The 72,089-nt window shown below is 37.7% G+C and overlaps 1 long non-coding RNA gene across 1 annotated transcript; it reads right to left on the minus strand.

Annotated features, from left to right (window-relative positions):
- Positions 1-20,953: 20,953 nt before the first annotated feature.
- Positions 20,954-33,200, minus strand: LOC113970968. Its single transcript, XR_003535401.1, has 3 exons — positions 32,991-33,200; positions 25,940-26,075; positions 20,954-23,348 (listed from the first exon to the last, which is right to left on the minus strand). It is a non-coding gene; the product is annotated as an uncharacterized LOC113970968 (long non-coding RNA).
- Between the last annotated feature and the right edge of the window lie 38,889 nt (positions 33,201-72,089).

The following is a 72,089-nucleotide window of genomic DNA, read 5'->3' on the forward strand; positions in this document are numbered from 1 at the left end:
AGGGTGAAAATATGAAAGAGAGAGTTCTCTGATTAAAGTAAGGAGTGCTTAGATTAAATTCATCAGATGTGGAACTGAATTTAACAAGAATGACTTGAGGAAAGATCATTGTGGCATGAAGTTAAGTGGGAACCAGTTATGGCAGAAGGGAAAGGAGGTTTTCCAATAGCGGGGTGTGACAGGATGACTGACAGTGTTATGAAGAGCCTTGCAGCCTTCAGGGTATCACTAGGTGGACAGTCTTTTCCATCAACAGCTGTAAAGAACATAATCAATAGGGAGGGAGGGAAGTGTTTTTATGTTGGAATTGAATCACTGTATAAAATGGCTGTAGGGAACAAAGAGTGTAATGACACGTCTGTGTTATAGAAAAGCATCTGGTAAAGCAAGAGTATAACAACCCTCACCCAAAAGCTTTCAAAGCACAAAACCAATCAAGTTAAAAGAATAATATTTCAGCCTTAGTAGCCTGGGCCTGCTCTCACTCTTGTTCCAGACAAGATTTACAACTGATTTGAGCCTTCTTGCTTAGTCATTCTCATGAAATATATTGTAAGCCTCGTCTCCCCCCGCCATAAGTCAGAGGAAACTCTTTTAGTCAGCAGGACTGCTCAGATGGTGAGAGAAAAGTTGACTATCACTGGGGTTTTCTAACTGAAACTTGATGTTGCTCTTCTTTCATCTTTGACTGAGCAATAATATTTGCTCACTGGTTCTGAAGAAGATTTAAAAGGAGGGCAATGGTAACACTGGTCTCACTTAAGCTTCAGACTTGTCACACTGAGAAACAAACGTGGGCAGGCGCCAATCAAGTTTAGGGAGGAAGAGTTCTGCAAAGTCATGTACAGTGGTAAGTAGACATCCTTATCATGCTTCAGAAAAGGCAAAATCCAGTTGGGGTGGAAGGAAGAAGGATAAATGAGCCACGTGAGTGAGTATGAAAAATATCCAAACATCTTAGGCTCAATGTCCATTGCGACAGTTCACAGTTCAGATGCACTGTATTCCTAATTTCTTTGGATTTCCTTGTAGAATTGCTCTCAGATGGGAAAGACACACAGTGCAAAAAACACAGATATTGAGCCTTTCTTCAGCCCATAAGCCTGAGTTTCTCAAGCACAGAGGTTAAACAGGGAGGATGTGTGAGGTGTTCGGGGGGGGTTAATTGTAGAAGGAACTCTCAGCAGCCAGAGAAGAACTATACAATGGAGAAAACTCCTTTTTCAGTGTTGAGTTCTGTTTTGCCCTTTATTCAGTTTGTAATGTCAGATATATATTTTTACATATTGAAAGGCTTACTTTGAAGAACTATTTCAGTTCTTGCCAGGAACTCAAGATGTTCTTACTGGACTGAACCTCACGGATAGTTTGATCTAAATTTTTCTGAATTCAACTTTATCACATGCTTCATTTCTTTACCTTTGCTGATCGAAGCAGTACATTTGGTCTGTGACTCTGATGTTGCTGAATGCTGTGTTGTAAAGCAGTTTTATGTTCCCATGTTTTAAGGAGAATGCCTTTATTATGGAAGCTGTTAGAAGAGCTATAGGAAAACAATAAGTCGTTTTAATATTAATAGGCAAAATCATATATTTTCCTTCTGAAAGAGAACTTTCACAGAAGCCATTGAGGTCATTACCTTAACAGTTTTATTTACAGCTAAATATAAAACATTCATTTATTTAAATCTGGAGACTACTAAAATAATAGTGAAATAAAGCTCTGCTACCAGAGCTGCTCAGTATTTCTTTGATAGGATTTCAATGTAGAATGTCATGCTCTGTCAATCTGTCAGCATGAAAACTGATGTGTGTTTGTTTTTCCAAATATGCACATATATATTATGACCCACAAAACTACATAATAAAACCAGATAATTTTATACTCTGCTCTGGTCTTCAAAATCTGTGAGTAGCTCAATATGTAGATCAGGTACTTCATCTAGTTCCACAGTATCTTTTAGTGTGAAAAGTTTTATGGAACATTGACAAATGCCTCAGTTCAGATACTGTACCTTGATATCTCTTAAAATATAATGCTATTATATACCATTTATATGTTTTGTAACACATATTACCAGCTTTCCTCCTGGACTCAGAAAATTATCTCTGCCTTCTAAATCTGTCAATAACAGGACTGTAAATGGTAAATTGTATTTCATAATATAATTAGTAAGTTTTTAAGGGTTTGACATTTTCCATCTTCTGCTATTCAAATTGATTTTTATATAAAGCAATTAAGGACATCCTTTTTCCATTAAGGAAATTATATTTAACTTCTTTGTGATAATGTATGTTATATAAAGAAGAGAGAAGGTACTTGAGCTTCACTGGTTTCCCCACAAGGTCGTTTTCATTGTGGGTGGTGGCAGTGTAATTTTTCAGAATAAATACATTAATAGGTAGTGATCTTAGCACAAAATCAATCAGGACTTCAAATACAAATATTTCTTTTGACATAATTACTGTCATGAATGAGAAATTATTTTACTTCATTAAACAACTTTATGCTTTTGACAGATTAATTAGCAGTATGGAAAGTGTCACCTGAAAACCATAACATGAGCAGTCTACTTTCTTGTTGGAGATTATTATTTACTGCTGGAGTTTTCCATGACACTTCATTAGGATGGTGGCAGACACAAATATATAGAAATATGATGGAGAGCTTTTGAAAGTATGTGCATTAGCTCTTTCATCAGACATTGAACTGTTTGGAGAGGAGCAGTGTGAGCGTAGCAAAGAGACACTCAGGTCAAGGACAAGATGAAAACAGGCCTTCTTGGGAGGATTTGGTTTCCTGCAAAATTGCTTAAGAAAATACTTTTTTTTTTTCTTATTTTCTCTTTGCTTATCTCTGTAGCTTTTTTACAACCCAGGTATTTGGTTTGTTAGTCTGTGAGCACCACTCCAAAGCAACGCACTAGCATTGATTCCATAATAATCACAATTAATTGCATAAGTTACTGGTAGTGTAGCCTCCAAGCAGGTTTTGCACGAAAGCCCAAGGGAGATATATTTGTGCTGCAGCTTAGTCTGAAATGTCAGTGAGAACATAATTTCTTGAGGTTTCTGCTCTGTCATTTGCTTCAGAAGAGCAGTGGTAAGGAATTGACACTGGTGGCTATTGCTAACAAATGATATTCAACATTTATATACTTCTTTTCAAGAAACGTGTCTATATTCCTAACAGGGATTGCCCAGTTCTTCCTCAACAGGTTCTTATGGTGATTAAAGACATATATACATTTTATTAGCTTATAAATGTTGAAGATCTGAGGTCCACATGAACATCTTAGCCCTTCCCTTGACCTGAAGGAGATCTCTTGGTGTTACACCAATGAGCACCCAAGAGCATTAGAAACTATGTTAAGGCAGGGTGGGTATGGGTTTTTTTCTTTTATCTTTTTTCTTTTCTGTTCCTGTTATCTCAGAATTCACAGAATAACACTTTATATCACACTGGGGTGATTTTGGAGACGTGCTCTCAATGAAATTGTGTCTTATTCACAGTAAAACTGGTCTGCAAGGGGTCTCATCAGAGTTTCTTCTTGATGCTGCAATACTATAATTACATTCTGATGCTGGGGGGAAGTTTCATATCCTTGGCATTAACTTAAAAAGCTCCTGACGTGTCATATCCTGCCACATCAACTGCTATGATACCTGTTTTAGATGAATTTCTGTAAGAATCCATGTTCATCAGGAGATAAAGCTGCATGTAATGTGTTGTAGCTTTTTTTAAAGACATAGGTTATGCTGGTAGTACGCAAATAAATATTTCAGTGGTGTTCAGTTCATCAGATTTCTACACTTGGTATGAAAATTTCCACTCCATTAAGGTACATTGAATAACTTTCCTGAGGAAAAAATATTATGAACATAATTTAAAATGCTCTGTGACTGCCATAGAATCCCAAATTGCTTATTCAGCATTCTTTAAATGGTTTTGTGGTTTGATAGTGCACTTAGTTATTTTAAAATATCTGTGGACAAGAGCATCCTCTTTGAAGACAGTCAAAAGATAATATTGGATTATCTTCTTGATAATAGTGCCAGTGCCTCAATTATGTTGGTGGATGTTTTTCTTTATTCCTCTTAATTGATCCATTTTTTTAATCTTTCTACTCAACCACAGAGACAAATGGAAGGCAGTTTTCTTTTTATGTGATTATACCACACTTGAGTCTCAATTTTTTGGAGAGGGCTGGAATACCATTAACAATCTTTAGTTTCAGCAATCTTGGTAAGAGTGTGTCTACATCTATGCTTCTGGTATTCTCTTTGAAGTAAAAGGAATATTTTGTTTAGGTCCCAGACCTCATCTCTTCTAAAAGTAGGATGATAGCCTCAGCTAGAAGCTAGGCATTAACTTGTTACCACTGTTACTGTTTCTAATAACAGAAATAAATTTAATGTAGTGAATTTTTTTCTCCTTTAAAGAAAAAAACGTTTAGATGTTGCTCACTTATATTTGACTTTAATATTAGATGTTAAATTTCAGAAGATTTCATAGAAATTCAGTGAATTCGGTGAAGTGAAATTGGGATTTTCAGTTTTCCACACCTGTGAATACACACATGGATAATTAATTATGAAAATATCTTTGTGAATTAGACAAGTCATTTGGATTCAGTGTTGTAAATGCTATTTATTAGAGGCCTGTGCTTCCATTTTCAAACTTGTTTACCTTGAGTAGTCAAGGTGACAAGAAAAAATGAAAGTTCACATGAGGAAAAAATGAGCTTAAAACTGTAAAAAGAAACCGTGTTTCTCTTTAATCACACAATGTGCAATTAGTGTTGAACTCTGGAATTTGAAGATGTTGAGGGCAAGAAAATAGACACAAAAATGTAAATGAGAAACAGGAGTATTCAGAGTAAACCTAGGACGGAGAAAAATATAGAAACACTATTAAATTTGCATCTTCAAACTTTAGAGAATTTTGGAAGTTGATAAATGGAGGAAGATAATTTTTCCATGTTTGGTTTCTTCCTTTCTTTTCTCTGGTATTGGGTGCTGACGGACAGTGATGAAGCAGGCAGGCCGTGCCTCAGTGTAGTGGGACAGTATTGCTCTTCCTGACCAAAATCTTAGGCAAATAAATGGGTGACCTAGTTTCACAGGAATGAAATAACTTTACTAAAGATTGAGGGCTGAGCACAGACAAGGATGTAATGCTCTTACTCAGGACAGAACATCCAAATAGGACTTTTTGGCTTTTTACATCCTTTTGGGCTGGCAAATGATCAAGTGCTTTGCAGAACTGGTCTGAAAATACCTCGGCATAATTGTTGTTGGACATGTAAAATTAGATATGTAATTTAGTCAGGTAGGATTTTTTACTGCTGCAGTTAGAGCAGAGTTAAAACCCGTCTTCCTTCTATTATACATACTAAATCACTAGATTACATCCTTGTCTTGTGTCAAAGCCATCACTGAGTTTTCTCTGCACAGTGTTTGATAACTGCAATAATGACCGAATGTAACGTAGCACCAAAACAGATTGGTAACAAATAAAAACAAGATCTTGCATCTTGAAAAATGAAAAAAATTATTTTGACTTAAGGTCTCATCGTTCTTCATGGAGTTTGTTTTGTATTTTGAATTAACAGGGCTCCTGTTCTGACTATACAGACAAAGAATGATAGTTATGGATGGGTTTAATTTCATTGAGAGAGAGAGAGAGATGCTGACTTCCTGCATTTTATTAGCATGGGGAAAATGTGCCTGTTAATTCACTTCAGCAGGGGAAACTTGAAAAATGTCATGTACTTTGGGGTTTGTCTCTGATGCTGTTGCCATTTTCCCAGGAAGTTAACTACAGATTTTTCTAGACCTGTGTGTAAAAAATATCGAGAAATGGAATTTACCTTCACTCCAGCAGAACTTCAAAATATGTAAACCAAACACCTTGGCAGTTATGTCATTTGGCCTTAATATTTGCAGTTCTTCAGAAAATTCTTGAAAGAGAGAGGCTTCTGTTAATTAAAATTAGTTTTATTATTAGTTTTTGCCTCCAAAATAACCAGATGAAGTCTCGTTTCCTTGGATCATTCAGAAGATGAATGCCATTGTTTTTCCATTTAATCTCCCTCTAAAATGTTAATAATTCATTGATCTTATATATAAGTTTGGTCTAATGCCATAAGCTTCCAATATAATAAGGTAAAATAAGCAATTTGTGACTATTGGACTATCCAAACAAACAATTTAAAAGTCTGTACAAGATACAGAATAAAGATTTTTCACCCTGTTGCAAAATCAAAGCATTAATTATGATTGCCTAACTGGAAGAGGGTTTTTTTAGAAGAGGGTTTTTTTAGCTGTGTAAAGTTGCAGTGTTTTCTGTTAATCTTAGTTCAGTGTAATGAAAATATGAAATCAATTAACTTAAGATTCTGTTTACTGAACAGGACAAGTGAAGGAATGTATCCACTGCATGGTGATTAGCTGAAATACTTGTATATCAATAGGGAAGAGAGTGAAACAGGAGATTTAGTAAAGGAGTAAAATGCTTCTCTGATTTCCTTGTTTAATTTACAAGGTTCCTCTTTTCAGTAGAACTGGACTTCTGTACAGTACTGTCAATGAACATGAAGAGCCTCAAGTATTCTGTGTAAAGAACAAAACAAAACTAAAAAGGCCTCCAAATCCCAAGGTCAGATTTAACCTTTTATTCTGGAGACTAGAGATAAGTATAAGCCCTTTGTTTTCTGAGGTCTCATTTTAAATATGATATAAATCAACTATTTAGCAGCCCAGCTGGCCTGCAACTAATCACAGTTTTCATTAGTGTATATTAGAAAATTAACAGGTTCATTAGGCCCTGCTGGTGTCAGCTGCTATAAGGACAGAGAGGGCTTTTTTCTTTTTTAAATTGGAGGATGAAATTAACTTTTCTGTCGTCCATAAAGTCGTCCTATAACATTTATACAAAATGTCACACCTGACTGAAATGAACTCAAGGTCTAAATCCTGTTGGGAACTGCAGAGCCTGCAGTACCTGTGGGCAAGGGAAATCACTGCCTGACACTGAAGTCTGCAGAGATGTCAGTACTTGTTGTAAATTCCTCTGTCCTGCAGAGTGCTGAGAACTATTGGGGGTTTATCCTGAGTTTTAACTGTATCAAATTAATTAAACCAACATTTCACTTCAATTTCTGACAAACATGTAGAAATGATCCCAGTTAAGACACGGGAATCCTTTTGACAAGAACTAAGCCAGAGCTATAAATTTGCAAAACACTTCATCAATTTTTTGACATTTTCTTCCTTTACTTCCCTATCACATTTTTAAAAGAAATTATGTAGTGGACACTGATAAGGTGGCCTAGTATGCCACTGATAAGCGAAAAAAGTAGATAACAGTTTCCAAGATGTATTATCAGAAATTCAGGAAGCTATTAACATATTGAGCAAAGATAAGCAGATAAATAATTTGTGGTGACTTCAGACTGCTGGAATGAGCTTCAAATATTGATTTTGATGAAAGAGTCATCAATCCCTGCAAAATGTGTCCTAAGTTGTCTCCTTCTTTAAGCATGGCACACGAAATTCCAGCCTTGTGATCAATACCATTCCTCCTGTTCACCCCTCTGGACCAGAATTTCACACCAAATTTTCATGAAATATACAGTCAGAGAAATCAAAAAATCCAAACTTGCAGGAAAGGTTGATAGTAAATAAAGTTTCTGCAAGTAGCACCCAGGTCTAGTTTATTATGATAGTCAAAATCAAACTAGGAAGTGTTTTCACAGTGTATGAAATAGCATCAAAGTTTAAGTAAGAAACAAACACTTTGACAACTTGGAGCTCACAGGTGGTGGGTTGAAAAAATGCCTATTACCATTTAGGAAGTAGGTATTCCATGTAATGAGGACACAAGTCAAGAAAAATAGGCTGGGCCAATCAAAGCAAAAAAGTAGACAAGAAGAGCTTTATCTCATCTTTGAAAAGTTGTGTTTTGCACAACTTTTAGGGCATAATTCTTAAATAAGAGCAACAGTTCTGTATCTTGCTTAAAATGTATAATTAATGCAATCATGAAGGAAATGAATCTTTAAATTCTGTCCCTAATTATACTAAAGTATTCCCAATTGTTTTCTGTGTATAGAAGCAGCAGTTATCTAGCAACAGAAGGCCTCGAATTAATTTGAGAATTTATTTATACATGTGTTTGTGTATCCACATACATATGTGAATCTTTCACTGTTTTGCTTAGCTAGGGCAACCTGATTTTAGTCTCTTTTGCTTTGTGGTTTCTGTTTTATTGTTGTGAATAGTCCAGATTTGTGAATTTATATCTTTAATAAATAGGAAATATATAATACACTGTCTGTCCCACCACCCAAGTCGTTTTTATAAAAAGTTATAGGTATTTACTGCCTTCAGATAGAAAGGTTACCTAAAGGTTTGTTGATGTAAAGCCTACTCTCCCTGCCCACGACTCCAATCTTGCAAAAAATGGTCATATCTGAATTACATGAGACTAATATCATAAGTAACTGCTTAGAAAATTAGAGTCAATTTATTCCTATAAAATGGCTTGCATACTTTTTAGTCCAAACCGCTTGAGTGGTGGGACAGACAATGTATTACATATTTCCAATTTATTAAAGATATAAATTCACAAATCTGGAGACTCAATACAGTTCAAATAATAGTGAGTGGATGTGATATCCACATTCTTGGCTGTCATGCAAAGATCTGAAAAGTGATGTGACTTTTTACTGTCAAATTTCTCAAAGTTGTCTGCTGGGATTTCAGGAGTAAAGAGCAGGTGACAGCCTGACTTCTTTGACTGAATTTCTGGCTGATTTATGCTCTCATTCACAGTGTGGCAGCTCAGTCAGGGCTGCAGCCTTCTGCAAAGAACAGGTGGTCTCTGATTTGATCTAATGCAAAGGAATTTGTGTATTTTGATTATAATGGAACAACAGCTTCAGTGGATCGTGTGCCCATGAGGACACGCTGCACTTAAGAAAAGAGGGGGTTGTGCTGGTGTGTGAGACTCAGTTTGTAAATCTCTAATTGCGTCCTAGGCAAAGCAAGTTAAATCCCTATGAAAAGTTCACAGGAAAGTGAATTCTGAGGATCAGCTCTGCTAAACCCCAGTTTCTCAATATGAGTGTTTGCCCCCTTCTGATTCTGTGGATGTGCTCGCACATGCATTTGTAGCATGGGAGCCAGGGCTATAATTACCATTCTGTTCCGTGCTGTGCTGCTTGTTTTCCCAATGCACAGCAGTGGATGTGGGCCTGGTGATGTAATAAATGGGTACAAAAGGTTACATCTTGTTCAGAATATAGGGAGAAATCTGAGATAGAAGAAGGGTGCGGCCCCTTTGCCAAAAATCTGATTCATTCAAGAGAAGTGGGGAGGAGGGATGGGGTAGAGAAAGGCTGCTGTTATTCTTTAACAAAAGACATTAGAAGCACAATCAGTAGATTCTGTCTTGACTGGAATTACACTGCTTTGAGCATATAATTTTAGAAAAAATTGTCTGTAAGCAGCTAATGCTTGGTTTTGCTTTCCCAGAGCATCTCTAGCTAGTTGCCTTTCATACTAGCAATCTTAACCATTTAAGAACCAGACAAATTGACTCTAAACCTACTCTCTTTCAGTTTAAAGCCATTACCCTTTGTCCTGTCACTATATGCCCTTGTAACATGTCCCTCTCCAGCTCTCTTATAGCCCCTTTAGGTACTGGAATGCTGCTCTAATGTCACCCCAGAGCCCTCTCTTTTCCAGACAGAACAATCCAGCTCTCAGCTGAACAATCCAACTCTCTCAGCTTGTTCTTATAGACAAGATGCTCCAGCTCTCTGAGCATCTTTGTGGTTCTCCTCTGGACTCTCTTGAGGAGCTCCATGGCTTTCTTATGTTGGAGCCCCAGAGCTGGATGGACTCCAGGTGGGGTCTCATAACAGCAGACAAGAACTGCTCATGTCACACTGCTTTTGATGCAGCCCAGGATGCACCAAAAAATATCTGTATTTTGGTCACAGTGGTGCTTGCTTATTGTGAGAAGGGAGAGAGACAGAGAGAGAGGAAAAAGAGAAGAATCACCCAGAAGGATGAGACTTCCACTCCTCCTTTCATTAACTGTAGAGGGAATCTAGACAATTCCCACAGAGCAGATACTTTAACGCTGGCAAATTCAGGGGAGAGGTTGTTCATGAAAATTATCTTCTGGGTACTTTGACAAGGTAAAAAAAAAAGGATGCAGAATTACTGTACATATCAGGAGAGATAACATAAGAAAATGCATTTGATACTTCTTCAATCTGATGGAAGCAAGGTGATTTGAGGCAGTTAGGTAGTCAAAATATCCTAGTCAAGTAGACTCCCAGTGAATTACTACATTTTGCTTAATTTCTGGTGGACAATCAGCATCTTATCAGAGAATTTTTTTCCCTTCAGAAATGGAATTTTATGTAAGAAAACCATCATGATAGAAGTCTCCCAGCTCATGGTATTTAGATGCTGACATGATCTGCCAGCTGTTTCTAGAACCGCTTCATAACTGGCTTAAAATTTATGACCTCCATTCTTCCTTTGGAAATAGAATATGTTGAATGTTTTTCCCATTGTGGTAAGAACAGCATAGCCAAAAAATAAGTGTATTATCCTTCCTATTACCAGTCAAAGATTTAATTAACCTCATGTTTCTTTTCACCCTATAGTCGTCTGTCAGTTGTTCTGTGACAATAATTCATTTTGGTTGGCTTAACACAAGTTAAATTTGCACAAAGTGAATTTGGCTGAACCTCAGCTGTATATGCCAGATGACAGTTTAATGTATTTGTCTTTATTGCATGGTGGATTCCATGAAATCTGTCTGTTGTGCATTCAGGCATCCTTAATACTGACCAAAATGGTGTTGACTGAATGGGTGGCCGTTATAGAAAACAGATCTTCAGAAATTTATACATCAGAAACTGGAGGTAGATATGGTGATTGCCTCAGAATAATGATAAATTGTTTCAGAAGAGGATAACATGCTCTAGAACGCAAAAGGACTTTTTATATAAGGAAGCTGTTAAGTGCTATCATAATTTTTGACACTAATTGCTGTCTAAATATCTAAGTTTTATGAGTCAGTTGTCATGAAGTGTACCTATTACACTGAGTATACAAACCAGGCAGTGACAAGAAGGGATTACCATGCAAAGCTGTGAACCATAAAGCTCTGGATATTTGTAGAGTGATGATTTATTTTTCCCCACCACTGTTTATTTTGATGTTATGGTGTGTGAGATTAGGACAAGACAGGGGAGTTAAAAATTTCATGTTGCTTGCATGAGATCTGATAATTTGAGAGACTAGAACTTGGGAACTTGGATAATATCTACTATTTTCTACTGTGGTTGCTCATTAAATGGGAAGCAAAAACAAGACAGTCCCTAAATGGCACTGCTATCAATACCATGCCTGCAGATTTTAAATCCTGTTTCACAAATGATACTGAAATGACTCCAGGACAAAAAGACTGTGTTTCAGAACCAGCTAGAAGGTGAGAGCATTTAGAGACAATAAGACTCTGCATCCACCTGTACCCAGAATAGGAGGAACAGGGACTGTTGATCATGGTTATGTTCCAGATACCATTTATTACGGACACATGCCCTGCCACCATCAACTGTTGTGCACCTGCATGTGAAAAAAGCACATTCCTTACATTTTCTCATTTTCAACTCTTTTGCCACAAGCAGAAAAGAAAACAAACTCAAAAGACAGTGAAAGCTGAATCTTTTCTTTAGCCCAAGAGGTTAACTATCAGTTATTCTTTTTTAGCCAGCAGCCTGTATTCCGTGTTAGGAAGACAGATCTAATAACTCTGGGTGGTGTATATGCAGGGGAAGTTATTTTTCAGTTTGGGAAAGCAGCACTGAGGCCTCTTCCCTTACGATTTTTTGCAAAAGTAATTTCCAGTAATACATTAAACTGAAATTCAATTACAAAGCAAATACATCTCAGCTAATGTGAATATTGGCTGGGCTAGCAAGGAGAAAGAAAGGGAAGATAGAGTTACTGAACACCAAAAAGATTGTCTGTTGTGAAAAAGATTATTTCTAGGTTTATTCCCTTATACTTGAAAATCCAGGTGGCATTTCAGTGGGCCAAAAAGCACTGAAAATTATTTCTAAATTATTCAGAATAAACTTAGAACTAAGACAATAAGTTTGAGTGGATTTCTGTGACATTTAATGAGAGATATAAATAAAAAATAAATGCCTCTTCATAACCTCATATATATGTGATATAGCAATCCTTTCTTTTTTTACTGCAAAACAGAAAAGATCTTTCACATGTGATCTTGAGTTTTGAAATCCTCAATTCCATCTATTTTTGCTGAGTTCTCAGTGAGACCTTGCAGTGGAATAAATTGCTGTTTACGAACTGAACTTCATGGTGAAAGCTCCTCTTTCATTTCCTTGAGTACAGGATCCATTATCTAATCCAGAGACAGTTATTAAGCATGTGGTTGAGTGGATGGAAGGCTGAGGACCTGAATTGTGTTTCCCAGTCAGCTAATCAGCCACAGTATGTCCTGCACTTCTACTCTCTCTTTAACAGTCCTGTAACCAGAAGGTGAAAATGGATACATAGGATATGATGGATAATTCCCAAAGTTGAGTTCAACGCCATTGCTATGACTACTAAAAGCCAAGTAACATTAAGTCCGCTGACCAGACAAAGATCTTGTTTTTCTGATCACAGATTAAAACACAAACAGAATAAATGACAAATAAAAATATAATACAGATCTATACCAGCAAGCTGTGCAAGGAATCATGGGAGAGATGATGAATAATCTTCATATATTTGTAACAGTACGATTAATCATATATAATTGCCTAATAAATTTTGGCTGATACTCCTATCTGCAAAACTTATGGAGTCAGAAGCTGCATGAGTGCTGTTTAGATATATGCTATGTTGTCAACTTGGCTTATACTATCACAACTGAAATGACTGGCTTACAGGGATCTTTAAAACACCACGAACTAAAACACCATGAATCTCATATTCTGTATTATTGAAGCACTTCTGGATTTCTTAAGTTGATGACAAATCTCCAAATAATATCAGTCAGGCCAAGATTTTATTGTTCAAACAGTTTATATGATAGTACTGTTCTACAGACACAGTGCTGTGTAAAGGAACTCAAATATGTGTGACATTTTATACTTTCAACTTGTTAATAGAATGGAAGGAGCAATTGGCTTAGGAAAGTTAAAACAAATCCAAGTTAAAGGCTCAGGGTCAACTTCAAGTCTGGTCAGTTAAAAAAGTTAAAAGTAGTTTCAGTTACTACTACATTTGCTTTTGTTTCTCCTGTCGCCTTGCATCTTCATAAAACTGTTTCTCCAAAAAGTTGCTTCTCTTTCCTGGAGCTGTTACACGGAGCTGCAGGAGCTGGGAGAGTCAATCAACTGCCATGGGGAACCATTGAAGCTGCCTCAGCAATAGTAGACAGGAAGAGAACTGACTGAAGTGTGATTTGATTTTATTTTTTCTTCATAGTATTTCTTTAAATAAAATCTATTTCCAAGTAGAGCATCTCACAGAAGAAGAATATGATTAAAACTCTTTTCTTCTTCCATGTGTTGCTAAGAACCCAGAGGCTTTATAGTTACCTGATAGCTGAAAAATCAATGGGTCAGTGGATGCAACTGGCCTCTGCTGGATAGAAAATATATGTGATTTGCTCAATACCAGTATATTTTTTAGCAAAGAAGAGAACACATCACTTTCTCAAAACATTGTTTTCTTAGAACAAGTTTTGAGAGGGGAATAGCCAAGTAATAAAATATAAGAAAATGGAGAGGTGAGAGAGAGAAAAAAACTTCCCCAATGCTTGAAACTTGGGAGAACATTTGAAAGATATTTTTAGTTGTTTTGCTAAAATGCCCATTGAAATATTTTTATTTCCTCCTTTTGTGGCTTCAGAAGGGAGATTTTTAGTAGTAGTCATCTTCCTCCTAGCAACAAATGCCTATTCCAGGAGCTGCATCTATGTTTTTATTCTTTTGGTTCCTGATGCCTTGTATTATCAGTGACAATTTTTGTATTGCCCCTCATCCGTTTCCTAAAGATAATTATGAGAGATGGAAATCTTTTTGCAACCATGACTTATTGCTACAAAATAGGTTACCATTGTAGCCTGAAGTAATTGGCTTTTGCAAGAAAACACCATTAATGTGGCATAACTCTGCCTCTTACAGTCCATGCTTAGGGTCATTAAATTGCATTCTTTTTAACAGTGAAAATTCTAATCTCTGTTACATGTATTTTACTGTAGCAGCTCTAATTCTTTAAAACAAATTTTACATAAAATTAAGAAATAGAATAAAAGTATCCTTGTTTATGAGTACACAATGGATCTGTGTAAGTATTTGTGCTTTAAGGGATGCACTTGCAGTATGGGTAAAACTGGGGTGAAAACCACCCTTACTTTGGAGTTTTCACTCAGTGTATGGAGTGTTACAGAGAAATCTGGGTGTGCTGGCAAGACATTGTTAGTGAAAACTTACATTTCTACTGTTACAGATGAAGAATGGGGTTTGGAGATTAAAAATTGGTTGGTTCTCAATTACGTTAAGATACCTCCTATAATTTTTGGATTTATCCTGAATTCTTCCTTTAAAGAATTCTGAACTGTCATTTCCAACTGAAGAACCTCAAGTGCTCACCTTAGGCTGTGGAGAGGAGACAGCTGCAGGGGGTGATTTGTACCAGGCAGGATCTGGAATGCCATCTGGAGCATCCCTCCTTCCCAAAAAGCTGTCGAGGGAACAGAGAGTGATGAGGCCTCTAATTTAGGCAGGTCAGCAAAATGCCCAAAGCTGAAGGAAGTGCAGGTACACTGAAGTCCTATCTTGGATTTTAGGATTAATAACCTTTCTCAGAACAATTCAGAAAAAATGCTTGATCTCTTCTTTATGATGAATGTTCTTTATGATTAATGATACCTTCCCCAGCCCAGTGCTATGCAAATGGGTGTTTGTTCCTGCCTGCAAAACAGAGATGTGTGCAGGGTTTAAATTCTCACAACCACTGCAACTAAGCAAACATTGCTGTCCTATTTTATGTGTGGGGAAATTGCAGTACAGAAAAAAAAATTAACCAACTTGCCCACAAGGTACCCCATGGCTGAACAGATTAAACACTAATGTAGGATTTCATTGAGTGTAATTCTGCTCTGGGATTTCTGTTTGTTCATTTGCTTTGTCTGGCAGAGGTTTGAAGTTTCGATGCTCTATTCCTCAGTTTTGCTAAAAGCAGTTTTTATGTTACCTTTGATTCAGAATGCTTGAGGGTGGCTTTAAAATTCTGGTGGAATTGGAATAGGAAAATCTTCTGTATATTGGATCAGTTGATTTCAGAGCCAGAAAAGCTGCTTTACTCGGTGAAGGAGTGTTTATAGCACCTCTTCCATCATCCCCCCAGCCTGTCTGATTTAACTCATTCAGTGTCCTGAGTTATTGGGGAAGCCCAGAGAAAGATGTATTTATTTCACTTGATGAGTCACTACTTCACTATTTGTTGGCCACAAGCCTTGAAAAAGTTTATTCTTCTTAATCTCATCTGTAGTTTTAATTTAGTGCTGCAGTTGACACATTTTTCATCCAATTATTTAACTATGCCTATATTATGACAACATAATCAAACTGAACTGTGCACTAACTTTGCCAATTATGAACCTCACAGATTTTTACAGATCACAATTTTCACTGGCACGGTATTGAACCACGGCCTTTCTGAGCCAAAACTATGAAATAAATTGTTCATAATAGCATGTTCTAGGGGAGTTTCTAAGAAAAATCTTTTAGTTAGGTGATTTATTCAGTCAGGCATGCACACATACTCTTATTTTGGGTAGAGTTACCTGAGCAGTTGCATATTTTTCTCATTAAGGTAATTTTCTTCTTAATTTCTGCGGAATGGAAGTTTACAGCCTTGAGCTATTATTATTTAATGGGTTTTACTTCTTTAATATTTTGTAACTTTGAAAAGTTGCAAAGGAATGTTTTAAATTTCCTCATTTATTTTGCATAACTTATTCTGGAATGAAACAGCATAACATCGAATTGTACTTGTTCTGTCCAATAATGAATAGCTCTTTTTTTTCTGAAACTCTCATTATTGATTTACATCTGCTTCCATCAAAATCAATGAAGATTTTACAAGTATTTAAAAAATAACCCAGACTCTAGTCAAAGTTTCATAGTATTTGAATTAACAATGACAGAACAAAACCATAGTTAAATAAAAATAAGCAAAATAATGAAAAGTTTTGACTCTGAAATGAGAAACTATAGCCATTCTGACACAAATATAGACAGAGAACCTCAATCTATTTACTCTGTCTCATTTATATTGCTTATCTATGTATATAAATAAAAAAACGTTTCTTTACCTGCCCTCTGGATAAAACAGAGAATTATGGAAGGTATTCTATCTCCTTCTTTTCAGGCTACTCTAATTGGGTAGTTAGATAAAAATCTCTGTTTAGATAGAGAAACTGAATATGTTGCATCTGTATGAGTGAATGGGTACAAAAGGGAAATATCCTAAGGATATTGGAACTGTTTACAGGAATAAACAGCTGTTTACAGGGATAAAGAATACATAGATTTTTCTCACACAATTGTGGGGGTTTTTTCTTAACATTTTCTTATTGCTTTGTAATTTTACTTCTTTCTTTTGTATGTTTTCATAAAAGCCTGCTTGACTGAGGACTTGCTCTTCACCTTGAGAAACAAGAGCAATGTAGAAATGAATGATATGCTTAGAGAGGACAAATTAAAACTGAACAATTAGAGTGAAAGAGAAAATACAATAAAAATGCTCCCAGAGAATATATTAAACTGAAGTTCTGAAAACACTTATATGTTAAATTCATCTTTTTACAATCATGGTCCTTTAGCAGGACTTTTTCAATTCACTGTCACAGACCACAGTTAGGATCCATGGCAGTAAATGATAGAGGAGGAGCATGGGCAAAGGGGAATTATTAAAAATCTGTAGTGTTTACTACCTTATTCTGTGTCTATTTTATTTGTATTTTCATGCCTTGCAGACAATAAATCTGGAAAGGACAATACTGTTTGGGAAAAGACATTTCTGTAGAGGGGAATTTTGCAGTTTTGTAGATGCCACTAGAAAGTTTGGAGATGAAAATTTGACCTGTATTTTTCTGATTTTAGGCACATAAAGTTGACATTAGGTAATGTTTCCAAGATGGATCATCATCTAATGGTTCTAAAAAGCACTTTCAGCTGTCTGAATATCTTCCTGCTCTCTGCTGCACACCTAACAGTTGCTGCACGTTTGAAAACCCAGAGCAGGTCCTGACTTATCAGAAATACTCAGTCAAAGATGAGATCTGAAAAAGAACAATAACTTGATGGAAAAGTATTAATAGAGAAGGCAGTGGTTAAAGACCAGTAATTTTTCAATTTGTCTTAGAATTACAGAAACAATTGAAAGCAAAATACCATTCGTGTATTTTATCCAATGCAAAATTATGCCCTGAAGGATGCTTAAAATTAGTTTTCCCACCCAATCATAAAATATCACCTCATAACGCTGCTTTCATGGGTGCACATGCCCTTGTTGTTTAAGAGAACACATAATTAAAAATATTTTTCAACATTCAGAATTAATTTTCCTTTCATAGCTTTAATTCAGAACTAACTATAACTTTTCAGACTTCCAGGTAGCCATTAATTTATTCTCTCTTGTTTCAGTCTGCATAGATCAAGAAATCTTGCATAGAGGCACAGATTGATTTATAGAAACTGAGAATTCTCAGCTTTTCCTTGTGTGAAGATGAATCCAAATATTGTCACTGAAATTTTCTTTTACATGCCTGGAATGTTATGTTTATTTCATTATTATGTCTAAGGAAATAAATAGAATAACCAGACAGAAAATGACAACTGAAATTTGAGAGCTGGCTGGTCCTCCTCTGCCTGAGAATCCCACCTGGAGGTATTTTTGAGGAAACATGAAGACTTCATTTTTCTCGAGTGTAGTGGTAGTTTATTTTCTCTAAGTCTTTATCTTCTTTTGTAACTGCAGTAAAATCTGACTCTAAACCCACATTGGTTAACATTAGAACATTTTTATCTAGTGTTTGTATTCATCACCTCTTTCAGTAAGACAAATGCATTTATTTTGCTCTTCAAAAAATGGTATGTTTAGACAGTTACATGGGTTCCTCTCTTCTCCATGATACTTTGTTCATGTTCATGCAGTGCTGAAATGCAGAAGGTATCAATAGTCATACTAAACTCTCATGATCTTGCTAGATTGAAAGAACAGGTGTCCAAGAAATAACAGTCCAAGTTTCAATTACCTAGTGAGGCACTGTCTATTTAAGTAACTCACATCTGTGTTAAAAATGTCCTTTTATCTATATAGGACTAATGCTCTTGAAATCCAACTTATTTGAGGTTTGCATGCAATGTTCTCTGATCACTCAGGTAAGGAACTATGGTTCATCATCTTTTATTGCTCACCTGCTTCAGAAAGGCTTCATGATGAAAACAGTTTCAAGAAACAGAAAAGCTTAAGATCAAGGTGGGTTTTTTAATACTGTTAAGATTTCATACCTGCTGTTGCGAAAGGAGCATTGTTTTATTTATTTTCCCACAGGGAATATTTATATATCATTAGGAGTTCACATTAGTTCTTTTCTCTGGTAGATCTCTATGTCTGATTTCCAAAACAAGCTGAGTACATCGTGGGGGTTTTTTTTGTATGTTGGTTGTTTGTTTTTACCTGTCACTCTAAATACTGCGTGGTGTTCTCATGAATAGAAACTCTTGATCTTTTGCAACTCAGAAAACTCTCAAAAGTTCCATTTTTTTACTTTGATCAGAGAGAGCAGCTTGCACAGAATGGATACAGCAGAGGATGATGCCCTCGTGGCAATACCATTATCTGAACTGAGCAGTCAGGACCCCCAGCAGAAGGGTGTTGGTGGGTGGGGAAGGGTGCTGGGTACTGGTAATGGTGTAGAGTGCACTGGGACTGAACTGGGAGCCCAGTGTGAGCTCAGCTGAGCACAGCAGCCCAAGGCAAGGTGTGGGAGGCAGGTGTGAGGAGCTGAAGCAGAAACAAAAGTGCTTAGAGGGAAGGAGAAGGAAGGAAAAGCGATGAGGAGGTGGGGAAGTATGGAACAGTAGGAGCTGTCAAAAAGATATCTGAGCATGGAGACAAAAGCAGAGGTCTGGAATTAAGAAAGGGAGGCACAAATCTGAGGAAGAGGATGAGTGAGTTGGATCAGGAGTGGTAGAGGGGAAGCAGCAGCGTCACCGGCCTGGAGAGCACAGGAGGCAGCCTAGAGGGGCTGGAGAAGGCAGAAAATCAAGAAGGAGGAGGATGCCAGGAAAGAAACCCAGGCAATAGAAAGTTTGGAAAACACAGACCTCGATGATGTTATGTATGTATCATGTAGGTACACCTCAAAAAGATAGATACAATAATTTCTATCAAATGCTATCATTTCTTTTTGTATTGTTTGAAAAACCTGGCAGAACCATTTCCTCACCTGTTCCTCTGGCTTAGTACTGTTTTGAGGTGAATGAGTATTTTAATGAACTCATTTCTCTTTTAAATCATTAAATATATTCACGCTTGATAATATGCATCAATTCTTTCTGTGGGGGGAGATTATTACCAGAAATAATGTGGTGCATTAGAATTGCATTAGAATGTAGATTTAGGCCATATTTAATTTCCTCCTGAGCTCCGTGTTGTGCAAGAAGTGTACAAAACAGATGTAGTCTAAGGTAAAAATTGACAGAATCAGCTTGTGCCTGCAGGGGTCAGCAAAGAAGCTGCACAAGATCTGCCCCTCTCAATCTGCTCCGATTTCATTTGCTCTGTAGAGCACAGTATGCTCTGGTAGAACCAGCACACACATTCTGAATTAATCAGTCAGCTCAGCATTAATAATTCAGTGAAAATTATAATAAGCTGATCTGCAAATGTACTTTTGAAAGTCAACGTTAGAGCTCTCTTTCACTTTCAAGCTGCAAAAATCTAAATCTTAGTGGAAAAAGATGGAAATCCCTGAAACCTATGGTGTTATACTCAGAGTCAAACTCAAAGTGTGACCTTGCCTGTTCTAATGAGTCAGCAGCCTGATGGAGAGAGGGTGTAGAATAGGATCTTTTTCCAAAAAAAGGATGTCTGGTGGCGTTGGGTTATCTGAGCTTCATGTGGAATACTCTGCTTGCATGAGGATTTAAAGATAGACCTGTAGCTCTGGGAGATAAGTAACATTAGTCATAATGGAAGATTAATATTTTTTCCCTCAAAGGTAAAAACCTGAGAATCTTTGGTTGCATTTCAAGTACATTCTCACTACTAAATGGGTTTTTCTTTAACTTCAGCGTTTCTGCAAAAGAAAAGTCTATGTCAGTAAAAATTCTCTGTCAGGAAATAATTTGTTTCTGACCAACCTTAGCTTTTGTGTGTTTGAGCCAACAATAAGGAAGGGAAACTGAAACCTGGCCAAAAAGAGACACAGTTTTGTGGTTGCCACTGGGCAACAAAGGCACTGAGATCAGCTAATGGTCAGTTGAAACTAAGCATTTCCTTTCAGGTCAGCAAAGAGAATAAAATATTTCAGAATTTTCACATGCATTTTTTATGATTTTTTTTTTAAATGCATAAGCAATAAAAATTAATTCATGTTTTATTAAAAACCTGTCAAATTCCAGGCTGATGTGACAGATTTCTTTCTTGGTCACCTCTGTATCAAGTGTGAAAAAATAAGTCAGAAGGTAAATTATTTCCAGTATTCACAAATGCGGGTGGAATTTTATAGAAAGTTGAGCATATTCTGGATATTTAAAGGAAAAAAAAAAGAGAATATCTATACTGAGGAATCAGAAAATTACACTGAGGACCATTATTCTTCTCTTTCTTGGAGTGCACTTCTCAATATGAACCACAGCTGATGCTCTGGTCCCACCTGTGAAGTGAAGAGGCCAGTGTCCTCTATCCAATAGAAAATATTCCCACTTATGCATCTTCCTTTGACCTTTTCCTTATTTTTTTCAAAAGCTTGGAGTTGGTGAGCTATTCCAGTCCCCAGTTTCCTTTCAGCACCACCATTGCCTAGTGAATTGTTCCCTAGTCAGTATTTTTGCAGTTTATTCTTCCTGCCCAGGTGTTAAACTTTACAGCTGTTTTTATTGAATGGCATCTTATTTTTTTGTCTGCAGTATTTTCTCAGTTTGCCAAAATCATTGTGAATCGTAGACCTGTCTTCCAACCTGCTCGAGACTCTTCTGTGCTTAGAGCCACTTGTGATTTTAATAACTGTATTTCCTATGCCATCATAGAGTTTGGTAATGCTTTTTATAATTAAGGTTTGTATGTCAAAGTAATTTATTTTAGTCATTAAAAAAAATGCAAAAAGATAGAGGGGAGAATCATTATTCTTTTGGCAATAACACATTCAGATAGTCAGCAACACCTATTTTAAACTGAGAAATAATCTTTCATTCAGGACCCTCAAATCCCCCTAAGACTTCCAGTTGCAGTGTAGCCTGGAGCAATGGAGAATAAAGCTCTCCCAGGTTAATTTGCTGTGTTGAGCACCATGTGCTGCACATACAAAGGCCCAGTCTAGGTTGTCCCACAGGAATATTTGATAATGAACTCAATTTGTGTCACTAATAGCAAATAAACTCTCTAAAAGAAAATGAAATTTGATTGCCTTCAATTCCAGGAATACAGAGAGGTTTGTTTACCTGAGTCACACAGTTTCTGGTCCCTAAGAATGAATCTAATAATTTAAAGCCTTTGGACCTGGACTCCAATGTACTGAATTTTCCCAAAGGCTCTGTGCCTAGTGTGACTTATATCCAGCATGCTTAGCCAACGGGAATTAGAGGGACTTAATGGATCCAAACCCAATATACAATCAATGCCACAGGGCATTTTTTCCTCTCTGAGGAGAGACTCACCGATTAAAGAGACAGGATAGCTGCTATAAAAAAGTGTGTGGACACAGCAAGCTGAAATAAATCTCACCCCAGACATGTCTTTTCACACAGTCACCTGTCACAATGTATTTCCATATCCATGGGTACTCAGATGATTTTCAAGCCTCGGTTCTTTTCGTAATAATGGAGAAGTGGATGGAGAGCATAGCAAATAAATTAAATTAATTATGTAGGAGGCAGTGAAATATGACTAAATGCATTGGGATCTTGTTGTTCCTGATGATGCATCTGAATCATTCACACCTTCTGAGCTATTCTGTTTCCTGGTGGACACACTCCTGTGAGTGAGTTCAGTTCAAAACTACCTACGAGGAAATATATGCTTGGGTAAACCTAATTTAGAAAGCATTAGCAATTATTATGGAAGCTTGTTTATATTTAGATTGTTGTTATCATTCACTCAGCTTATAATGCCTTTGGACCAGGACTGGATTTGTTTTATGGGGATTCTGAATCTGTAAATGCTGTAATCAGAGTTTCCAGCCTTTGCTTTTGTACTACAACAGATACTAAAGGAGAGTCTTTAGTAGTAAAACAGTAAGAGAAGGTTTCATATTCTCAAAGTACGTCTCTAAAAAGAAAACCAAACCCCCCAAGCCAACCAACCAAACATAAAAGAATTAAACAAAAAGTACAGGTGAAAAAGATGTATGCATTTTAAGAATTTATCACTAAATATCACCCATTTGAATTTAAATGTTTCATAAAGTTAAAAAAAAAAAAGTCTGTGCAGTAGTCGTCCCTAATTGCATCATTTTTTGTGGTACTGAAGGGTTTGTCACACTGTGTTTGGCTTGTGGGAGCAGTAATGCCTCAATGTTAACAAGTAGCTGTTCTCCTTCCTGCATAACTGAGCTGAGGAGGACAGAAAACACATAATCCCAGTGTAACCTCCAGAATTACATGTGAACAATAATGTTTCCAGGCTCCTTTCTACAATGACATCTGTGTTTTCAGAGCTGTGTAGAGCCAGGAAGTGACCTGATTTAAATTAGGATCACTGCTCCCTTCACACCAGAACCCCATGGTTTTAGTGCTGTCGCTGTCATACGTTACTTTATTGTGTTGTCATCACTAATATTGCACTGAAATGTTGAATATGAGCTGAACACTTGGTAATGCTCTGGCTTTAGGCTCCAGACTTCTAGAGCTCTTTGATTTCAGATTTTTTCCTGCTGAGGCTCTTCCATTTCTCATGGCTCCTCCTTCGTACTTTTGGCACAGACTTGGCACAGGCTCCTTGGATGACCTTCAGTCCCACAGGCTGCAGACTTCCTTGGGTGCTAACAATTTGTCCCTTATGGGCCACCTAGTAATCAAAATAACACAGATGTCGGGGAAAAAAAAAGGAAGAGAAAAGAAAAAGATAAAAAATGGACTGTTCTTTGCATTAAGTAGCTCAAGAGAAAAAGAAAGATGGATGAAACAGTATAAACAGACTCACATCCAATTTCCAGAATGTGTTTCTTCATCATTAAAATGTAACTTGGACAGAATATTCCTGTCCTGGGTGTGACTATTTTGAATTAGGGATATCCACTGTCATCTTCTGGGGTCATTTCTCTGAGATTGGATCAATCTTTCCCCCTATCTCTGCTTCAAAAGACTGGCTTCTGCAGATTTTTTTACTCTCCCCCCCCGCTTTCTTTTTTGGTGTGATTTCAGACAATGACATCTTCAAATTTCATCCATCTTGTCATACTAATGTGTTTTCAGTCAGATGGGTACTTAAGGTTGTTTTTTTTTTTTTTTTAATCCTCTGCTGTTCCTATGCTGGTAAATAACCAACTTGACCCTTTTTGCAGTGTTCTTTCCCTGTTGATGAATTCAAAACACAGCCAGTAATTCTTGAATTTTGCACAGACATTTTCTGCAGTCTCTGCAAAGACCCAGGAAGCAGATGAAGGCACTGTGAACCCCTGACAGACTGGCAAAAAATAATTCAATAATCTCCTTCTGCTAAACTGCTTTCAGGTAGGTTTTTCCTGAAAGAATTTTCTCGGCTGATTGAGGTTACTTTTGGGTTGCCAAGCATTGTAGCCAGGGTTCAGCAGCATAAAGCTTCTAAACATTCATCTGGTTTCTAAAAGATGTCGTAATTGTATATTATGAGCCAAATCACTATATTCTTTAATATTTAAATGGATGCTATTTTAAGCTGTAACTGAACAACAAAGTAATTTAAATTCTGTTATTTCTCACCCATCTGTGTGCTTGCTCTACATCCAAGGAAATTTATGGATCTCAAATCATTTTTCTGTAGTGCTCTCAACTCATATTTTTGAACCTATGATGTTTTCTGCTAGCTACACACATTCATAGTCCTTGCTCTGCTGATATCCATTTGACTCTGAAGTGCAATTATATTGTATTTACTGTTTGCAAGTATAGAAAGTCTGTATTGACCCTAGTGTGACAGGAACCTATCATTGGTACAGTAAGCAATAAATCCTGGAGTTGGAATATGTCTGCTTTAATCTTCACTGTAATCAATTAAGCTCTGAGGTTAGAACTGCTAAGATTTAACTCAGCTGGCTGTTCACAGAAGTCTACAAGATGTCTTTTCTGAGGGATTGGTTGTGATATTGGGATGCATTAGCAGAAGGGTAAATTTATACACAAGATCTAAACTTGGGCACAAGCTATAATATGGTGGTTGAAATATATGGATGGGTAATGTATTATCTGCTTTTTGATGAAAAGTCAATAATTTATAAGGCTTAAGAATATAAGTCAATTTTTAGTTTGCACAGAAGACTTGTGTACGTGTATTACTAAAATTCCACACAACTTATTTTTTGTGGGGTTTATTTAGTAATTATTTTTAATATGAATAATGACTCATGCATTAGTCAGATTGTTGATTTGAAGGTTTACTGTGTAGTAACACAGTTCCTGTTACTACTTCCACTTGTGTTACTTTTTTTTTAAATTTTTTTTTTATAAAGCCTCAGAAAGTCAACTGTATGATCCCTCAGTGTCTGGCACTTCTTCGGAAATAACAGCCTGCAGATACCATTTAGCTTTCAAGATATTTAATTTCAGAGCCTCAGGAAAAACATGAAGCACTTCCTCAGAATGGTAAATGGAATGATATCATTGATTTAGCCATTCAAGCAAAGCACCCATGAGCCAAGGGCTTTATGAAATGCTGCTGGAGGAGGCATTGAAAAGTGGCTTCCAAACTCATGGCAAAGTTCAGCAGTGGCAAGACCCAAATCCCCCCAGGCCTTACAGTGCCAGTGTCAGCTGTGACTCCTGCTGGGGGTGTGCAGGTGGCTGTGGCAGAACCAGCAGCCCCAGTGTCATCCACCTTCCCAACAAACTTTGCAGTTCCTCTTCAGTCCTTCCCTCCCTCCCTTTCCCAGCACTATCCCTGGCTGATGGGAGGCTGTGCTATTTTCCCCCACACAGGCCACGCTGTGCACTCACTGAGCTGACCCCTGTGGGTGGAAATCTTTCTTCTTGATGAGCTGGTCCCTCACAGATTTCCTGTATCTGTGACACAACCTGAATAATAAGAGTTCTTTTCTTATCTCTCTGCTCAAACCAAAATGGAGCAGAGGATGCCACTGCTGTGGGGAATAAACTTTTCTTCCCCTGTGAAATATGGAAACAGTAAAACACTCCAGGTGTTCATTTTTCCACCCTCATACAAGTCAGGCACTGTCAAGCCTGAGCAATAGACAGCACCTCCTGTTTGTTAGAACAAGGAGATGTTCTTTTTTTTTTTTTTTCCCTAACTGAGTGGCTTTTCATCAGAAAGCAAAGATCCATTTCAAGTGAAAAGCTGTTGTAGCAGTGTATTAGTTCCATCAAAGGTCCCATAGTGGGCAATAGGGAAAAAGCAGAGCCCATCCTTCCCCCAGGCAGCCAGGACCATGGGGTCAGGGCACTTACCTGACATGGGAAGTGCAGTCCAGCTTTGCCTAATTTAGAAGGAAGTCATGCTGGATGCATGACCTTAGTGTCAGACTCCTCAGAACATTCCTTGGTGCAGGATTCTTTCAAAATCTCCACATGGTCCTAGTTCTAACTTCAACATTTTTGCAAGAAACAAAACCAGTTTATTTTGCTGCATGCTCTAGCATTGTCTCATAAAGAAGAGATTCAAAAGAATAATATTCTAAAAGCTGCTTTTTCCCCTTTGTGCCTTTTTTGCCCCCAAAAGCATCACAGAAGAACCAGTCTGAAGCTTTTTACAGAGTCTGGCTCCTTCCACTGATTTTAAGGTACAGTGAATCATACCACCAGTTAACATTACATATTAACCATCATTTCTAGTATTCTGGGTGTGCGTCTCTATATCACATTTTCCATCAGCCACAAATAGTTGGCTGATCTTATTTCAATGCATGATTATAAAACCACAAAAGTAGCACATTTCTTAGCTGGATAGACATGTTGCTATTTATGGATTTTTGGTCATGTATATTTATGAGTTTCTAAAATTGTACATCCAATTTCAGAACTTCTTTAATGTCCAAATCTCACGAATTATAAAGTAAATTTAACATACATGATTATTAACTGTATGGGAGAAAAATTATAAGTAATATTATGACTAATTTCCAGTGGCAACTGATAAATTGTCTGCATATTTATTTCTTGTGGAAAACTCTGACTTCATGGTTTCATGATTTCCAGGCAGAATATTTATAACCTTGACAAATAAGGAAAAACATATTTGACACTCTTAAACCCCATTTACTTGCCATTTTGAGAACTTGGCCTTCATTAACAGAAAAACGGGGTTTTTTTTCAGCAAACAAGGTAATTGACCTGTCACTTAAAAAGTGATAAAAATCTCCTTGCCACTATTTCCACATCTCTATTTTTTCATTTATAGACTGATTTGTATGCCTCACTTTCATGCATCTTCACTCAGACACATCTTGAACTCAAACCTTTAACAGTGTCATTTAATTAGGAGTAATATATATGGGCTGGCTTCTGTTTTGTTATTCTAAAAGTACAAAGCTATGTCCTTTCTATTTATCTAAATACAGCTGAGGTGGTATTTCTTTCTGGGTAGAGTCTCTAGTGTCTAAGGAAGGAAACACTCCTGCTTCAGTAAATTCAGTTTAAAATTCACTCAGCTGCAAGATACAAAGGGCTCTGGGAGGACAGGACGTGGAGCTGAGCTTGGGGACCCAGTTTGGGGATGAGAGGATGTAAAATGGATGGAAAGTTTCAAGGTCTGAAGAAAATAAGATACAATCAGGGTGAGAATTGTTACACAGAGCGTTAAAGTGGTAAGAGCCCCAGATGAGTGACAGGTGTAGAAGCTTTGCTTCTTTTCTTCTAAAAAGTTAGATAGTTTAAAAAAAGTAAAAAAAAAAAGCTTAAAAGGTCACTGCTACTTATTTTGCAGAATTGGGGTTAAAAGCAGTATTTTAAGCAAGGTGTTCTCCAGTACATTTGGAGAGACAGTTCCCTGTGAGCCTCCAGCCCCACCTGTAGATGATCAGCCAAAATATTCTGAAGAACATTAGTAATTCTAATATTCTTAAGCTTTAGAGGTAAGACTAGAGTTCTGCCAAATACAGATTTGAATAAACTACTAAGATCAATTCTTGGTCCAATTTCAATAGGAAGTATCTACCTTTGTCTCTGCTTAAACCAAACTGTTAAGCCATTTTTATACATGTTATAATACAGACACAACCAGGTAATTTGACTTAAAGATTTCCAGGTAAGAGAAATCTGCAAAGCACTTCCTTGTCAAAACTTTGACTGGATGTGATATGGAAAGGAATACAGGTAAACACAGTTTACCCATCATTGAACTGGGCAAAAAAGAGTGATTGAATTTGTCTTTATGTTCATCATTCACTGCTGCATTGACACATAAACTATGGTCCTCTAATTAACAGCAGCATAATGATTGTAGTGTAAGGGTCAGGGATCCACATAGAAATAAAGCTGCTTATGGAATGGCTGCTATAAAAAACCAAAAACAAACCCAAAAACCCTGAAGTGAAGTCTATTTAACTGTCTCTAAATTAGATGTGCAGAAAATAACATTTAAACAGGCATTTTTTGTAGTATCATGGATTGACTGTCTGAGAAAGGTTTTAGCAGGCTAAGCTGGAAAGTGAAGAAATTATTGTGAGAGCAGTGACACCTGTAACCATGAATATTTAGGATACCAGGATCCTACCTTCAATGAAGAGCAGTATTTTAAAGGAGTCTGCAGTTGACCGGAACTTGAGTTGCAGCAAGCAATAGATCTTATTGAAGCACTCCACAGAAAAACATATGTTGAATAAATTGTAGACTTGGGTTAGTCTGAAAGCTTAAAGTTCTATTAAAATCCTAAAAAAATATTGTATTATTTTATAATTTATGGTTGACCATCTTTGGTAATCATTAATCAAAGTATAGGTAATTTTAAAATCGATTTGTATTTCTATGTATGCTTAAATATTGAAGGTTTAACAATTTTTTTTTTAAGCAAAGCAATAATCATGTCTAAACATTTTCATAAGCTCAGTTAAAAACTTGTGAGTTTGCTGAGTCTGGCATGCCTTGCACTTTCATGGAATAATCATCTTATTTCAGCAAGTCTTAGGATAGCACATGTGATTTTAAATATTTCATAGTATTGTTCTGTGCTGTAAGAGAAATAGGCCTTAGAAGATCAATTCAATATGAAGAAAGTGAAATAAATGGAAACATGATAGTAAAGTCATAGTTTTCCAAGGTGGAAAACTTAACTACACAATCAAATAAAGTTTTTTCATTTAGTTATATGACAGATCATTTCTAGTGCAATCTATCAGTTTCTGCTAATAACTAGGTAGTTTGCATACACAGAATCAAGAAAACCATGTAAAATATGAATTCAAATGAGCTCTATTTCTTTGGTTCTGGTTCCATATTCCAACTGCATTTGCTGAGTACAAGCCCTGCTCTATCACCTGCTGGAATGGTGGAACTCTTCTGTCCTCCTTAGTGATGTTTCTCTGTGTATTTTGTAAATCTCTAAGTTTTTTTTATTCTCTTTTGTTCTTTAAGTACAATCACCTTTTTAATGTCAGCTGGAGGAAAATAACTTGTTCTTAAGGCATTCATGATTGAGCCTGACACGGGGAAAAAACGCACAAAAAAGTCTTTAATTAGGCACGTCCTTGATTTTGTGTGACTGATTCACTGCAGGTTTATGATATAACTGGGTTGATTTTCAATCTTGTTTTGGGAACTGTTGTGATGTGGAAAAATCTCTTTTCCAAACCTAGTGCTGGAGTAAAAATGCCCAAAATTGCTTTCCCCGCTATTCCCTGTCACGGGCACATGTTAAATACTGTAAATATCAAGGCAGTTTCTGAGCTTGGGAAGTGTAAAGGACCTTTTCACCCTTTACAATTACCTGAAAGGAGGTTGTAGCCAAGTGGGGGTTGGTCTCAAGTGACAGGACCAGAGGGAATGGCCTGAAGTTGTACCATGGGAGGTTTACAACAGAGATTAGGGAAAATTTCTTACCTGAAAGTGTGGTCAAGTATTGGAACAGGCTGCCCAGGGCAGTGGTGGAATCACCACCCCTGGAAGTGTTGAAAAGCCAGGTCAATGTGGGACTTGAAGATACGGTTTAGTGGCAAATATGGTGATGCTGAATTCATGGTTGCACTTTATCTTGGAGAATTTTAGTGATTCTATGAGAGTGAAATGGGTTTTGGGGCCAAAAACAATGTAGTCCCCTTAAACCTTTTTCACTGCAAATGCTAAGTTGAATTACTTGGATTTCCTGAAGGTAAAGAATATATGCACAAAGAGTGAGAGAGGCTGAGCTGTTCTCTAGGATGATGATTTTTAAATTTTAAACTCAAACAAAAGCTGCTGGTTCACATCCTTCAGTAGAAAGATGTCTTGGCAGATAGAAGACACAAAACTGGCTGTGGTAGATGCTGAAATATTTTGGGAGGCAGCAGAGGTGATTGTTTTCCCTGAAGTGCAAGGAAAGGTCAGAGCTGTACACCTTGAGTGGAGAGACTGTCGGTCTGGGGGCTGGGAGAGCAGCTGTGAACTGCTTCACTTCAGCTTTTGTTTCATCCCATATGCAAGAGACAGATACTCGGGGTGAGTGGCCTGAAAAATCAAACTTCTCTACTAGAAGAGCACAATACCAGGGGAATAAAACTGTTCCTGCTCTGATTCTCTTGGTCAGGCTCAAATCTGGGGTGCCTGACTCCTTTGTAAAGCTTTTTATGTGACCTTTTGCTTTTTCATCTTCAGGGGCTTAAATCTGAAACCGATATTGTAGGATTATTTTAGGTACCAACTGAGCAGAATTTTGGAAGACTGGTGGCAAAGCCACATTCTGTGAAAAACCTTTCACCCAGGTCACAGTCTGCAACCAGAGGGCGTCTTGGTTGTCACACCTGGAGAAGTTTGCTGGTCCCATGAATGTAGCTGGTGATCTTTGGTATTTTTAGTCCAGAACTCTCCAGATCCTGCCCCAGAGAACATGAACTGTTGTTATGTTCACTGGAAGCTGTGTGAGGAACAGGTCACTCATCAAAGGAGAGCAGAAAGGACTCTGGATTTCACAACTGATATATTACATTCCATTTTTTTTCCCAAATACCTATTTGTCCTGCCTCTGGCAACTATAACAAATCTCTTCAAAGTAGGAAACTCTTTTGCCTGATCTGACATGCCTAAAAGAAAAGGCAAACTTTTCCTGCTTTTTTGTTCTAGTGGATACAAGTTATAATTTGCAAAACAGTCACATGGCATACTGCCATGTCAATCAAGCTTTTTAAAATGAGATTTGTTTTAAACACTGCTTGCTTAAATCTTGTGTCTACACAGGCCTACACATCTATGCTTTCAATGAAATTAATAGTTGTCAAAAGAACAAAACACATATTATCTGTTCCTTGCACTGGTTTGAGCAATAATGAATACTGTTAGAAAGGAAGACTCTGGCAGATATGACAGACTTGGAATCTTGTTTTGTTTTTTTTTTTTAAATCACATCAGGAACATTGGATATGAATTAAAACTTGTTATTGCATGTGGAGAGAATCAAATGTCTTGCAGAATTAAAATCACCTATTTTAATTTATCTTTGTTTCCACAATTTTGGGAGAAGAGGGGAGGATTTTCTCATCATGAATTTTTTTCATTCACGAAATGAAGTTTTGTATGAAAACAACATATATTTGAAATTGTCAGAAAGATTCAACTATGAAAAAAGATTTTTAATGTGTGTCTAAAGAATTTCTTAATTTATAATACGATTGTCCAAAAACCTGTTGTGGAAAATAGTTTTTCCCAGAATTACCAAGGGAAAACCTGTTCCCACCATCCAGCCTTTGCTGACCCTTTTGCCTGATCCACAGTCTCATGAAGTCATATGGAGCTTTTCCACTACCCTTTGTGATGTTCTCACTGATGTTTCCAATTCCTAGCTGGCTTCTGTTTGTACTTATTGCTGAAGAATCCTGTGCTGAGTTATGGGACACTAAGCAGACTGTGTTGCAGATTAGATATTTTCTCTCAGCTTTGGGTTCAGCTTCAAAAGTGCCATCTTTTTGCTGTTCTAATTTTCTTAACTCCTCAGAGCTTTAATTCAGCTGCTACAGGTGCTTCCCTTTTTTCCTCTTATCAGATTACTTTCAAATATAAATGCTGCTGCCATATTTGATGCTATCTCAAATTTCACTTTGTATTTCTTTTTAGTGATTTATCTTTTTTTTTTTCTGAAATCTTTGGTGAGTTAAGAGCCAGTACAAAGATAAATTATTTGGGGCACCTGGGTTTGAGTTGCATTGGGCAGATATAAAACTCAGTTCTATTTTGGGGGGAAAAAATTACATTTACAGCTAACCAGGATCCTTGTTCATATATCTGAAACCAGTAAAGAGCAAAGTTTTGCCACTTATATCTCATAATCTGTCTCTCATCACTGTGTGCCATGATTTATTATCAAAGTGGTAATTCACTTTAACTGAGAGTACCTATGCCTGAAAGTCTAAAGCTCAGCACTAAAGTAGAACAATGGCAAAATTTGTATCCAAAAGCAATAGTCTAATACCCTGCACTAAATCAAGGAAGTGAGTCCAGTCAGGCCTCTTTTCTTCTTTTTCTTACAGTCACTTCTGAACTAAACATTCTGCAGATTCTGGATGATGTCTTGAGACTGATCACCAAATGACTCCACACACTCACAGGGTGTGTTTTTGAGTTTTAGAGTAGCTGTGGCCCCTGCCTGATTTAATCCACTCAAGCAGGTGAAGTTCATGTCTTCCTTGTAAAGATTGCCCTTGTAGACATGCACTGCCATTGTGGAGTGAGTTCCTACTGAATGTTATCAGGGTAAACTCCTGTAATTTTCTCAGTGCAGAGAAGGAGTTTTAGAAATATGACTCTCTTTAACCTCTGCAGCAGTTTCCAGACTACTGCAGTTTGTGCCATCTGAAATTACTGCTGGATGTCATTGGGCTCAAACAACTCAGTCACAGAGGGATCACATTTGTGATCATGAGATGCCATGTACAGGCTTTACATACACCTAAAGCTTATTGGAAACAATATGTTTTTCATGGACTTCAGAAACTTAAACACGAAACTACACAAGCACAAACAAAATCTCAATGCTGACTTGTTCTGGAAACAATTACAGATGAGTTTCTTCATAGAGAATGATGTCCTTCTTTTACCTATATCTGAATATTCAGCACTAATCTTCTTACTGCTTATGCCGTCCTTAAAACTGTGTTGGAATATGTGAATATTTGAATTATGAACGCATGAATATTATGTTAAAAATTAACTTTGGATAATTTGTCTGAGAAGATGTGTCATGAATGTGAGCTGATGACAAGATTAATTAGCATCACAGCAAAATGTGAAAGATGCAAGAAAAATAGGTTAGGAAAGAAAGTAAAATTAAAAATATAAATAAAGAGAACAAATCCTCTTGGGCCATTTCACAGAAACTAACCTTAGATGAACCTCTGGATCCATTAATCTTGAGTAGATGAAAATTGTTGGTACCAGCTGGCAACTAAGCAGGAGTCCAGCTGGATTCTTGTCCTGCTTGGACATTCACAATGCAACCTCTGTATGCCTTGAGCACGTGGCATAAACATTTTTCTCCTCACTTTCTTCCACAAAGGCAGATGTGGATGTCCTTTATTTCACTGCACTTCAAGTTCAGTTCGGAGTTTGGCTGTGGTTGCTTTTGGCTCAGCCTGTCAGAAATGGGATTTCTTTGGTTGGGCCATTCAGTTTTGCTCTAACTTTTCTTTCTATCGTGATCACCAATGAAAAGAGGTCACATAGTACCTGGATGTTTTCCAGGTACTTTGGAAATCCTTTCTGATCCCTCCTACAAGGCAGACAGGAAATATTGAAAGGAAATACAGTGAAATGTCTACTTTGGAAGGAAAAACACACCAGTTTGTGATGACAAGCTTAATTAATACAATTGAAAAATTTGAGAGAGGTAAGCAAAAAGTCAGGAAATAGAGAGAAGAATAAAGTTATTTATAAAATAAAGGAATCTTGTCAGACAATTTCATAGTATTTTACAAATAACTGGGGAAGAGAACTAAAAATCTTCCATCGATTTTCTAGGAAAAAGTGCAAATCCTTCTTCAATCTGTCTATTGCAACTTGTTTTGGGCCAGTTTTACTATTTATGGGGAAGTGGTAGAGCTTCCTTTTTGAAGCTAGAATCTGAATTCTGAGGGGTTTTTGCCATATTCTTTCTTTACAATATTCCTTATCAACTTATATAGAAGGATCATTTCTTCTGCATGTTACCCAGTCAATTTTAATAGCACACCTTTGATTTATATTTACTGCATTTCTTGTAGTGACCCAAGATTTTGTATTTAAGTGTCAAGAGAATGAATGCAGAGAGGGAGATGTATTTTTTGTGATTTTACTATTAGTATGGAATTGATAGTACTGTGCATGTGCTCCACACATTTTACTCTATACATGCTGTCAGTGTTCCTATCATTACAAAATGTAGAATAATAAAGTAAGCATAATAATAAATAAGTAGTAGGCCTAGAAATCTGTTTCAACTGTAATTTGCCAAGTTAGAAAAATCTCTATCTTACTACAATGTCCTGCATTACAGAATATTATAATACATCCAAATCTGTCAAGAAAAAAACTCACCCTACTTATTGCAGAAAGTTGCTTTGATGCTAATTCCTCTTTTACTCCTCATGAGAGGATTAGCTCAGGGTCTTGAAAGTGAAAAGGAATCCCATCTGTCGACTTAAGACTTTTTCCATGTGTAAATTGAAAGATTTTTTTTTTTTTTTGAAGTGTAAATAAATAGATGAATTTCCTTATGTATTGGTTTGTAATTTCCCAAGGTGAGTGGTAGGTGTCTTTTCTGACACTGCTAGGGCAGAGAGTGGTCAGGACTGGTGTACATAAAATGTTTCTTTTTGGGAAAAAGATTTCTTCACGGATCATTAGGAAGCTTTTGTAAAGGTATATTTGAAATGGAAGTTTAGAGCTTTATTTTGTTTGCTTCTATCTCGAAGGATGTAAGTACCTGCAGACCTGAAAACAAGTAGAACAGGTCAAAAGATCATATCTTTACATAGCTGAGAACAATGTAAAACATATTACAGTATTGATAAAAATTATGCATGTGAGCTTCTCTAGACTGACTGTTCCAAGGACTGTTCTCATTTCGTCTCCATCCATTAATAGTGACTTAATTCCATGAAGTGTTAAACATTGCATTTCCTTTACAAATTTCTTCAGGTATCACTATCTTTTTGTCTTTCCATCAATTACTGATAAATAAGATAGAGACACAAGAAAAATGTGAGGGAAAAGAAAATACAGTTTGATTTTTTTTTTCTGTTTTACCAACCTATCTGATTTTTGAGAAGAAAATAGATGAAAAATTTTAATATAATGTTAGAAAGTGTAGAATATGAGGAAAAATGTGTCATATTAAAGTTCTAAGGGATTTTGATCTATTGGATCAAAAGGCAAATAGAAACTGAGCAAGACAATTGTAGTCAGGTTATGAGCAGAGAGGGGTGTAAACCAAATTAAGGAAAGACAGAAGATGGTGACGAACTGTGAACATTTAAAAATTCATAAAAAATGAATTTAGAAATTCTTCATCTAAGATTATGAGGATGGAAAGTAGAGCAGAAAGAACTGAGGACATTATTAAGGGGTATTTGTTTAGAGCTGCTAAAAGTCAATGAGTCTGGGAACACATCAATCACTATACACTACGCTTCCAAGTAGGAAGGGTCTGGTGGAAAAAGAATTCACAGACTTGTATATTAGTTTTACCTTTTTCAATGGCTCCCAGCACAACCATAGGCAGAATTTGATTTCAGATCAACAGCCATGTGTCTCAGCTTTTCTCTGTGTATGATACCTAAATGGGATTTTCCTTAATACCTGTAAAGATCCTTGGTGTACAATGTTATTATGTATTTAGGACTCTGGAAAACAACCGCAACTCCATTTGAATGTGTGTTGATTTTCACATCCATTAACTCCTTTGCTTTGTTCACTTGTTTACTGATTTTTCAACATTTTTGTATACCCAGATAAGTCAGAGAATCATAGAATCATTTATCTGGGGAAGACCTCTGAGACCATCTGACCCGACCATAAACCCAGGTACTATCATACAACATCACCTGCAATGTAAAGTGATTGCTCTTAATAATCTTCAGAGCTGTTATCTTTCTTTTTCTTTCCTCTTCTCTCTCCACTCTGACATTTACTGCTGCTTCTTTTTTAAATTGCAGTCATACTTTTTGCAACTGCTTCATCTTTTTTAAACTATCTGGCTTCAGGCTGGTGCAAGTTTTATTTGTCATTCATTTCTGGATATTAATCATTCCTTACAAATTATATCCATTCTAATGCTGGGTGCAGACATAGTGTTAATGTTTCCTGTAATTTTTCCGTGATTCAGGAACATTTACAGTCTTTAACTATTCCTAGAGGGAATGTTTGAAAAGAACTCAAAGCAGTATAGCAAATTAAATACATGAAAACTTCCAAAAATATTGAAAACATAATTTACCTTTAAGTATGGTGAGTTTTGTGTTATTCTTCTTTAAGATCTTTTTTCTTCAAGATGTTGTAGACTTTAAGCCAGATGGAAAAAAATTGCCTGCTATTGAAAATATCCACATGGCAAGCATTTGTTTTAGCCCATATCTGGAGTTGTCTCATGTTTCAATCAAGCTGGTGAGGGGACTACAAATCACCTGTATGCAGAGAGCAGCACAAAAGGGACTTGGGAAGGACACACCTGCCTTCCACTGAATTTTTTCCTCTGATTTATTCACAGATAGAGGAGAAATACTTCAAACATGTCGAAGTCCTAGAGAGACCTTGTCAGTTCCCTAATCTATCAGTGTCCTCGGAACAGTGATGAAGATCATCATGAGCACAACTCCTGTATTTACATTCAAGAAGCCACCTAAGAGATGACAGATATAACTTTATTACAGTAGGTCATTTGACTTATGTGATGAATTGAGTTCCCTTTTTCTTCCAGTTCTCATCTTTTGTCCTTTCTGAACTTCAATAAACCAAACTGCCGGTGGTTTTCCAGAACATATTTCTCATATTTCTGTTCAAATTTTCTTTTTTTTTCCTTCTTCTCTCTCTGTTTTTTTTAATATTTTATTTTCAGAGACTAACTGATATAACTGGATGCTGTGAACTTGCATTTCTACAGTATTGTTTCTTATAATAATAACATTGGCTATGAGATGCACGGAGGGGGGAAGACTTAGGCTTATATTCCCTGGGCATCCAGGGACAAGCTACTGAATATCTTTGATTGTGGAAAATTAGGAGTTTCTTTTCTGCTGAGCCTCAAATCACTGAATAAATGTCTGTGAAAAAGATATTAGTATATCTGCTACTGAAAATATAACTCTCTCTTTAAAACACGATAAGCTCATCTGCCCTGTGATAATGGCTCAATTTATCTAATTTTCTCAGCCTAATATTTTTATTTTTAATGCATCTTCCTCTGTTTGTTTTCTTTTATTTTCCACTACTGATAGCTTTTTCTCAAAACTGAGAAAATAGGTGCTGTCGTTTCTTTGTCATTTTTTTCTTGTAACCTCTGTAGTATATAATAACAATTTATGGAAGAAAAGTAATTTTATTTTCTTTTTTTTCTCCTTATTTGGTTTGTAATTTGATTAGACATGTTGTGGAGTCAGTTCAGTATTCAGCAGCTAATGTGACATGCACGTGACAAGCTAGACTTACGACAATTTGAGCAAAGTTTCAGTGTCATTGTACACAGTATTTCACATTTTACTTTAGCACAGCTGGGCTGAAATATTCTCCAGAGTGCCTTGCAGTTGTTTATTGTTTGCTTGTTTTTAGAAAGACTTGAACAACACCAGAGAAACAAGGAAAAATTGAACCCTCCTTAGTTCAGATGTCTGTGTGTCTCGAACCGAATCCTGCACGTTTGAGATGCTTTATTTTATTTTTAATAGTACTCTCAAGGAAAGGATAACAAATATTCTTAGATGCTCTCAGAGCTTCCAAATTCACAAGGGTATATTTTCCTTCTCACTGCTTCTCCATATATGCTCTGATTAATGCAGATGTGAGTTATGCATCAGCATCAGGGGGAGAATTTTACGGCAGCTGCTGAGGCGCAGCAAGGCTGAGTGGGTGTGAGGAGAGAATAAACAGCAACTTTCCAGTGGGAGTTCAAAAAGGCTGATGAGGAATGTGTCTAGAGAAAGACATTTCATCTGTTCTGCCCTATTCAGAATCACAGACCAGGCACCCAAAATAATACACATCATCAGAAGACTGATGAAGGACCATTGCGGCCCTTATTTGCTCTAAGGAGGATATGCATTGATTTTTGTTTGTAGGTAGAAGAATTCTCCAGACTTAAAAAGCCAAGCAGTCTGCACCGTGGAAAAGTGAATAGAAACAAGAGGAACTACCTTGGTCTGAGAGGTGGGCATTTGAGACTTGGTGGGAAAATGGGAGTTGAAAATGTAATGCAGAAATATTTGGAAATGTATGTTTTTACTGACTGTCAGGAAGAATCTTTTCAATTTTTCCTAACTTTTTTCCATTTGTGTTTTTCCCTGCTATTTTGAACTTTCTGAGAGCATGAAGTGGCTGTGCAAACGTTTCAAGAGTGACTACAATAGCTTCTTTCTTTAATACATTTCTTTATGGTTTTAATCAGCTCTAATGCAGAGCAACTGCTACAGTGGGTAAGTGCATAGTAGTGAGAATAATGAAATGTAGCAGGAAAAATAAAAGGAAAGGAAATTGTTTGAAAGGCAAAAAAGAGAGTAAAGAATATATCTGGAAACTTTCATAGAATCATAGTACACTTGGTGTTGGAAGGTACCTTTAAAGGCCTCCTGGACCAAGCCCTCTGCACTGAACAGAGAAATCTTCAACTAGATCAGGTTGCTCAGAGCCCTCCCATCCAACCTGACCTTGAATGTTTCCAGGGATGGGGCATCCACCACCACCATTCTGGGCAATCTGTGCTGGTGTTTTACTACCCTTATTGTAAAAGATTTCTTCCCTGTATCTGATCTAAATCAACCCTCTTTTCCTTTAAAACCACTGCCCCTGTCCTGCCTTAGTGCAGAGCTCTGTCAGTGAGCCCTGCAGGCTCATGAGCAAAGACCCTCCAGCCCTTTTGAGAAAGGTGAGTCCCATATTACCGGCAAATACACATGGAAGAGTTTTATATGTTTATGCGTTTTCTATGTTATAAAATTACAGATGAGTGTTCAGTTTTCACAGAAGCATGGAAATTCCTCATTCATGAAGTCTGATCCTTTGCTACTGGGAGAAACTGTCTTGCTTATGTCTTCCTCAAGTTTCACTGTGTAGTGAATGAGTCATCTGGGAGCTATCCCAAGAAATTATTCTTCTGGATCATCATGACAGGACTGTTTTATCCACATAGCATGTGAAGTCTGATACCACAGATGAATACAACCTTTTTTTGCTGTCCATCTTCTTCCAATGAAACAAAGGCTGCCACAGTGGCCAGGAGGCAGGATTGGTAAGGAAGGAGACAGGCTTGGATGTAGAAGGTTGCCCACCTTTCAGGCTGTAGCTATGGGTGCCCATGGAAGCATATAAAGAGACAGAGGTGTCTCTGTACCCAGCTATCCCCTGGAAGGAGCTTTGGGAAACCCTGCAAGAAATAATACAGTCATAATTCAGGACATAGATTTTAATCTGAGTAGTTAGCAGTACAGTCAGACTCTTCCTAAAACAGAAAATTGGTATATAACTTTTAACATTTTTAGCAGCAAACCTGAGGTGCTATTTTGATAGGAAAATAGAAAATAAAATGATTGTTCTTTTTAACATTAAGCAGTATTTTATACACATCTCTCAATTCATTTAAAGGAGAGAGGGCAAAAATCAACATCCTCATTTTCAGATGGGAAAGCCAAGGTGCAAAACAGTGAAAAAGCTTGTCCTAGTTTGTGCAGAAATCTGAGTGATCCCTAGTGATCATTAAGAAGAATGCAGCCTATTCTGGGCTAATGAGGAGAAAATATAAAATGTTCTGGATGTGGCTGAGAAAAGATCAGACACACTTTGTGAAAATGGGAAGCTTACCAGATATTATACAATGTTCCTGAGTCAGTGGTGTGATAGAACAAAGTCAAGTAAAGAAATTCTTGATTTGGGGAATATTAGTTAAATTAGGAATGTCCATTGCTTTCAGTAATTAGTGATTGGGATATATTAGAAAAAAAAGTGCAGTCAGTTTTATAACCATGCTAATCTAAGAGTTCAAATTTAGGGTTATGCACCAGTCTAGACTGATTTATCGCAAGTTTGTTTAATTAATGTGGAGCTTTTTTTTTTTTTAAGTATTTCAGTGTTCTCCATATCTTAACTTGGTGGAATTAGTAGAGGATTCTATTAAGCCGTGACTTTACTAATGGAATTTGATGGCTCAACATCTCAGTGTGCCTAGTTTTCACTATTTGTTCTGCTTCAAAATTTGACATGATCAGTCAGATCTGAGAATTCTAATTATGCAGTGAAGAAATAGACTTCAAGATTTCAAGTCCCCACAGAAAAAGCCAGTGGGTATGTAATTAAGAAAGAGAAAAAGGTCGACCTACTTTTTCCGTTTGGTCTAAACTTCTGCTTGATCTATCTTTATTTCTTTCTATTGATCTATTTATCTGACTATCCACTCTGTCACTAATAATCTTGACCTTATTTTTTGTTGATTGATCATTTAAACTAATTTCTAGCCTGAATGATGGTAATTTAATAATGTGAGCCAATTAGAAGTTAAATAGAATCAATAAACCCTTCTGTGACATCAGTGAGAGAGACATTGAAGTACCACTGTCTCATTAGCTCTTTCAGCATTTTATATTAATATTTTTAGAGCTAAAGTCAAACGAAGACATTATTAAAACTACAAAAATTATTCATAACATGTTGTTAATGTTTAGCTATCAACTTTTTCCAGCTTCAGGAAACAAATGCCAGAAACAACTGCTATTTGTTCAGCCTCAGCAGGCACTCTTCATCTAATCAACATCTAGTACGGGAAAAAATATGTTTAGCTTATCAGTTCTACTTTCTACCCTAACCCTACCCCTCTCACAGGCAGATGCAAATGTTGGATTCCCAATGAACTCAAATCCTGCAGTCATGTGCCTTCAGGTAGCTCACTCGCCTTCATAAGATTTTGACTTCCAAAGGGCAAATGGTGGTTACTCCATCTTTTGTACAACACATTTTGCCAATCTCTGGTTCCTCCAGTAAAACCAAAAGCAAATTAAATACCCAGAAAACAGTTCTGTATCCTGAGAGAAACAAGATTGTGACATATGTTTACGGACATTTTTAAGAATATTCTCCTAAGCCTGGCATGTATCATGGGGAAAGGGATGCTGCCACATGCTTGCAAAGAGTTCATCCCTCTTCTTTACTGAACACCTTTGTGGAAAACCTATTTTCTTACTGATTCCCTGTGTATTTAAATGAGCAAATAAATACACAACAATATATGAAAACCTAGCAGAATCTGAGTTCTCTTAGGTTATCTCTTGCAGTTTTACCTCCCTTTTAGTCCTAGATTAAAAGTTTCTTTGGTCTAACTACTGCTTGTGTTAGATGAATTCTAACTATGGTTTCCCACAGGCTTGAGTACAATTTGTTGTTCCTGCCTCTGGATGGTGACAGACAATTTCTGCTGTAAGTGATAATATGTAAGGGTGCATTAGCACTGCTGTAAGCTTCTTGTTTGCTTTCCTGTAAGCCCTGTCAGATGTTGCTCTTCTGTTTTGGAGTTTATGTTGATTCATTTCATTGCCTTCCTGATAAATCAGCCTTAGGAACAGAACACACATTATTATGGTTTTAGACAATAAGCTTCTGTGAAAGTGCTAGATATTGTCCATGTGCCATTGAGCAGCCAAAATAATCTTTCCTCTAAAATCTTTGTAATTCTTTGTAATCCTCTTCCTGAATTCTACTTTTCCAGCTGGATGGACAGTGTAGTGGTACTGGACTGCCCCTGACCAGGTTCTGATTTAGGATTGTTGGCTTTATACTGCACATGTCCCTTCTCTGTGCCAGAACTGATTAGCTCTCCTGGCTGCTATGTAAATCCAGATGTTTGCCACATGAATAACTCTTAGACTGTCTGAAAGCCCATGACACAGAAAGGGGTAGATACAGCATGCCAAAAAACAGCCTACTGGAATCCTGCTTACCAATTAGTTCATTTTGGGGGAAGAAGGTGATGCCAGCAGCCAGGCCCACAGACATTTGCCCAGCAGTGCTCACACCAGTGTCTGCACGACACAGCCACCTCCTGGCTCCAATTCTCTTCCACTGGATCTTTTCTGAGTTCCAGTTGTCTGAATTGTGAATGAGATGAACAGAAGAAGTGAGAGACACAGCAGTAGCACAGCAAGAATACAAACCTTTCCCCCCCTTTAGATACCCCCAAACCACCAACCCCCTCAACAAGAAGAAGTTAGGGCAGAATTTTAACAGCCACCTGCAGTCAAAAAGGCAAAGACAGCACTGGATGATGGCATGAGAGAGAAGAGCAGATGGATACAACAACAACAACAACAATCCAGATTGACTAACAAACTCACTGGTGAGGAACGGTGACATTAAGGAGATCTGTTATGGAAGAGACAAATTTTTGTAACCTAAACTTCCAAATTAATAAAATCTCTGGTTTTTTTTGTAGGCACACTTTTGCCTTAAGCTCTCTTGAACCACAGCATGATCTGTATTCACCCTTGGAGGGAAGAACCCCAGTAAGCTGCAGTTTCCTGAGACTCTCCCACAGTCAGAGGAGTTGATGTACGCACACACAAAAATTCTGTTCCGTATTCCTTGTAATATTCTCTCACAATCAACCATCTTGCAAAGCATCCCAGATTCAGATTTGAAGAAAGAAAAGATGTTAGAGAGCAGAAAAGGGGGATAGGAACGGAGGTTGTGGAGGGAATAGAAATTCTAAAAATAGAAAACTTGGAGAAGTCCAGCAAAAGAGTAATAGTAAGTAGATGGTAGTTCCCCTTGCACTGGAATGAGAAAAAGGAAAGAGGAATCTTTACCTATGTTGCAAAGATACTCCCCTTTTTTCTGGGTTTTCTGGGTTTTTTTGGTTGGTTGGTTGGCTTTTTGACAGAAGGTATTTGATTTTGGGTTTGTTTGGGTTTTATTTTTCTTTTTAATGTGGAACAAAAAACCTCAATAACAAAAGAAACACACAACTTCATTTGAAGGGAGGTTGCTTGTTTGTTTGGGTTTATTCACAACCTATTCCACAAGTTGAAAGTCAATGCAGTTCAAAATGAGCCCTTCATTTGCAGATCTATAATCTATATAGTTTTACTCTTTTTGCCTTGCTCTAAAAGCTGGGTCAATGGAATAGATTTCCTTTAAGAGCAAATGATGGTTGTCCATTTCCCTTCCCACCAAATCAGTTATAATTTTAATTTTCTTTTCATGTAGGCTTCTTTTTGCATTATTTCTAAACCTTGTTGTGAGTAGATTTGCAAAAAATGAAATAAATTATCTGGAGACTCATTTAATGGACTCCATTCATTAATGATAAAAAGCATTGGATTTAAGTGTCTTAATCAGTGGAGTTTACTAATAACACTTAAGATTTCTTCCAAACATTCCTTTTTTATTAGTTTTGTAGAGAATTTGTGTTTATATTAAAAATGTTTTGATATAATTTCATTTTGTTACTGTTCTATAATTCTCTTTTTTCCCTTTATTTTGAATTTTAGTTTTCTCTACCTTATACTTAAAAGAAACCATAGTTATTTAACTGGCAGCTCTTCAGACCTTAGAGACTAAATTGCCTTGGAAACTAGAAGTTGATGTAAGGGTAATGGATTTCAGTTATTTGACAACTCAGCAATCTAATGATATAGTGACAGATATAGTTCCGATTAAATCTAAATTTATTATTGGTTAAAATTTCATTTTACAAGACTAAATTAATGATTACATATCAAATTATCTGTAGTTTTTAGTATTTTGATTTGTCCATCATTCCATAGATACAGATAATAAAATAAAAACCGTTGCGAGAGCTCATTTAAAAATTAAAAGAAAATTACATATTGAAAATCCAATCCTGAATTTTGCATGGGACACGTTTAAACTGGGTTATAAAATATTACATATTTAATCTCTCAGAGAAAAAGCTCCTGGTGATTATACCCAGGTTTTTTTCAAACTCAGTATTCAAAGATGATGTGAAAGCATCTGGAGTACTCCCGTCAGCTAAAAGGACAATAGAACTCCTACCTCACAGCATGGGCAGATCTTTGGTATCAGAAATTGTATAGAAATTCAGCTGTTGCTCTCCATCCCTGGAGTCAGTGCTTTGTGCAGGATCTGTAGGACTTTCCCTGCCCATACATGCTGGCCTGCAGGATGTTGAGGGTTATCAGTGAGGCGTCTAAAAAAATCCATTTTCCCTCCTGCAAAGTCAAAGCACTGCTCTTGGCAAGTGCTGTGAGGAGGAACAAACCGGGCTGGTTTCATGCTGCAAACTGAAATTCCTTCATGGCAACCAGAGAAAGAAGCAACAAGACTAAGAAGTTAAGCAAACTTACCTGGGAATCTTGGGGGAGAGGTGGGAAAGAACAAATATGGTTTGTTCTAATGTACAAGGAAACAAAGAGGTAGTTCCTAGACCAGCTTGGGGATTTTTGTATTATCAGAGTACTGCTTGATCTTATTTGATTTGCCCAAGCCACGAGTTTCTCTGAAAGGAACTACCTGTGACTGAAGGCACAGTTTGTAAAAAGGTTTGATGGCAGCTTTGTGTTTTAAAATTTTCCACCACAGTGTCAAAATTTAAAAATTTATTGGCCCTGCTAGGGCTCACTTCCTCCAAGATGGAACTCTCACCAAAAATATTTGTGCAGTGATAATCCTTCTAGCTTTATGCTCTCAACATGCAGTTCTTCACCTGGGCTGGGGATTACACAAGGATTAAAACAAATTTTAGATAAAATTATAATGTAATGTAAAAACTGCAGTTCCTGGTTTGGATATGCTTTCCTTGTTGCTGTCTATTCCCTTCAACTCTCTCTTTCCCCCTTTACAAATTTAAACCTATATGGTATTTTATTTTTTTCTATGTTTCAATATGATACTATTAATGTTTTAAGGTTTGATTAAAAAGTGAGTAGTGTGTGCAATAGAAAAAGTTTCGGAAAGTATCAATTTAATTCGTGCAGCATATACACTATTGGACTCCTTTCCAATATCAATTCTATATAGTTTTCCTCATAAATGTTCACAGAACTCACCCTTTTTTAGCTTTAAAACCTGACCCCAGAATCCATCAGTCTTCCCCTCTCACTAATGCTATTGAATGCGGATTTTTATCTTTGTAATCATAATGAGCACTGTCATGCCAGTTTCTATACAGTAAGAGGTACTCATTTATTGAAATGCACACCAGAATATGTGGGTTTTACACTCTTTCATAAATCAGAACCCTCAGAGTGTTTTGCTCAAAATTTACTCAAAATGTTACCTTTTAACAGAATTGAACATTGATAATTTTCTTTTAAAAAGGAGTTGAGATTTAGAAAATCTTGAGCAGGGTCTTCCAAGTTTAGTTCACAAACAGTTGCTTGAATGTGAGAAATCAAGTTAGGAATGCTATATAACAAAATCAATGTTCAATGCATTGCCTAAATCAAATGCAACATCTCAAGCAAGGGCTTCCTTTGCAAGACTTTTGCAGGCTGTGTGTGACCTTTGGGAGTGTCTGGGAAGCCCTGGCTCAAAGCTCATAGAAGTAAAGGTAAATTATATTTTTCAGCTTTGCTATACTGCCTATCATTTTCAATGAAGTTGAAGATGTGGCAATAGCATAGACAAGATAAAGAAAAGTTCTTAACAAATTCCCTCGTCAATACACTTTCCTTGGTTAAAATTCAGAGTGGCAAATGATGTGGAAGAACATAGCTCAGATGCACTGTCAGATAAACCTGGCCTGAGCTGTCTGTGTGCCAGCTGGAATGGAAATTAGACCTTTTTTTATCACTGTCTGCAAAGGAAACCTGTTTTTCCATTACTCTTATTTGGGTTATTTCCTGCACTTATCACTTGGAGGTTACATATGGAGCAGTAATGAAGAAATACACCAGCTATCAAGGTAGAATGCCAAAAATAGAAGTCTGAATTCAGATCAGCCCTGTCTGTCCTGCTTGCCAGACCCCTGCAAGCATGTTACTCTCTGGGAGATGGAGGATAAATTCGAATGGTGGCAATGACAAAATAAACTGAGTGCAGGCTCTGTACACCCTTGTTCACGATCTATACCAGAGGTTAGGCAGCTGATGAATTCTTTGAGGCCAGGACTGAGAAGGCATGATGTGCAGTGCCAGACCTGCCAAACCACCTTGACTTTCATGTAAAAAAAACCCAACCAAACAATAAAAATATTTACAGGATTATTATAACCCAGTAAGCTTTCTGACTTCCACTCAGGTCAGGCTGATTGTAAGCAGAGAGCTCGCCGTGTGTTGTTACATTTCTGTTGTAGAAACCACAACCATTCAGAGGAAGATTCTATTAAAAAACAAACAGTGCCACCAGGTAAAAATAAAAGGCTATTAAAAATCAGGAGAGCAAGCTAGAATTGCTTTTTGCACTTGACTCAGTCAGTTGATGTTAGGCATCATGTTTGTTGCCGAAAACTGCGTCATCTACCCTCCTTCAGCAGAGAAGCTTCCTTGGGTGAATGTGCTGAATGTAAATGTCTCTGGGCTTTTGGGTTTCAATCAGCCATTAGCACTGCCTTTTATTTTATTCTCTTAACATTTATACACTCAGGAAGGGAATAGTTTCTTAGCCTAGCAATGGGGGTTTGTATTTGCCTTTTTCAATCCTCGAGTACAGACAATAACCCCCTAGCGAGAGTTGGGGGAATTTTTTTTTTATTTGACGCATTCTGAGGGAAGAGATTTCGGTGGGAAAAAGGGATTGGTGATGGGTGATGGTTGTTTCTTTCTTGAAATTTTGCTGGAAGCCCAGGAAAGCAAATAACTGCTAAAGGCTGCCACATTCCTCAAGCAGCAGTTTATCTCCCCTGTTAAGGGAGAGAACTGCTACCCCACATAAATGAAGATCACAATGCTATTTTAACTATGGATTTGCTCAAGCTGTGTCCTTTAGCTTAAACTGTGTGCTGCAATGAGTCAGCTAATACAGAATAAGGTTTAAAGGAAGTTAAAGCACCAGAGAATGTGGCAGGACCTAATTCAGTTTGATGAACTAGTATGCTACATTCAGTGTGAAATATGGATTATCTTGGGAACACAGCTGGATACTTTGTGGACCAGGGTCTTGAACCAGAGCCTGGGAGATTAAACTAGCCTAATTAATAACAATCCTCTTCTTGTAGAAATAGTCACTGGAACTACTTTATGTCCTTCTAGGTGTCTGCCTGGATCTGGTTAACCCCCCTGTGAATTTTAGGAGAACAGGCCAGCCCCACTCCCTGCTACAGACTCTCTTTTTAAACTCTCAACAGATCAAGCATTCTGGGCAGTTGCTATGAAACACAAGCAAGTCCTACTGTGTTTCAGTGTCATGTTTGCCAGATGGGGTTAAAACCATCTCTTTCACAGGAACATACTCAGAGATGTTGTGAGGAACATATTGTAGATCGGACAAACAAGGAAAAATTATCAGATGCACAAAGGTTTAAAAATCCCCAAAGCCCTGTTCTCCACTCTATCACTGATAAAGAAGCATAAGATTATAGTTTTCATAAACTTTCTAATTCTCTCAGGAAGATTACTGAAAGGTTCTCCTCTGGAATTGCTTATGTGGTGACATCTATAACAAAACAGAAATAAAACTTCAGTTCTCCCTGAAGTTCTTATAGGTCAAAGCTATAGCTCTGGTTCCCCATATCTGATGAATATATGCAGCAGTATTCTCAAATTTCTTAGGTTTTATAGAGACAATGATTCACCCTTAGAACTGCTGGTAGTTGTGCAATAATTGAAGATAAATCTGAAATTCTGTGGAACAATCAAGAAGCAAGCACTCTTGAGTATCTTTTGATTATTTTTTTTGTTTCCCCAGTGTATTTTGTTCTCGTTAAATGCAGATTTAGATGTTTGTGTCAGAGATAGCAATCTGTATACTGTTTATTTTAGGGAGAAGTCTCGTAACAGTCTCTTCCTTGTAAATACTCAAAAGTGGTAGATCAGAATATGCCTGACTTTTATCAGTGTTTATATATCTCCACATCTTGCAAAGTGAGCCTTCTCATTTTACTACAGGTCATATAACTTTCCCTCTGTGTTTTTTACCCTCGTAAAATGGTGACATCTCTGGTAGTGCAGCTTGTGCTTCACAGCACTGACTGATGCAGCCTCAGTGGAAGGTGGGGAGGCTTGGTTGTTACATTAATGTGACAATAAATGTGTGTTATGTGATTGTGGCTTATGTGATGACAGTCCTTATTTCATCCCTTCCCTACTCCCACTTTTGTCTTCTGGGGTGGTCTGCACAGTGCTAATTATCTTGAGGCAAACACATATAGGTACCTAAAAATTAGAATACTTATATTTACAAAAGTGAAAGTAATTAGGCAAATCCTCTAAAGGGTTTGACTCAAATTTCCTAATTATTTCTGCTGATGTCTTTTTTATAAGGTCTCCTTGGGTGCTTTTGTGAATATTACACTTTTAAATATCTAACTGTGGCCTTCCTGCATATTGGGAACTGTTGTGGATGTGCAATACAAGAATATGGTACATATCTTAATAAGCAACAATCTGTACCACGGATTCCCCATTAATAACCATTAAATACCCAAGCTTGAGTAAATCCATTTTTCTATTTGTCCTGTTACATGCCAGAGTCTCCAGGCAGGCTTTGTGCAATCTCCATTGGCAGCATAAGTCTGCCACTTGCAGAATAAAACAGCTTGAGCTTTTCACAGTTCCAAATCAGTTTTCTCTATCAAAGCCATGATTTTTAGAAGGCAATATATTCCTTTTTGCCTAATCCTGTTGCTCTCTGTATAATGGATACAAGCAATTGAAATATCCTGGGTTTATCCTTGGGTTTTCAGCTGAGGAAGAAATAAACACCCAAGCACTGTTATGTGACAATAGTTCTCCGGGGAAAAAGAGTTATACACACTTTTTTTCCCCCTGTTCTGGGAAAAATCCTCAAGTAATTCGTCCAGGTCATTTTATACAGTCAGCATAGCTCCTGACACGTGTTCCTTTTCCCCCAGGCAGGGGACACAATAACTCATCACTACTGCAGGACTCCTCCTCAGTGATTTAGTCAAGTTGCTGTCTGACTCCCTGATTAATTCACACGGCTTCCTCCCAAACTCTTACTTAATAAAGTGACAGAGTTCTGGCTTGGCAGGTTCCCCATCTCTAGCAGAATAATCATGTACCCTTCTGCAGCATGCAGGCTGCTGGAAAAGCCTCTGGTTCTGGACAAGCTCTTTGAAAAGTGGCTTGGCTGCACGACAGAGCCACACTGGCTGAACCCCCGTGCTGTCTCCCAAGGAGATTGTCATGGTAGTGCAGATAGTCTATTTACAACTCTCTCTCTTTGCTTCTGTCTCACTGGGCAGCAAAAATACTTTTTCAAAGGCGAACACAAAGGCTGTCAAACAGAAAGGGAAAATAAACCAGTGAGGTCTGAGAGTTCATCCCAAGTCACGGATCAGTGGCCGAGTGCGTGTGTGCAAATCAACACAGGTTTAAGAGCTACTTAGACACAAATGCCACCTCAACTGTCCTGCTCTGCATACTCTGCACCTTGGTTTCATCAGTCCAGGAGTCCTCATGCCCCTGTACCACTTCATGTACAACCACCAGCCCAGGCTGCTCTTTGCCCTTCCCTGCATTCTTCCAAATTATGTGTTTTCAGCTTCTGCCTAGCTGCCAGTTGGTACCTCAGCACAATCTTTGAATGTTCTGTTCTTTATCAGCAGCCTTCTCCCTCATGGCCAATTTCCATTTCATGGTAATATGCAGAAAGTGGATATATAGGTAAAAGAGCTAATTAGAAACTTTGAATTGAGTCTCTGAAGAACCAAGTTCTGTGGTTAGATTAAAAAAAAAATAATTGTCTCCTGAATATAAATCTGACAATATATAAACTTTCATAACATCTTAGATCAGAGCACAGAAAGAATCTGTTTCCTTCAAATGCAACAGAGTTATTTTTACCTATTGTAAAAAGGCGATTGGACAAGATGACCTTCAGAGGTAATTTCCAGCCTCAGTCACACTTTAATATTTATACATCTGAGAAAGAAAAGTCACTCTAAGGATCTCTTATCTTGCTACTGTAATAATGCCGACAAATTCATCTCCTCTGTTTCATGCATGTTGTAATTGTGTCTGAGAGAAGGCAAATTAGAAAGTTTCCATGTTTTGCAAAACAAACTAATCTGTAACTGTGAGGTCGGACTGGGAATGCTGTAACATCAACAGACTGCAGTCAGTGGGTCTGGCACCTACTAGTTATTTAATTTGAAAGGAGTCTTTTGACAGTTACTAACAGACATGAACATGCTGTGTGTAAACTCTCAGAGTTTTTTTCTTATTCCTTCTTTACAGAAAATGCGCAAAAGGGAGTGGTTTGTCGTTTGGAAATGGCCATTCCAGCAGGTAAATATTTCCTCCCACAGTTAAACATTATGTCTCAGAGAATCTTTACAATGGCTTTGAACAGCAGTTAGGAACTCAAGACTCCTTTTCTTTCTATGAAATTAATTATTTCTAAAATGTAGTCACAGCCAGGCAAGATGGGCAAGGATCACATCTCCAGTATTCTGAAAACAAATAAGAGAAAAACATTGTCTGAAATAACTGCTAGTTATGCAAAGCATATTATATGAAATAGAATTAGTAATAATTTCAACATTACAGCACAGTGTTTATAGTTAAAGAACAACATTGTATTATTTATGGACTTTTCAGTTCAGTGTCTGATCCAAACAACCCTTTGGAAGTGTTCCCTCCAAAAGTACTTTTCTCAAAAACAAATTGAAGTTTTCTTTTATTCTTTTTGAGATGTTTTTAAACTCAGTTTGTAATTAAAATATTTTCATATTTTAATTAAAATGGTTCTAAAATTGAAGGTTGAAACACCCTATTTATAACATGCTAACATCAAGTGATTGCAATCATCCAATGGCACCCTCCCCATGGCCATCATTGCTTTAACCGTGATTGTCCACAAATGTTTTGTAGGCAGCATGGAGCAGGATATTTAAAACTTTTCTAAACTGTGCCTTCTCATCCCTGGATTTATTACAGGAAGGCTATTAGATGATAGTCACTAATATGAGCCGGGCAAAAGATTTGGGTTTTGTTCCTTCCTACATTTACCCCATCGTGCCACTTCCCACGTTTTAACAACATCTCTGATGATAAATAAGAAAACAACATCTCTGCAATGTCAGAATAAAAATGGAAGTAAATGTAAAACAATAGACGCTTTTGTGAAAATTTAATTTGTGTGATTTATTCTTTAATTATAATAAAAGTAGATTAGAGAGGGTGGGGGTGGAATTGGGACTGCTTTCTCTGCAGGCTTCTGCTATCTGGAGCCTACAGAGAGTCAGTTTTGAGATAAAGTAGAAAGGAAAAAAATACAACTAACTATAAAAGATTGTTCATATATTCTCTTTATAGCTATCCTCAGAATTCTTCTGAGCTCTGATTCTGAAAATATTTTTGTTTGGATTTAGATTTCTGCTTAGCTTTTCTGCTCCACGCTGCTGACCTGATTTCAGTGGTTTGGGTACCTCTGAAAAACCTCAGGTACACATCTTTCTGTGATAGAAGCTCTGTTTGTCTAGCTGGATCTTTGTCTCCAAAGGCTTTGGATGAGGGCACAGAATACCTTGGGTACTGTAACAAGTTCTGCAGAGCATTCATACTTCATTTATAAAACATATGGACTTTTATTTTATAGGGTAGATATTAGAGGTGGTAGTGGCTGCAGCAGAGGTAATTTTATGTCTCTTATATGAAAAAAAGAAAATCTAGATAAGTAAATATTGTGTACTCAGGCAGTTATACTCTAGAGCCTGTTAGAAAACATTGTTTCTGTTCCATGCGAATTGTTATGGCAAAACATTGCAATAAAATTGGATTTTTACCCTGAAATGTGTATCACTAATGAAATCTATCACAGCTGGTTTACTCAGTCTCTTTTTATTTTTTCTTTTTTTTTTGGAGAGGTAGCAGTGATTGAGCACGGTTTAATTTATCTGCTATAATGCATTTATTTTAGAGAAAGCCACATTAATGAAATGCACAGAGCAGTTCAAGCAAAGAGGTTTGTGAGGAACTGAGCTTCAGGGAGAATTTCACCTCTGCTGTCATCTGACTTCTTTTGTCATGGTTGTGCTTTCCTTGCTTTGTAATGTCATGTCATTCTGCAAAGGGCCTGAAAAGAGTCCAGGACCTGTGAAGACTGGGAGCAATGGAGCCCACAAAGATCAGGACCAAGCCCCTGAACTGAGCTGAAGATCTGTGGGAAGTCAGCATTGACACTCAGTGTCTGTCTCCTGCACCTTCAGGTGAGAGTGTCATTCTTCAGTGCCTGTGGATTTGAGCTGCAGAATCCAACTTTTGTCTGCATGCAGCCACAGAGATTCTAGTCTTTATCAAAACTTTACTTAGCTTCCCCACCTGCTTAAAAAGCATAACACTGGGCAGTTGTCCTGCTTACAGCTGAGATAATTTTCTTCCCAGTACCTGCTATAACACTGTGCTTGATTTAAGTTGAGAATAGTGTTAAAAATACACTGATGTTTTGGTTGTTGCTGAGCAGTGTTTGCACCAACTCAAGGACTTTCCAGCTTCTCATGCTGCCCTGTTTGTGAGCAGGCCTGGGCTGCACACGGAGTGGGAAGGGACACAGCCAGTACAGCTGATCCCAAAGGGTCATTCCAGATCATAGGACATAATGCTCAGCACATAAATTAGGGAAAAAGCTGGCCAGGGGTCACTGCTTGGGAACAGGCATCAATCCACTGGTGGTGAGCAGTTGCACTGTGCATCACTTCTTTTTCTTGGGTTTTATTTCTCTCCTTTGTTGTTATTTTCAACTTTTAATTTTTTATATTTATTATTAATTATTAATATATTTTATTTCAATTATTAAACTGTTTTCATCTCAACCCACAAGTTTTCTTACTTTTAACCTTTCAGTCAGCTGTACCATCCCAACAGGAGGAGAATGAACCAGTGGCTGTCTGGGGCTGAGTTGCTGACTGGGGTTAAACCACAATAGCAGTATTTTTCTATAGCTGAATCAGGCTGGTGTTGTTCTGTATCATTTCTGGTCTCAGCTCCTACTATTATTCCACTTTCCTGCAGTACAGACACTGTAAGTGGGAAACTTTCAATCAATATTTGTACTACTGCAGCAAAAACTAAAGTATTTTCTTTTCTTTGCAGCAGTATTCCTTGAACTGCTGTGAGCAGTCAGGGCTCCAATCTCTTCCCATAACTCTCCCTCTTTCCCACTCTGAAAATCCCTGCATCACTTGCACCTTTTATTCCTGGTAGCAACTCTGCTTATCTGGGCAGAGGGGTGACAACTAATTGAGATTACTGAGGCCAGTGTTGGAGGACTGAGCTGGGCTCAGCAATGCTGAGGTAGTGTGATTTTCATGTCTCATTTACAACCACTAAAGAGCTCTAAGCCACAGTTTGAGAAATGCTGTCTAGGAACTCGTCTCTGGTCATTTACTCTAAAAACTAAGGTAAGTTATACTTAGTTAAAATCAGTATAAATAGTCTCAGACTTTTTGAGATTGGGCCCAATTTTGAAAAATCTTTATTCAATACATTTTTAAGTTAAAACACTCATAAATGTCACTAAAATGTTAGCCTGAAATGTCATCAATTCTTTCATTATCATCACCATTTTGTATCAGGTTTTGTTGACTGTCATATCTCAGCAAAAATGCAGATGTCGTTCTCATTTGTCTCCACAGCAAGAAGAAAAAAACAGATAGAAGCAAGACAGACAAAAGCATTTGCCCTGCATAGAACAGGGTAAAGAGACAACCAGAAAATACATATTTTAAAAATTAACGTTTATATTTGATTGAAAAAGGCTGACCTTTATTGCATGGGCATGTATTTTTCCTAATCTGCAAGAAAGCAGAGCAATAACTGCAAGATCTAATAGATCAGAGAACTTACATCTAATTTGCATATATTATTTTTTCCATTTATTGTTTATTTTTATCCCTTCTGTTTTGCAACCTGCAGTTCAATTGATTTCATCTTTCTATATGATGTCTGATGAGACAGAATATGAGTTACTGAGTAATTTCCACTGAATTTATATCCATCTATACCTCCTTTCTTATACTGCTATCATGAAGTATCATAAAGGGTCATGACACAGGGTTTTTTCTCTGGATGAGCTATATTCCCCACAGTGGATTTCTAACCTCTGACTAGAACTGTTGTTGTGATATGATGCTGCAAAAACATGTTTTTCCTCATTTATCCAACACTGCCCAGTCACCAGTAGTCTACTTCCCAAATCCATGGAGCAAAGACATTTCTGGAGTAGCTTTCCCAGCTCAGGTGAAGAACAAAAGGCAGACAAAAACAGATAGACAGTAGTAATACTCTTGTAGTAGTAATACTCCACAGGTATATTCAATTGAATGAATAGATCCAAACTTAAGGCAATGGCTTAGAAGGAAAGACATCCTCCCTCAAGCTACCCACATGCAAAAGTATAAGTAAAGAAAGTTCCCAGTGGATTGCATAATTTACAGAGTATCAGAACTCCTGCAAACCCAGGAGAAAGGAAACTGAATTTCAATGATAAGATTAAATATAAAGATATTAAAATAAAGAACAAACATGACCAGCTCATCAAAGTATTTATTCTGAAAGAAGTCTATGGGCCCATATGGGTATTAAATCTCAAGAGACTTATTAATGAATTCTTTTCTTTCAATATTTTTGCCTAATTGGTTGCATAGTTTTCAGTGCTCCATTATGCTCCATTGCATTCATGTTCTGAGACTGGCTACTTAGAAAAGTAAAAAACAACATCTTCACGTGATCAAATATACCAATAGCAATCACTCTGAGATAGCAGCTCAGTCACATTTTATATCCCCAAAATATTACAAAGGAGCAGTCTAAATTTTACTGCTATTAAAATAAAGGGAAGGAAATGTCCTTCCTCCATTATTTTTAGGCAACTGAAACAGTTTTCAGCCCTATTCGTTGGTGACCCCGAAAACAGGGAGCCTGATGCAATCAAAACTGAGCAATTGGGAATGTGGGAATAAAAGGAGGCAAAAGAGTAGGTGATGGCAGTGAAAGTGCCAATAGGGACAGCCTTTGTTCACTCTTGGGAATAACTGAACTTTAAAAACCTGGTAAACACGATGGAGAAAACTGATTGATTTTAAATTTAACAGTGGATATCACAGAGTATCAAAGAGCCATTAAGATGATTAAGGGATTGGAGCATCTGTCATAGAAGGAGAGGCTGAGAGAGCTGGGACTGTTCAGCCTGCAAAGAGGAGGTTCACAGAGATCTTCTCCTTGTCATAAATAACTGATGGAGGGAGAAAAGAAGATGGAACCAGACTTCTTTCAGTGTTGCACAGTGAGAGGACGAGAGGCAACGAGCATAAACTGAGGAAATTCCATCCAAAGAAAACACTTTCTCACTGTCAGGACGCTCACACTTTGGAACAGGAGCCTCCACAAAGGCTGTGGAGTCTCCATCATCGGAGACACTGAAAATCAAACTGGTCATGTCCATGGGAAGCCTGTTCTGGCTGCTCCTGCTCTGAGCTGGGCTTGGGCTGGGTGGTCTCCAGGAATGCCTTCTCACAGCAGGCCATCCTGCAAGTCTCTGAGCTGACTCATTTGCTTAAAATCAATCAGTTTTGTGGCATTGTTTTGTCAGTGATTTGAGTTGCTCAATTTTTCTGCAGCTGTATTTGCATGAGTTGACTCGTAAGCAGGGAAACAACTCCTAAAATCTTCTAGCTACCACACAGGCTTTTTTTTCTGATCAATCTTTTAGAAATATTACTTTGGCAAAGCTATAACAAGATTGACAAAAGGAAGGTAGGTTTTGTTTACTTTCAGATGACGGTTCTGGGAAGTTGTAGCTGCTTCGAAGCTGCTTCTGACCCCTCTTTATTTTAGGGCAATTTCAAATTCAATTGTTTTCTAATAAAAATGTATTATTCATTTAAAACAATAGTTTTTCAAAAACTTAAATTTCCTTTGAGAATATTTTCTGGCAGATAAGTTTTAGCTGCCCTTAGCATGTTTTTCTGCTTTCTTCACTGTATTTGTCTATTTTCTCTCATCTTACAGGATAAAGTCTGAAACTAACTTTCTTTAATATATGTTCATCCAGTATCTAGCAGGAAGTGGCTAATACCCTCACTTGCTTTCAGAGAGAAAATAGTGGTAACAGTGATAAAATTGATGCTTAAAAGGTAAATTTTCCAAAGTACTGACATTTATTTGCCAGAGTTTTTGCAAGTAGGTGGTTTTACCTGCCTTATTTGCTGTCCTGTTGTTTATTCTTTTTGTTTAACACAGATTCTACTGAATAGGAACCTAAGTAATTATTTCTAAAGTCTTATAAAGATAAGCTATAAATTTTTATTTGTGAAGGACCTTAGAAATAGGAACAAGTGAGACAAAAGTACAGCTTATCTTTATTGCTGCCTGAGGGGATGGGCGGGTAGGGAAATGGAAACTAAAAGGAAGGGGTAAGAAAAGTACAGTTAAAATATAGTTAATATATGAAATAGGTTCTATAGAAGGGGTGGAGACATAAAAAACATATTTAACAATGGCAGTACTTAAGTTTTGCTTAATAAACTGTCTTTATTTTAATAACACTTTTTTTTTTTCTGAGTTCAGCATTGCCCACCTTTGCTTCCAGGGATCATCAATAATCTATTCAGACCCCCAGAGTGCATGTTAAAGTATATATTAAAAACTAACAACCTGACATTTGTATGGCTTATTTGACTTCTAGAGACATACATGAAATCACAGCAACCTTGGGTGAAATCCAACCTTATTGATCAGCCCTCTTCAAGTCCTTTTTTAACTTGATGGGCTGATACATTTCTGTTCGGTTCTCTGGAAATGGATTAATTTTGCTCATAATGATTAAAAATCAGCAAGGCTATGAAATTTCCATGTGTACTTTGCCAATGCAAGGCAAGCATTACAGTGAACTTATCTTTGGGATTTTCAATCCTGTTAGCAGAATGTAATAAGGACACTTGATCAATTGTACTCTAATACATATCGATGAAAGCAGCAACATTCTCATCAATTTGCTAGACTGCTAAATTATGCCACCCACTATCTGAGATGTCCTGGGTACCACTGAAAATTAAATACTATCTGTGTATGTGGATCAATACTTGAAACATCACTGTCACTGGCATTAAGTGCTAACTAATGTTAATTAGAAAACTGATGGCCCAAGGTAGCTGAGCACTTGAGGTTGGGACATGTGCTCTGTTCTATCTCTGAAATGTGCAGCAGAGTTAAATCAGACTTACAGTTCCCCGAGGGGCAGCAGCAAAGAGCTCATTAAAGAACTGTCCATTTGCAGTGGGCTGGCTGCAGTAACCATCCCTGGGTGGGAATATCAACATCACCTACGTGTGCTTTCGGTCCCAACACCCAGTGAGGTGCCAGAGTGAGCTCTGCAGAGCTCCATGAGTCACTTCTGATGGAACAGAAAGAACTTTATGTTTGAAGAAGAAGCAGCAGTCTAGATGTTGTCTACTATTTTCATAGTTGTAGTGGAGTCCAGGGTCACTTGTTGTTTTTATCTGTTTGAAGGATTTTCTTTATGCTGGAAAAAGTATTGTATTTGGAGATTTTAAAACACCAAGAAGGAAGCAAATTGAGGAGAGCAGAATTAGTATCTGGACTACTATTTCATCCTCAAAAAGATGTATGCTTGGCTGACATCTACAGGATTTAAAGAGTGCAGGTTTCAATCTTTGGTAAAAGTTAAAATGGTTGGATTTGTGTTCTGGCACAAGCACATATGTTCTACCTTTGATCTATTGTTCTCCACCAGGAGTATGGTGAACATGAATCCTAATGACATAGAAAATAAGATTAATGCTACTAAGTGATTACAAGTTTCTTTTGGACAGAATGCATTGTTTGCAATTCTAAGTAACAACAGTCTTGATACTAAGGCTAGGCTAGAGAAAACTGGGAAAGGTGCTTGAACATTGTAGGTATGAGGATCTGATTTTCTTTGTATTTGCAAAATAATGACTAAGTTTTGGCTCTCAGAGTACATATTGTCACAAACAGATGAACTGAGGTCTCCTTCCAACCTCATATTTTACAATTCTATGAATTGTGGCTCTCAAGCTTTGCCTATGAATTTTCCAGTTCATTTATCCTTCAGATGTATGATATATATTCAGTGGATTTTAGCTATATGAAGCATGCAGCCTTCAAGATCAAGATTATTTGACATTTTTGCATTTGCTAAGTACTTTGGCCCTATAATTTTTTTGTGATACAGTCTCCCATGTAGTAGCCATGTAGCCTGAGTCCAAAGATACCATAAAATATGTCACCTTCCCTAAGGATTATATTCAATACACAGCTCTCTGGCTGATAATGGTTTTTACATCTGTTTGTGATAATTTCCAATGGAACCTGGGATTTCTAGGTGATAGGACCAGTTTACACATAGATTCTACTTGAATACACTTGAAATGAGAGCAGAGCTTTTTCAGTCATGCTGAAGCTTTAAGACCAAAGACCCAAACTACTTGTAAATGATTTGTCCAATGAAAATATAATTTAGCTTTGATTGCTAATCTCTCTGTAGGAAATAAAGAGGCTAATCTCTGGAATCAGAGCAGTAAACAGGGGTGAGCTGAACCTTGAAGCTGATTGTTATATTTTTTTCCTTGCTTTCAGTAATTTTTGTTTTCCAGTAAAACAAGTCTGTTGGAAAAGGATTGGGCAGGCACCCCACTGCTTGCCTAGAGTGGCTTATGGCAATATTAAGGTTTGCATGAAGATGATCTTTTCTTCAAGAGCCAATCTGCCAGTGTGGGTCTCAGTGTGATAGATGATGTGTGCACTGGTAAGAATGGCTCAGTAGTGAGCTTTTGACTGTATTACCATGTTTATTTCACATGATGAATAAATTTTATTAGGAACAGGGGCTATGGATATGCCTGGTACTAGTAGTTCATCATGGAGATGTGTTTTGTGCTGCATTCCAATGCAGGCATAGATATGTCCCTGATGATTTCAGAGACTCTGAAAACTGCTCCCTATTTTTATCAAATCTAACCTGTTTTTTTTTCTTGTTACTTTTTACTGAGAACCCTGGGCTGAAGAAACTGGATGTTTCTATCTCACAGAGCTATTCAAAATATGTGCATTTTACACATAGATATTTTTCCTAGCTTCTCCTCTACCTTTCTTGTAAAAAGCTGAATTTTTTAGATAACTGATTTGGAGATTTAGGGACCAGGGAATAAAGTTTTGCTATAATTTACAGTTGCCTGCTCCCTGATTACCCCAAAGAATAACCCTGTGGAAGAGCATCCATTTTATATATGAACCAACTGCCTTGGTGCTACTGCCAGTTTAATGATGAGAATAACATTTTGCTCATTATGTTAAAATCTTGTTCCAGGTGTAACAGCATTTCAGACAGAAAAAGAGGAAGGTCTTTATATTTATATACTTAATCATGACCTCAGTTCAAGAAGATTACAAGGATGTGCTCAACATTAACCATGTTCTTGAAATCATACTAACACCAAGGCCTTCCAACAAAGAGGATGATTACATCATTTTCAGAAGTTGCAGAGAGTGGACATTTCTGCTCTTTCTTTGTTTTTTTTCTTACTTTTTTTTATTCAAGCTAGCATTATCACTGTGAGATCAAATGTTTGGTTTTCATCTTCTAACACCAAAAAATGTCCTTTATGCCTAAAAAACCCTGAAATGGCTCTTTAGCATCTGTGCACCTTCATATGATGTCAGGGATTTTATATTGCCTATTGTACCAGAAGAAGTAACCTCATCATTGATCCAGGACAATTATATATTGTTTAATTTTCATACTAAAAAGAAGTAAAAAGTAGAATTATGTTTGATAATGACTATACCTGGAAGATACTGTGGAAGGTGTTGTAATTCAATCTGCCATTACAGGAGCTAAGCTATAATGAAAAGTTACAGAAATTGAATTTGCCAATTTTAGTTACGTGCAACTTAATTATAATTGATTTAGTGCTAATGCTGGATATCTCAAGCAGAAGGCTGACTGGGTAAAGTATTCCTTATAATTCACCAAAGCTCTTTTTCTACTCCAGTTTATATTGCACACAGTATACTTTTAAACACTGATACTTTGATTATTATAGCTGTACCACGAGTATTGTCCAAGTACCACGTGAAATGTTGTCTTGTATCTACAGATCTCCCTTCCTCCCTCTCTTCATCAGATCTGGCTGTCAAAACTGGCCAAGTAATTGGGGCAATTAAGGTGCTCCTGAGATATAATTATCCTTCATAATTTCTCTATATGTTTAAGAAAAATGATGATTGGCTCACAAAAACAGGTTCCCTACGGTACAATGAGAAAGAGGATATTGGAAAAGAACAAATCAGCTTTAAACTCTTGCACTTAAATAGTCCCTAAAATAACTTCAGCCCAAACTCTTCCTCCTGTGCCAGTAACTTACACCACAAAGCAACATTTTAAGTATGCGTAGACAAATAAATGAGGATCATCTGTGTTCAAAGTATCCTTTGGTGTATTAGGATCCTGGTAATGACTCTCAGTTGCTAGTGTGAGGAAGATTAATGTGGCAGCTGTTTTCCCATGCCCCACTGACTCACTATTCATCTAGCTAAGTACATAGACAGTCCTCAGAGAACCTCTCCAGCCATAGCTCCTCTCTGGCTGAGCAGCCTTATTCCCACTGCCACAGAGCAAGAACTGATTTAGACAAACAAAACATCTTACCCTCATTATTTGGGCAGTTTCTGGGGCAGAGGCTGGATGATTGCCTCCACCATGTGACTGCTGGACCAGGACCACTCACAAGGTCATGGGGGCAGGACCATGTGCCTACAATTCACAGAAATGGTCCTTGACCACAAATGTCTGGGACTCCTCAGGCATTTCATTGTCCAGCCCAGAAATTTTAATCTTCCGCCCCTGAATCTCCATCTGACTACAAATTATAAATTTAAAATTAAAACTTTGACTTCATACTGTGAAGAAAATATAGATTAATAACATGCATCATTGTTATTGCTTAGGTTGAATGAAGAGCTGGTTGTAAAACAGCTTTTAAACACCAGTGTACTAACACAGTACTCCCCTATTTCAGATTTCCAAATACAAATAAAATACTAAGGAGTTAATATTTCGCTCAGACAATTGAGGTGTAGCCTTTACTTCAGTTTCCAAAGCATGCATACATTTAAAAGGATAAATATGACACAACAGTACAGGAATAGGTGTATTCATGAGAAAAATGCTTATATCACATCTATTCCCCTGGGCAAGAACATCGTCTTTCCCACCTCCACACCTCAGCCGTATGTTTCTACAAATCCATATTTACACAATTACAGTACTGAGGAAAAAGGTGTAGTGAGTGCTTTAAATTCATGTCCTTTCAACCCCAAAATGGTTCTTGCACTTTCTTCACTGTGGCTATCAAATCATGGAATTCCCTGGCATGAAATAAATTATCATTTAAAACACATAGCCCCACGGCCCCGCTGTTCTCCCTGCCTCCATCCCAGCTGAATCCTCCCATTCCTGAACAGTCAATCACTGCCTTCCACAGTCAGTCCCTTTGAAGCTGATTTCCCCACTCCTGAAAGAAGATTCTACTGAAAATTAAAAAACAAAATAAAAATACAAAGTTCAAAAAATGTAAGCTGTATGGAGAATGGAATAAATGTTGATCTGTAAACCTTTAACAACTGGAGCCTTAATCAAAAAGTGTAGAGTCATCATTCTCCTCTAAGACTGACCACAGAGCAACGAATTCACAGAGCAATGAATGCACAGAGCAATGCAACATCTTCCACATGTTAAAATTAAGAAATGAGTCTGAAATCCAGGTTCTGATTTGACTCTCACCCTTTTGATCTGAGATTAGTAGTCCTACACTTCACCAAAGTCTCTGAAAATGCCAGATGAGCTCTAAAAGGGAAGTAGAGCACTTTAGAGCTGATACCATCAATCCTGCCCTTCTCTGCATTCAGTATTTGAAAATATTATGTTCCAAATAAAAACGGCTAAAGATTCAAATAATGATTATTACAGCCACTTGATATTCATTTGGTATTGTGCTGTTATTAGCTGTTTGGCTAAACAAAGAGGTGTTTATGGGAGATAAACTGCCTTTCCTTAGGCTGCTGCTCAGGCATGTTGTCACTAAGCCCATCAGACACAGATACGTTCAGAGAGGAGGCAGGTCAAAGACACAAAGAGTTGGATAATTCCCTTTTTTGCACCCCAGACAGGGAGTAAGCTATTTGACAAGCAGGTGCAAAGTTACTCACTCCTTATGCAAGCAAGGAGCAGGAAAAAACACTGAGTGAGTCACAGTTTGTCCCATGGTCTGACTGCATCCCCTATTTCACTGCTCACTCAGGACCAGAGCAGCCGTGTGTCAGCCAGCAGCTTCCTTAACTGCACAGGCAGGGAAGTGCTCAAATGCATCACATCCACTTTTCCTTCCCACTGTAAGATGAACTGTAATCTTGAGAGCAAGACTAGTTATGAGGCTCTGGTTCAAAGTCAGGTTATAAAACCCAGAAACATATTCCATTCCCAGCATGACACTAATGGAATATCTCAGTGGTGAGTGGTGGTTTGAGGGCTGGTATATGAAAGACCAGAGACATAAATGATACTTATGTGCTGCAAGCTTCTAGAAAAATGACAAATGCACTGTAGTTCCTGTGATGATGATTAGCTGTGAGTGGAACACACAGGCCCGTTTGGGTGCTTTTTCCTTGTTGAAAATACTCACGACATTACTGGGGGGTGAGGGGGAGGGAACGGGGGGGAAGGAAAATATCCAATATTTCCTTCCTTTTGTTTTCCTTTAAAGCTGAAAATGCCACAATATAAGAAGACCTCTGAGCAAGTGCTGGGTTAGACCCCATTGCTGGTGCATTTGGACAGAACATTGCAGGGCTCCTGAGAGTGGTCCCTGGGACATGAAGAACAGGTAAGTTCTTTCCAGGGGCCTGCAATGCCAGGCATGGGTTGTCTTATTCTTGTTCAAAGAGTTCTCTTTAGGGCAACTGTCTCTATTCAAGACAATGCCTTAGTGGCTCGGTAGCTTCTTTAAAATGAAAATTTTTGACTGCTGTGCCAAGCCTTTCATCTGACCCTTGACTTGTTTTCAGCCTCCTGTCTCTGGATGCCAACACAAGGCTAACAGCCCTTCCAGAGGCTGAGTTAGCAGCCCTGGACCTCTTTACCATACCTGAACAGACTCATTTGATATATTGCAACACAACTGAATTAAAATCAGACTTACATTAATTTACTGGAAAGAAAATCTGGGTGAATATATCTTGCTTTATAGCTGCAGGGCTCTCTGTACAGAATATTTGTTCCAATTTACCTTTTTCATAAGGCCATTGACAGTCTTTGTATGCAAACTGTAAAAAAAAATATGGGTAGAGCTTACCAGTGTGCTCTAAGGTATTCCACGCTATAAAATTAGAGTGTCTGTGCATTAATTTTGGTAAGTAAATTAGCAAGGAGATAAAGGCAATTTTCTTTTCTATAGTGAATTACTGTAAACCCGATTTTTCACTTCTTTCTTGGAAGATCACCATAGCAGATCAAAGAATGTATGATCTAGTAAGATACATTTATTTTCACTGTGTCTTTCTCTCCTGCTCTTCCCTTCATCACAGGAGTAAAAGTTGCGTGAGAGGGTTATATATACAATTGTATTCTGCCATAGTTTGCTGTATTTTCCTTCACCTTTGGGTAAAGATGGATTTTTTTGCCCCCCAAGGAGTAACCCAGACACCTCATAGCCATAACTTCTATTATATTCTTGCCTGGAGAACTTAGATCTATTCAACTGTGAAATAGCTTGTCCCTATATTATGCAGCCCTGGTCATTCTCTCTTTGGCATTACTCAGAGATGCCCAGGGTGGAAGCATCACCTCCAGGAAAAGAAGGTAAGAAGTTGAATGTAGCACCAGAACTTTACAATTGGAGGGAGGAGGAAAAAAGCCAAGGATGTTCATGTATCTTAGCAAAGTGTGAAATAAGAAAACTGAAAAATTATCTTTGAAAATGGATTAAGTGTCTTTGAATAGACTGTGGGATATTTTTGAAGAGCAAATCCTAGCTGTTTGTGGAATTTTCCATTATGCAACTGAATTTCATGACAGCAGAGCATTTTTTTCCCACTGTCTAGACTCAATAATAAACCTAGTTTGTATATACACTTATGCACATGCTTACACATTATGGAGATGTCAGAAGAGATGCCACTGTTAAAGATGGTTGGTTGGTTGAAATGTACAGTTAAAGCAGCACTAAAATCCCTTTTCTTCACACTTCAGTGAATTCAGACTGAATTTATTATCCAACTTTGGCAATCTACCTCTTCAGAAGAGTATTTAATTCTGGCTTTGTTTTTGGCAAATAACTTACTGGCTTGCAGAGGAAATCTTCTCCTGCTCTTGTCTGTCCTATATTTAAAGGTTGGACTAAAGCTTTTAAAATGTTTGGGTTTAACTTTCATTTAAAACATTCGTAAGATATATGCAGTCCTTTCCACAGCCAAAGAAAACTGTAGGATATCATAAAAAATTCAGTATTTCTTGTTTGAGGATTTTTTTTTCTATGTATTGCACTGTTTTGGGACAGGTTATGCATGAACGTGTTGGTGTGAAAGACAGGCTGTTCACATGGAAGAGTGAGGCAGCAGATGTTTTTGTACAGCCTGAGCAACACCTGGGTTTGACCTCAACAACAGATTCAAGAAGTAGGTTTTTGAGTTAATGTGGCAGCTGAATAAAGTTTGGAGTTGTAAACATTAAAGCAAGTCTCACTGGATTCTCTGCTCAAGAAGGTGGAATTTTGTACATTTTTAATAAATAAACAGAAATGCAACAGTTCTACCATTTTTTTCCCTGGTGAACCAGCAAATTCCCAAAACCATTAAATATTGATTCTGCTACTTGGGTCAAAAGAGATCAGTCCATATCCTTCCAGGCATTCTCCAGCTAAAATAGTATCTTTTTCTGGTCTAATACTATCTTGAACGTAGTCCAATTCTGACATTTTAAATGTGATTTACATTGTGTTTTTCAGAACAGTTTATAGTGAACCACACAGAGATTAATCAGTAAGTCTGTTCCAATCTCTAGCTACGTCTATTTTACCCTATTCTAAACCAACTTTTTAGGTCAGGACTGGGGGTAAACAGAAACAAGAATATATGTGAGTGCTTGGAGTAACTGGATGATAAAAAATGGGCATGTTTTTGTATTAGCTGATTAAATTTTCAGAAGAAAATTTAAATAACAGAGACTTTAAGGGGTGTGTGAAGCAAAGGCAGATTGGTATTTGTGTGGAGCTTGCAGCAAGGTAGATTCCACTTTTTCAGGGAGAAATATCTATGTGATTCCTTCCCAACTTCCTCCCTGGACATCAAATGGACATTTATGAGTGCAAAAATGCCAGTGGACCTATCCAGAGCTCCAAGTCCTTCCTGATTTTCATCTGGTTTATCTGCAAGAGCAATAACACAGTCTTAAAAATATTTAAATGTCAGCTGGTGTTGTCTCAGGTGGCTCTGTAGAAAATTTTATTATCTACAATATTTTTTCTTTCCCTCAGTAATTAAATTTTGGCTGTTTTTCTGCTAAAACGCTGATAACATTATAGCAGGTGAAATATAAATTTGACAGGCAAAAACATTTTAAAGGCATATGGTTTCATGCTGCATCACACAACGTTGTTATCAATTAATAGACAACAACATCTAATACTCTGAAAGATTTTCAAGGTATTTGACAGTTCAGAAATGTTCATCCACATAAAAGCAGCATCATTTTTTTAAAATGACTGATTTGGTCTGATATGGGAATATCTGGTCCTGATTATTTCTGTCAGTGGACTTTGGGACTGTGATGGATGTTATTGACTCCTCAACCAAAGTAGTGTATTTTGGTAGAGGCTCCAAAGAAGGCAAATGCCTGAGCTGCAACTGGACCAAAAACTTCTCTAGTTCCAATCTGTTCTCTGAAAACCCAGAGAGGAGCAGAGTGACCCAGTGAGCATCGACGTGTATGAGCTTGGAACACCGATCACAAGATTAACACTTCAATTGCAGGTGGATTTTCCAGGACTCATTTATCAAGGAACAAAGTTGTGGCTACAAGGATCGTCGTGCCTACCTTCTCCATTGCATGTTATTTGAACACAAGACAACCACTTTATTCCATAAATATGGCAGCCTAAGTGATCCTTCCTTGAGCTCTCCCTACCGAGCAGCCTGACTGCACAGTGGTGGTCTCCTCTTGAGCTGGGCACCTCTCAAGGGGTCTCCTCGAGGCAAAGAGACATTTTTCACCAATAGCAGATTCTGGTAAGTGACTGATATTGTGCATAACCTTGCGTGATAACTTTGATTTTTGCCTTGGTAATTTTTATTTTTGCAGCTTGGAATCACTGCCTAAATGATTGTGCAGTACAGTAATAGGGTGAGCCTTGCCATGGAACTTTGTTAATACCTTTGATGGTGGTTCTTTAAGCAATCTAAATCACCCATTCACAACAAATTGGTACAGTCAGCAGGATCCTAAATCAGGATTCGTGATGGATTCGTGACGAATCTGTACAGTCGGCAGGATGGCAATAAGTGTCACTGATTACTTATGGAAACACGAAATAAGTCCGAGTCCCAAATTCTCAGAAGGGGCTCACAGCCACTGGCATGACCAGGGTGCCATTGAAAAACAATTAAAAATAGCAAGGGGAAATATTAAAGAGGGTAAAGGAAAAGGAATTATTTGTAAGATGTTAGGCACCTGTCTCGAAGCTGCCTGTCAGGATAGGAAAAACCATTATACAGAGAGACAGGATGTAAGAGAGGAAATAGAAGACAGGAAAGCAGATGAGTTATTACTGTCCCTGCAAATTGAACAGCTACAGGAGCTGTTATGGAAAGTGAATGAGAAAAAACAAAAGTTGGAAGATAGAGATGATGCTCACATGTGCTCCACACCTCCCTAAGTGTCCCCAGAGGACTGGCATGGTGATCTTTGGGATCATCTTTATGAGCATGATGAAGGGAATGTTAAACCCTGCCCCTTTTGGAGTCCTCTGAATGTAAGACCAGATCTGTCATTAAAAAAATAATATCCTGCAGTACTTCAGAGAGGTGTTCAAAAACATCCTATACCAACCTCTCATGAGATGCATTACATTTGGCAAACACAAGAGAAATGTGGTAGAGAGCCAGGTGAACCTGAAACCAGGTGTTTGTGGTATGTCTGACTCAGTGGTCGTGATCAAATAATGAGAAAAAGCAAAGGGGACCAAGAATTTTCTTAAACCTTCGACCCAACCCCATTGATGAAGCGCATTCTGTCACCAGCAGGGAAGCCTGCTGGGCTGGGGAAGTAGATGCTTTGGATCAAGGCCAACCTGCTGTGATTCCCATCTCTTGCCTGAGTTCTCCGTTGCCATCTCCAAAGCCACCTGCATACAAGCTATGCACAAACAGGGAGAATCCAGTGGTATCCTCATATCCACTACTGTAGTTTATACAATCTTAAAGTCACTAATTAGTGGAGCCCTGGCACTACTTAAACTCTATTTAATCACAAAAGAGAATGAGAATAAAAGAGACACAGAGGATACTGAAGAATTAGGCAGTGACGATCCCCGCAGATGACACCCTACAGGGGCAGAATTAACGCACAGGATTGTGAGCCATGGCCATGAAATGGGGTGGGATGATGTGTCAATTGAGAAATCAGACTCAAAACTCCCATTTTTTAATTTTTGTCTTGGTAACTTTGACTCTGCCTTGGTGGTTTTGAATCATTGCTCAAATGATTGTGTGGTACAGAAATAGAGTGAACCTTGCCATTGAATGTTGTGAAGTTGCACTATTGCAACATCATATTTCAATGAAACCCCTTTTGTTAATACATTTGGCAATCTATCTTTAAGTGACCTAAATCACTCATTAGTGACAGGGTGCATTGAAACCTTATTTTATCAGTTTCAGGCTGTTAAGACAAAGAAGGTTCAGCAAACAGTGAGCTGCAAGAAGCCCATCACCTGAAATATTTTCTATTCTGGACTCATCCAAGCTGTTCTTCTGAGAACATGTACTTAAATATCTTGCTGAGTCCACTGGCCATGGTTTTGTTTTGTTGTTGGGTTTTTTTTTGGTTTTTTTTGTTTGTTTGTTTTGTGGTTTTTTGTGGTTTGTTTTTGGGTTTGGTTTTTGGTTTTTTGGTCTGGGTTTTTTTTACAGTATTTATGGTCTTAACTTCCACTGCTTAATCATCACGGTAATTAAGTATTTTATGAGTAGATTAGATTTGCTCTAGAAAAGAATAAAGCCCAAATGCATGTGCTAAATAGAAGTAGTGATATCATACTTGATTAGGTGTTAATTTGGTGAATACTTAAGTGGGAGTGAAAAGAAGCAGTTGCCTCCTGTGAGAAGACTTCCACTGCATGTGACAAATAAATATTTCAGCATCAATCACCCCATCATCAGGAAGGAAGCTGTGACCTAAATCCTCAACACAAGCATCCTCCTCTTAATTTTATTTTAGACCTGAAATCCTGGGAGACAAAATAACTGTGTAGTAGAAATGGTGCAATTGTGACATCTTCCCTCATTACAAATTAGGTAGTGAGGTACTTCAACGTGGCAAATCGACTTTGTGCCATCTGCAAAGTCATAATCTTACTCTTAATGCTTTGGTAGTCTAATTAATGTAAATACACAAGTCTGAATAATTGCTTTGAGGTCACCTTAATTAGAACTTCCATCTTTTAATTGGCAAAGAGATTAATTAAGATATACCCTCAACTGTCCACTAAATCCCATCCTTCCTATTTTATAAAGAATTATTCCATCTCCACACAAGTGCAGGTCAAGAATACTAATCCTACCTCACTCTTCCATTCTGCCAGTGGTTTTGCTACAAAGAGAAATCTTCCTTGCACATGAACACTAAATCCCATGGGAAACACCGGCACCTGGCTCCCTGCATTCCCTGTGTAGGAGGCCTAAAAATTCCTGAGAAGGGGAAGGTTAGGGAAAGACCCTTAAAGTCTCAATAGTGTGAGAGTTTCTAATGCACAACTTTCTTTTACCCAGAATGCATGATTTCTCACTAATTTCATGATCTCAGCACTATACACTAGGTTAAGTACATCTGCACTGAGTTTTCAGGGGAAATTAAGTGAGAACTGAAAAAAAAATTGGAAGGTGGCATTTTCAGCCAAGTGCCACTGCCAGGTGTAAAGATTTCTGCAGCTATTTACAGCCAACCCTTGGCACTGCTGCTCTTTTGAGACCTCTCAGTTCAAGTCAGGCTGCTTTTCAGTATGCCCAGCATTTTTCCTGTCTGGGAAGAGGCACACCTCTGCAAAAATTGAGTTTTCTTGATGAAAAACAAAACCTTAACTACTAACCTATGGCAAATCCATTCCTTCTGTACTGCCAGCCATGCAAAGACTGCTCAGGATAGTCTGGGGCCAGAGTGATTAAATTTAGAAGTCCTAGCAAAGTAAAAAGACTAGTTAGCAGATTTATTGCCAAATCAGACACTTCTTATTTAAACTCTTGAACAAAAAGTCCGTATTTCCTCTTCAAATTCTTGATTCTGTGTTGTCCATTCAATGTTAGATGCTTGGAGGTGCCGAGTTATACTGTAAAGAAAGGTGTCTGTTGAAATCCCATTTATGCAGGAGGTGGACCTGGAGCTGTGATCCCACCAGAACTCCACTGCCTCAGAGAAAGCTGGGAAAGCAGGTGAGCTGAGATTGCCACACGAAGTTATAGCTTCTTTCAGTGCTTTCCTCAGAGGAGAACATAGAAATAGCTGTCCCATAATCTTTTGGGAAGGTAGCAGTGATATAAATATGTTCATCCTCTTTCATCAAAAAGAACACATTTCTACTACAGCTGCATATAAAAATTAGGTAAATTAGAAAATGGTGTTGAGATTCAAACTTCTGTATGAGAGCTCAGAAACTGCAGGTTTAAATAGCCTTTGTTTCTAACTAAACTGGCCGTGCTCTGCCGTGAGCAGAAGCACCTCTTTATAGTGTTTCCTTCAAACATAGATTTAAGAAACAAAAAACATACTGCACCACCACCATTGAAAATATGCTGCTTCAACCTGTGAAGCTAGGCCCATGGTATGAAGAACATTGTATCACACAGAAACACTGTAAAACAAACCCTTGCAGATTAATAAAAATATATTTGCCTCCAAAATTATCTCAGCGACCCAGCAAAGCCTCAAGTAGCCATGTTCCTTACTGTGCCACCTTTACCTATCTGCAATGAAGACTTGAGAAAAGCTGGAGAGGAAGAAAAAGCATGAGAGCCCTTTTCAGCCTGGCAGGCCAGCATATAGAGGCAGAAGTTGTGAGCAAAGACAATGCTGCTTGTGGTTTGACTCCTTCAGCATTCAGGGAAATAGGTCTGTGTTCTCTGAAAATAATAATAATAGGTCTTCTTCAAAGAGCTACTGGTCTTCCACACATATTTTCTCTAAGCAGAAAACCCTGCAAAATCCTGAATGTGTGGGTGAATGCTCTGGTCAAAAGAGCAATTGTTGCTTCCAAGTTGCCTTGTCATCTAAGTGACACTACTGAAACGAAGGCCCCTGAAGGTTCCTGGCATCAGAGACCTCCCACAGGTACTGTGAACAAATCAAAGGACTTGTCCAATGAGGAGTATAATCATATTTCCCTTCTGAAGTGAAGACCTCCCTCCTGACCTTCTATCTGCTCAGAATAATTCCAGCACTGTTATAACACATTCATCTGCCCTCAGGGGAAAGGAGATGCCTTCACCAGAACATTTCCACACAAGGACACTAAATCCAAGTGGATTGGGGTTGTGGGTGAAAGCCATGCATTCGAAACCTTCTCATCTACAACTCTCCCTCTCCTCTGGGCATAAATATCCCTTCTCCAACAGGGTTCTCGAAGCACTAAATCCTGTGGGGCTGAGTCAGAGTGTCACAGGGATGAGCTACGGCCAAGTGTGTGCCACACACCAGGCTGATCCAGCACGGGGCTGTGGAACTGCACTGCTGCAACCCAGCTGTCCTGAGATGATATAGCACATCATAAAACCAAGACAGGTACTGAAGAAAAGCAACTCTTAGGAAATATGTTGTGTTGGACTTGTTTTGGAACTTCTTTACTTCCTTATCAAACGGAAAATATGTCAAAACCAGTAGGAATTTAAAAAAAAATTGCTGTTTTTCTGATTAATGGCAGTGACACTATTGATAGTTATTGACTATCTCTTCTTTTATATGCATTTGCACTTTAATGTAGGCTCTTGTCTGTCTTACAGGACTGGATAAATAAATGACAAATATGTGACAATTGAATATAAAATGGACATCTTCATATAGATTATTTTCCTTGATATCACACAATTCATAGTCTTTATTATAGATCAATCATCTCCTGTGCAGTCTTCATTAAAAATAATCCTGGATATAATTCTACTCTCTTGCCTAGGAGAGAAGCAGAGCAAGGCTGAAACTAGTTTGAGACCCACAGTCTAAGGCTTGCCTTTGCTTTTAGGCAGGAGGCAATAGAACTGGCATTTTTTGCTGCTCAGGGATGACTTCCAAGGTATTTGACAAAGAATGTGGGAAAACAGTGAAAATATATCTCAGTCCATGCCAGTCAGGCCAGGAAAGGGGGTTGGAATAGCTGCTTCCCTGCTCCCAGGGGCTCCAGCAGTGAGGCCCAACTATCCAGGACCATAAGGGATCTACTCAGCACCTTGTCAGCACACACAGCTGAGCTCTGGACCTCCTGTTTAGACCTTCTGCTCAAGGAACTGCAATGAATCATCCTCAAAAGTCTGTTCGTGCACAGTTTGAGGAGCTCTCAAGATTTGAGCCCATCCACCTCTCTTTTTTCAAAGTTTTTGTTAAGCATATAATGGTGTTTGGAAGCAGAAATTCAGGCTCTCCTTCTACCAGGACTGCTTTACTTTATTTTGGTCAGAACTGAAGCAAACTGAAAGCTAATTATTTCCTGTTTCAAGAGCAATAGAGTGTTTATTGGAATGTTCCCTACAATCCTATCAGAAGTGTTATAGGAGCCCAGTAATAAATGAGCTTCCAAATAATTAAATGCAGCTCTCCATATAGACAGATCACTCAAGAAAATGTCTGTTACTTTTCTTTCTTC

This window comes from Neopelma chrysocephalum, unplaced genomic scaffold, assembly GCF_003984885.1.
Source record: "Neopelma chrysocephalum unplaced genomic scaffold, ASM398488v2 Primary Assembly neopelma1_81, whole genome shotgun sequence".
Lineage (NCBI taxonomy): Eukaryota > Metazoa > Chordata > Aves > Passeriformes > Pipridae > Neopelma > Neopelma chrysocephalum.